This window comes from Nicotiana tabacum, chromosome 2 (genome assembly GCF_000715075.1).
Source record: "Nicotiana tabacum cultivar K326 chromosome 2, ASM71507v2, whole genome shotgun sequence".
Lineage (NCBI taxonomy): Eukaryota > Viridiplantae > Streptophyta > Magnoliopsida > Solanales > Solanaceae > Nicotiana > Nicotiana tabacum.
Window position 1 is genome coordinate 73,072,127 of NC_134081.1, and position 72,089 is coordinate 73,144,215.

The 72,089-nt window shown below is 38.9% G+C and overlaps 2 protein-coding genes across 2 annotated transcripts; one reads left to right on the top strand and one right to left on the bottom strand.

Annotated features, from left to right (window-relative positions):
• The first annotated feature begins 10,281 nt into the window (after window positions 1-10,281).
• Window positions 10,282-25,460, top strand: LOC107780272 (outer envelope protein 64, mitochondrial). Its single transcript, XM_075234337.1, has 13 exons — window positions 10,282-10,725; window positions 10,890-11,042; window positions 11,843-11,967; window positions 12,322-12,447; window positions 17,105-17,287; window positions 17,422-17,566; window positions 19,436-19,604; window positions 20,604-20,738; window positions 20,851-21,051; window positions 21,580-21,704; window positions 21,788-21,839; window positions 22,383-22,452; window positions 24,864-25,460. The coding sequence occupies exons 1-13, from the start codon at window positions 10,487-10,489 to the stop codon at window positions 24,944-24,946; spliced, it is 1,806 nt and encodes a 601-aa protein (XP_075090438.1). The 5' UTR covers window positions 10,282-10,486; the 3' UTR covers window positions 24,947-25,460.
• Window positions 25,461-26,823: 1,363 nt separating this feature from the next.
• On the bottom strand, window positions 26,824-38,788 carry LOC107792681 (3-hydroxyisobutyryl-CoA hydrolase-like protein 1, mitochondrial). Its single transcript, XM_016614917.2, has 14 exons — window positions 38,550-38,788; window positions 38,386-38,466; window positions 38,211-38,279; window positions 38,061-38,124; window positions 36,980-37,059; window positions 33,767-33,850; window positions 32,411-32,495; window positions 31,174-31,259; window positions 30,940-31,061; window positions 30,171-30,231; window positions 29,654-29,752; window positions 29,469-29,570; window positions 29,344-29,385; window positions 26,824-27,081 (listed from the first exon to the last, which is right to left on the bottom strand). The coding sequence occupies exons 1-14, from the start codon at window positions 38,640-38,642 to the stop codon at window positions 26,953-26,955; spliced, it is 1,197 nt and encodes a 398-aa protein (XP_016470403.1). The 5' UTR covers window positions 38,643-38,788; the 3' UTR covers window positions 26,824-26,952.
• Between the last annotated feature and the right edge of the window lie 33,301 nt (window positions 38,789-72,089).

Consider the following 72,089-nt stretch of genomic DNA (forward strand, 5'->3'; position numbering starts at 1 on the left):
AACCGATGGGCCGCGACGGGCACCCGATACCTTACTCAACCAAGTACCAACATAACGTATCTTTTTGTTTCATACATACTATCATAGATAACTGAGTCGGAGAGGCTGCCGTAAGATAAGTAGAATACAACATGAAGTACCAACTTATACTTAAGACATACGGGCCTATAAGACCAAAATAACCACTCGTACACTGAACATAGGCCGACAAGGCCATACAACCTTTTACGTATATGACATCTGTCTACAAGCCTCTAAGAATATATAATTTTCATAAAGGTCGGGACAGAGTCCCACCATACCAAACAATACACGTCTAAATCATACTGACAAAACAAGCAACTCCGGAGCAAATGGAGTACACCAATATCTTCTGATGAGCTGATAGCCCGTTTGGAGGGCTCTCAACCTGTCTATCGGGACATGCGGGCATGAAATGCAGTCTCCCCAGGCAAAAGGGACATCAGTACAAATAATGTACCGAGTATGTAAGGAATGAAAAATAGTAAACAGTAGACATGAGAAAACATAGAGTAAAAGACTCGACATGTATGTCTGTATAACTCTGTGAATCATTTTATTTTTATAATGTCATGCATATACGTATAAATGTCATACCATGCATAGGTATATGCGTTCATAACATCATCAAGCCTCTAAGGGCATCCCATCATATCATTTCGGCCACTGTGGGCAAATCATCAACATATACCAGCTGATCAGGTGGTGGTGCATATATAACGACGTAACCTTTTCCCCTATCCCATATACATATAATATACGCGTATATAACACCTTCTGGTCATGGGTCAATGCACATGTATAAATGCATGAAATGCATAAGAAATACGTTAATAAGATTTCTTGAATATCATAAAAGTAATATGCCTTTCGGACAACTTTATCAAATACGTATTTTTCTGAGACCCATGAACAGAGGATATAATAATAATTCGCATGGGGAATCAAGAATATAGACACCCCTAGTATTTCTATGAATAGAGTTATTTATGAAAGTTGCGTATTTTGCTCGTTTCGTTTGTATCATTTGGATCATGCCAAAAAAAAATGGATAGCCTTAACATACTTGAACCGATTCTCTTAAAATTTGGTATGGAATTGTTTTGCTTTCTTACTTACTCACGATCAGCCCACTCTACTTACACAAGAGATTCCATTTGTTGTCTCAAGATTTAGTCCCTTTTTGATATGCTACGTAGTGTTTTGCTGAAATTTCTATGAACATGAAGTTGAAATTTTCTTTGCTATAGAGGTTGGATAAGTGATGAATATGAAATGGTAAAAGAGACATTAAAATGGCACAATCCGTGTGCTGTTAAAAATAGTAGCCTTTGCAAGATTATACATCTTACTTGAATTGTCTTTATCAAAATAAATATGGCCCCCACTTAGGTATGACTTGGCCTACCATTATCTCCTAAAGATGCCACCTTTCACATGTATTAGGCGTCATTATATGGGCTTTAAATCAAGACCCCTTGGGCTGCCACATTAGGAGGCTAATCAAATTTATCCAAATAATCTAATTAATTAGTTAAACCCCCACTAAAATCACTAGTTATCCAATTATTCACATAATTAAGAATTATCTCAAATTACATAAAATACTACTCACTTTTAATACACTTTATACACCTTACTATCATGTCCATGTGGTACCTTGTATGACACTACTCCATAAATATCGGGTATTTTAGCTCGAGCCCTACTTTATCCCAAAATGTCAAACTTTGACGAAATTCCTTTTCTTCGATTTGCTTCACCTTTCTCCTTCACTTATTTACTTATCACTTGTTTGAAATAGCATAATACTTATAATCTCAAAATAATCTCATTCCCGAACTTCCATCAATTTACTTATGGCGTACTTTCACGTACGAAAATATGGGGTGTAACAAAAATGATAGACACATGCTACCACTATAGAATCTCTCAACGAGGGTAAACGCATAATTAGAGTACAAGAATCACAAAACACGCCCATATAAGAAGCAAGATAGGAGGACTCATACCGATAACTATGACCTGATCAAAATAAGACTAATGCTGCTCCATGACAAACTGAAACCATACCTGTAGCGCCATCACCTGGTGCAATGGACTCAGCCCTACTAGGGAAAACATATTAACGGGTGGGGCCTCCCCCTCTAGGGCACCCTCTACTCACATGTCCTCCACCCCTAGCTGGCTATGCAGGTGGAGTAGCAACTGGAATAGAGCCTATCGCCTGAGTGCTCTGATAAATTCCACCTCTACCGAGTCTGGGACAATCTCTCACATTATGTCTAGTATCGCCACACTTATAACAACTCCTCTGCAGGCGTGGCTTCTGGTACTAAGTCTGTGCCGGATAACTGGAATAACCGTTGTAGGAACCCCGTGCAGGTGGTGCACTAAAATATGACTGCCCCATATGAGTACCCTGAGGTCTCTATGTAAGGCCCCGTGAAACTTTTTCCTAAAAGTCGGGGTTATGTGATACCGGGGCAGGTGTAAAGGTTAATAAGTGCGATGGGGAGTTGAAGAAAATGTTGGGCAGAAGTAGGCATTTCTGTGGCCTATCTGCGACCGCAGAACCACTCTGCGGACCGCAGAATGGTCGCAGAGTGAGTCAGTTTTCTGGGTCATTTTTGATGTCAATTTCACGGCCATTATGTGACTGCATAACCACTTCGCGGGCGGCACTCTTGTTGCATACCCAGCTTTGGGATTTCTCGGAGGGAGGTTCTGTGGTGCACTATGCGACCGCAGAACAGGTATGCGGGCCGCATAGTGACCGCAGACCCGGTCAAATCCCTTCCAGTTTTTGGCATCCAGATTATGCGGCCGATATGCGGACTGCATAACCATTCTACGGTCGCATATGCAAGCGCATATCCTGTTCCAGGGCTTTATTTTTGGGGGTTTTAAACCCGACCCTTCTTCGTTAAAACATGTACCATAGCTCATTTTGAGCACATTTCTGATATTCTAGAGTGAGAGAGAGTTCTTAGAGTGAGGGAGCAACCTTTAACCTATTATCCATCAATTCTTGCTCAGCCATTGAGGATTAACAAATGAAGTCTTCACCCTAAAGTTAAGAATCTATGTCCTAGTTTTCAATTTCGAAATTTTACAAAAATGGGTTAAATAGAGAGACAAATATTAGGTGTGGGGGTTGTTGTCTTGCATGCATGTATACTTGAAGTATGTGGGAAGGTTGTGAGCTAAAAATGGTAGAGAATGGGTTGGGGAATGGTGGAATCTTCCACAAAAAGGGCCTTAAAATATTGATGCACACCTAGTGTTTGATAATATGCTCAAATGAGCTAAAACCATGATCATCTTCCTAATTTTGGTTCAACTTGTTATATTTCTAAAATAGATTGAAGTTGCTAAGAATTCCGGATCATTTTAGAGTTTGAGAAGCTCAATTGAGGTATGTTAGCTAAACCCCCTTCTTCTTAGAATCGAATCCCACGGTGTTCATGTAATTGGAGTAAGTCCTTGATCACTATTGAATTGGGTATTCCTAATGTGGTTGTGTTGAAGGATGTATGTTCAATACTTATTATAAATGCTTCATCATGTCATCTTGTCATTTGAGTATGTGTTCAAAATGTGGAATATGTGTTAGAAATGTTAAGACTTCATGTCAAGAACAAAATGAAGATTGTTCTGCCAAATTGTATGAAAAGTCTCTATGTGCCTATGATTTTCCCAAATTGCTCGTATGTGAATTTAATGTCTTGAATGGGAAGCCCTATTGTTATTGATAATGATAATGATAATGATATTTGAATGTGGAAAAGGAAACTGGAACTATGAAATACGGCCAAACGCTAAGAATGACTTTGTAATCGTGATCACTAGTGCCAATGAATTGAAAAGATATGAAAGAAGTATGATGTGAATTGACTGACTGAAAAAGGTAACGTCTTGGGTGAGACGCCTAGCCGATCGGACCGTGATAGGACCCCATGCCGCACACATAGTGGTAACTATGCTGAGAAATGATAATTGAAATTGTGGTTGTGATTGATGTCTCAAATGGGACGACCTAGCCGATCGGGTCGAGATCGGACTTCGTGTAATAATACAGAGGTATTGTGAATTGTGGTATATCGGCACTAAAGATCACCCAACCTAATAACATGGAGATTGACTTGAGAACTTATGAGATCCTTATTTGATGTTTTAGTATTGTTTGAAGCCCTTATTGAACTCATGACTGTTTTCCCCTTGTATTATTATTCATTCTATTGAGATGGTGCTTAGCTTTACATACTAGTACTATTCGACAGTACTAACGTACCTTTTGCCGGGGGTGCTGCATATTTAAATGGATGCAGGTGGTTCCATAACAGGCAGTGTTGATCAGCGATAGCAGTACACCTTTTTCCTAGCAGACCTGGTGAGCCCCACCTCATTCTGGGGTCATGTATCTTTTGTACATTTTGTTATCACATTTTGAGGTATAGCCGGGGCCTTGTTGCCGGCACTATCATAACTCTCTTTTGTATATCTTAGAGGCTCCGTAGATACTATGTGGGTTGTACATGGGTGCTAGAAAAGTCAAACAGATTATGTCGTGTTTTGATCTCTCGTTCTACTTTAGACTATAAAAAGGTGTGTATTTTGAGACTTAAAAGTGAAGTAATCAATAGAAATGTTTTGGGTATTGTATTCATGATCTCCCTATTATCTAATAAATGAATATATGTCACCTCTTTTCCATGAGTGAGTTTGGGGTAGAAAGTATCTAGCAGGCTTGCTCGGTCGGGTTCACTCGGTTGAGCGCCGGTCGCGCTCTCCGAGTTTGGGGCGTGACACCCTAACTAGCTGGAGTACCAGAAGTAGTCTGAAGTGACTGGACTGGCCGACTGCCTGAGCCTCCGATGTGATGGGTCAGAGCTGAAGAGTAGAATCCACTGAATCCTCCAGAACCTCAAGACATCTTGGCCTCATTATCCTCTCTCTTCTCACGCCTAATACGCTCTAACCTCCTAGCAATCTCCGCAACCTGCTGAAATAGAGTATCAGTCTCCAATTCCCGAGCCATGCTGAATCTAAGACCATAACTGAGCCCCTCGATAAATCTATGGACTCGTTCTCTGACTATAGGAACCAAGGTAGGTGCATGTCGGGACAACTCGCTGAACCTAATGGCGTACTATGACACTGCCATAGTGCCCTGACGCAGCTACTCGAACTCTGTGCGCCAAGCATCCTGGAGAGTCTGGGGAACAAATTCCCTTAAAAACATATCTGAAAATTGAGTCCAAGTAAGTGGTGTTGCATCGGCTGGCCTACCCTCCTCATAAGCCTGCCACCACTGATACACTGCTCCCGATAGTTGAAATGTAGTAAAAGCAACTCCACTCACCTCCACAGTACCCATGGTGCGAAAAATACGGTGACACTTCTCTAGAAAATCCTGCACATCCTTGGTAGTTGTGCCACTGAAAGTAGGTGGATCATACTTCTTGAACCTCTCAAGCCTCTTCTGCTCCTCCTCTGATGCCCCTGGCCTGACCTCAGGCTGAACCGGGATAACAGGTTGTACCGGCATAACACCCGTAACCTAACCAATGTGAGCCCGCTGCTCTGGAGTACGGGTGGTGGGAGTCTGAGCTCCTCCTCCAATCGAAGTAGAGGGTGCAACTGGGATCAATCTCGCCTGAACCAATGTACCAAACATGCTCAGGAACTGCGTTAAAGTCTCCTGAAGTCTGGGGGGTAGCAACATGCGCCTCCAGTGCCTATCCCCCAACCATAGCTACTGGTGGCTTCTTAGTTGCTACTCTGGCAGGTGCTCTAGCTGTGGCACGTGCCCCTCCTTTGCCTCTACCTCGGCCACGGCCTCTCGCAGCTCTAGCAGGCGACGCGGATGTCTGCTCAGCTGATCCGGTAGTGCGTGTCCTCATCATCTGAGAGAGAATAGAGATACAAATGCTCAAACTCCAAAAGCAATGAATCTGCACGATAAGGATGAAAGAAGTGGAATTTTCCTAATAGTTCTGTAGCCTCTCGAAGATACGTACAAACATCTCCGTGTCGATCCACAATACTCTACTTAACTTGCTCGTAACTCGTAGAACCTATAAACCTAGAGCTCTGATACTAACTTGTCACGACCCAAAATCCCGCCTCAGGCGTCATGATGGCACCTAGTCTCTAAGACTAGGTAAGCCGATTACTTACAACAGTTAAATATGATATCACAAAATAGAGTTTAATGTAAATACCGAAATAAAGGTGAAACAAGCCTACACGACAATAATCACAACAACCTCCTAAGACTAGGTAATACAGAGTCACGAACTCTAGATGAATACATAGGAATATCTCAAAAACAAAATACAATACTGTTCGAATAACGAATCAACAGTACAATCAAAAGGAAAAGACTCCAAGGGACTGCGACGACCGAGAAGCTCTACCTTGAATCCTCGCGATCAAGAAGCTAACTCTGCCCGAGTCCGTTATCTCCAATACCTGGATCTGCGAAACAATATACAGAAGTATAGTATGAGTATACCACAGTTGGTACTCAATAAGTATCAAGACTAACCTCGGTAGATTAGTGATGAGGTACAAGTCAAAACACCTAGTAGTCATAAAACGTGTGCAATATATAAGTATAAAGCTAATAATGGAAACAAGAATCAGTAATTGGAAACAAGGAATAAACATGTGATATAAACAATGAAGTAATCTGAACACCGTTAAAGTACTAGTGAAACCGATTGAAAACAAATGACAACTGAATAATCAAACCATTCTAACACAAGTTTCGCCACAAAATCTCTCCGAGATACCTTATCTCATAAACACAAATCACAAGTCCCAAATCACAAGTCATGTACTCATAGTACCTCGTGCCCATATTATTAATCACAACCGTACGGGTAACTCAAGTGCCAATATCTCATCCACCCGGCTTAGTCACATGCTCACTATCATGATCCGCCCGGCGTGGTCACAGACTCAATATCACAATGGAAGCAGATAATACAAGAATACCTGTGCATGATCAATGAATGCCAAGTTTCATACTCCTAAACTGGTGTACACGGCAATGCTACGGTGTATGCTTGTGCGAGTGTACTGTTACGGTCCAAGTCAATAAGTAATATCAAAGACATCTAGGAATTCACTGCAAACAACATAACACGTCACATAAGGTGCATGACATACATAAGGAAAATCACACCATCACACGAATATCATCAACAATATGCCCCCAAGTCGTCACGTATCATCCCTGACATAGCCACCCTTATCTCTCCGCATTGACAATATCACAATAGTCAACCTTATCGCTCCGCCCAGACAATATATCACAATAGCCACTTGTATCTCTCCGCATAATGGCCACCCTTATCGCTCCGCCCAAATAATAAACATAATAGCCACCCGTATCACTCTGCATAATCAGCAACAGTCAACAGTGAGATGCCACCCTTATGCTCCGCATTGCAATAATCAGTCTACACACAAATCCACATGTGCTAACATCATAACAACATGACATATCAATTCGTATCATAAGTGCCCATAGGCCACAACCTTTCCAAAACAACAAAATCGGTGTCACCACAACAGCCCACGGCTCAACCACAATGTGAACAAGAATCTTAATAACAACAGAATGAAACGAAAAATAACTCAACAATGAAGGATACTCCATAAAACAACAACTTCAACTAAAATAGGTTAATAACTCTCAACAAGTCCAACTCCCATTACTTACTTATGAATGAACTTAACAATGAAAGGCATGACGTACACTAATAACTTCAATTGAATACATATAAGAGTAACTCAACTACGATAAATAGAACATGTACAAAAAACTTCGGTTAAAGCATAATAAACTTGACAATGAAAGATCTAGCATGTATTAGTAACTTCAATTAAGACACATAATAGTAAACTCGGCAATGGAAGCTAGAGCATGAAATAACGACTACAATCTAAGCATATAAGACTGAATTCAACAATGAAAGACGTAACAAGTAATAATAACTTCTAATTAAATGCATAAAGTAACATAAGAGTCTAAACCGGTCAATTTTGCCACATATAAGCCGGGTACAAACTCGTCACCTCATGTACACATCTTCCACATAATTCAAACAATACATTCAACCCAAATCCTAAGGGGTAGTTCCCACACACAAGGTTAGGTAAGATACTTACCTCAAAGAAGCTAAATCAATACTCTCAAAAGACCTTCCCGTGTGAAACAACCTCCGGACGGCTCAAATCTAACCAAAATAACTTAATATCAAAAATAAAAGCCATAAAAAATAATTTTGGATAATAAAGTTTCGATCTTTAATGAAAACCAAAAAGTAAATCCAAAAAGTCAACACCGGGCCCGCACATCGGAACCCAATAAAATTCACTAAATTCGAACACCCATTTCGATACGAGTTCAACCATACCAAAATCATCCAATTCTGACCTCAAATTCGGTCTTCAAATCATCATTTTATATTTTAGAAAGTTTTTACAAAAATCTCCAATTTCCTCCAATTTAAATCACTAATTAAATGATAAAAAAAAGATGGAATCATGAAATATATCCAAACCATAGTCAAGAAAACTTACCCCAATCCAAATGGTAAAAATCCCCTCCAAAATCGGTCAAAATCGAGCTCTACAACTCAATATGTGATAAAAACAATCGAACCCTCGATATATAACATGTTCTGCCTAGCACTTTCGCTTTTGCAGACCCTCAGTTGCATTTGCGAAACCGCATCTGCGAAAATATCATCGCAGATGCGAAATCAACTAAAATCCCAAATGTCCGCTTATGCGTCCAAGACACTGCATTTGCGAACAATGAAGCGCACCTGCGCGGCCGCTTTTGCAACAAAACCTTGCATCTGTGGAAACCTCCTACCAAGCTCACTACCGCACCTGCGCATACTGACTCGTACCTGTGGAGCCGCATCTGCGAGAATGACATCGGAGATGCACAACACCTCAGCTCCCAGTCAGCTCTCTTCTCTGCCCTCTCGTCCGCACCTGCGCCCAATGGTCCGCAGGCGCGACCACACCAGATCCCTGCCCAAACCAGCTTCAACCAACATAATCCAAATGATTTTAAACACGTCCGAAATACATCCGAGGCCCCCCGAGACCCCGTCCAATAGCACTAACCAATCTCAAAACATAATGTGGACCTATTCGAGGCCTCAAATCACACCAAACAACAACAAAACTACAAATCACACCTCAATTCAAGCCTAATGAACTAATGAACTAATGAACTATCAACTTCTACAACTCGCGCCGAGTCATATCAAATCAACTCGGAATGACCCCAAAATTTTCATGCAAGTCCCAAATGACACAACATACCTATATCAACTCCCGGAATCATAATCCGAACTCGATATCAACAAAGTCAACTCATGGTCAAACTTTTCAACCTTCCAAACCTTCATCTTTCGAACTTTCGCCAAAAAGCATCAGATCAACCTACGGACCTCCAAATCAAAATCCACACATACGCCTAAGTCCAAAATCACCATACGAAGCTATTGGAATCATCAAAACAACATTCTGAAGTCGTCTACACAAAAATCAAACTCCAGTTAACTCTTACCACTTAAGCTTCTAAAACAAAAATCATTTTTTCAATTAAATCCCGAATCGCCCGAAAACCGAAACCGACTATACACGCAAGTCATAATACATAATATGAAACCTCTCAAGACCTTAAACCACCTAATGGAATGCTAAGGCTCAAAACGATTGGTCGGATCGTTACAAGAGTGTTTGAATTTGGTGATTAACCTTGTAAATTATTTCAAAGAGAGATATGAGATGAAGAAAAGAAGAAACGACAGCTTAAAAAAAATATTTATAGTAGCGAGACTATTCCAAAGAGGATAGGAGAGGAGAAGAAGAATAAAAATATACACTAAAATAAAAAAGAGAAGAAAGGGATAGTAGAAAAAAAAGAAAAGGTTTAATTAATGAGGGATAATTTAAACAATATAAATCTTCCATAAGATTTTTTTTGTAAAAAATATAATTTTTACTTCTACTTCTACTTGTTGAAGAAGCTAGAACTTGTTATTTATCTTCAAAAAAATTATTTCGACTTCTGCTTAAAATTATTTTTTTGTATTGGCCAAACACCTTAAATTTTTAAAAATATATTTTCTTAATTAAAATTACGCTTTTGACGTCGTAAAAGCTTGGCCAAATATCCTAGTAAAGTAACTATAATAATAACTTTCATAACAAGTGATAAAAGGAATTGTTTTCTTGTTTCTTGCGGAAAAAGGAAGATTCGCGCGTGAAGAAAACGCGCGCAAGCACGTGGAAGGTTCTACAGCTGCGCAGACAAAGCTCCTCTTAAACCCCATTTCCCTGTCCTCTCCTCTCTAAAACCCCAAAAATCAGTACTACCATTTCCGCTGTTCCTTAAACCCTTAAATTCGCCGACCAAACTCCGGTGATGACAAAATTATCGAAGCTAAATGTATCGAACCCCAAAATCTGGGTTGTGATCGGCGTCGGTGTCGCCGGAATATTGATCCTGGCTGAAGTTCAACGGCGACGATTGAAAGCCAGAAACTCAATCAAAGAAGATTTTGGCGCGTTCATTGAACGCGTTGAGCTGCTTCCGTTTCCTCAACCACCTCCTCCTGCTGCTCCACTTTCCCTTTCTGCCCTCACTTTTGCCATCAAAGACAAGTTCGTCACACTCCTCTGTTAAATAAATTTGGCCATTTGATAAAGAACAGTTTGTTTTTAAATTGTTCTTTTTGGACTAACATTTTTGTTTTCATAAATGCAATTTTGGACGTGGAATTGGTTTTAAACTGTTTTTTTTTTTCCCTGTATTTGCGCTGCTATAGTATTGATGTGAAGGAATATGTGACGGGTTTCGGTAGTCCGGAGTGGAAGCGGACGCATGAGGTGGCTACGAAGACAGCCATGGTCGTGACTGCTCTTTTGAAGAATGGTGCTACTTGTGTTGGAAAGACCATCATGGATGAATTCGGACTCGGGTAGCTATGCTTTAATACTATGTATTCTTTGGCGTTAATCCTTCTCATTTTATATGACGATATTTATTTGGATACGGAGTTTCAAAAGTTAATTTGAATCATAGGTGTGTTTGGTATGAAGGAAGTCATTTTCCATGGAAAATATTTTCTTAGAAAATGTTTCATGGAAATATTTTCCTAGAAAATGTTTTCTAGTATTTGGTTGGTGAGTGAAGTTTTTCCCCAGAAGAAATATATACTAAAGATTAACAATAATATCCACAAATGGGAGAGTGTTTTGAAGAAATTTTGGGTACTAGAGATTAATGGTAATGTCTAACTGTTAATTGAAACAAATAATATGAAGTTAGATATTGTGATAGTTGCAAGGAAAATGACTTCAGCCCACAAGTGAGAGAGATCATTTTCCTCCTTTTGATGGAAAATGTTTTCCATGAAAAATGACTTCCGTCGTACCAAACGCCATGATTTCCTCATGATATTTTCCTGGAAGTCATTTTCCCTCATACCAAACACACCCTGTATATCTATTAGATAAACATTAAATTAATCATGAACAGTAGTTTGATAGAGAAAACATCTCATCAAAATCCAAATATTGAATCATTCAATGAATTTGAATTCTTAAAAGTTGTGAAAGATGTATAGGAATGGAATGGTAACAAACATTCTCGAATGTCTCAAAATGGCAAGAGTGTTTGAAAATTTGGGATGGAGGGAGTATGATTTTCAGCTATATCAATGGCTGTTATTGGACGCTGCACTAAGCCGCTAACTTTCCTCCCCCCGGAATGTTTCAGGGTTACTGGAGAGAATCTGCACTACGGTACTCCAACAAATCCAAAAGTGCGATCTCATAGTCCGGGTGGCTCATCCAGTGGTTCGGCTGTTGCTGTTGCAGCTGAACTAGTTGATTTTGCTCTAGGTATGTTTTTTCAATTGAAGTTACAGTTATTAAGAGTCACTGATTCAAAATTTTCCTCTTCTTGTGTTCTCTGTTTCATTTTGATTAAGTTGTAATGGTTTAAAGTATGCATATGATGCACGAATATGTTGGACCTACTGAAGATATGCTGTAGTCAAGGCCTCCTCTTTGGTGCCTTCCCTTTTTTTTTTCTTTTTCTTTTTCTTCTTTTGGATAATAAAAGAAGACCTATGGATTTAATTTTTACGAGGTTGATTGGTTTTTGTTTAACTAGATTGGAGTGGTAATAATTTGTAAAAGAATTTGACTTCAGATTCAGGAAATTAGATGGTTACAGAGGCTGAATTATTGCAGGTACTGATACGACTGGGTGCATTAGAGTACCAGCAGCATTTTGTGGTGTCCTTGGGTTTAGACCATCACATGGAGCCATATCAACTATTGGCGTCCTGCCTGTATCGCAAAGTTTAGACAGTATTGGTATGTATAATTTCGTTATCTCCAAACTATTACCACAGTATTTGCTTTGTGACTAATAGGAGGCCAAAATCTTTATCTGCAGTTGTATGTAAGCATTTAATGAAGAGGTAGAAATAGCCTCCCAGCAAAAGTCCCTTAAACTTTTTATTGCAAAACGCATTGGTGGAAACCAGGATAATAAAAAGTTCTTCCCTTTTTCATATTAGAACAGCACCAAAAAAAGGAGAAAAAAGGTTGAAAAGTTTTTATGCCAAATGGGATAAAAAGGAAATTTTACCTGTTCTCTTCTTTACCGTTGTAGGCCCCAATCCAGCCCCAATTTCTGATACTCTTCACAACCATAAAACTAGTTGACACAAGAACTTACTAAAACATGTCTTGATTTATTAGGCAACTATTTAATTGGGCTAATGTAAATTAGGTGGCTTCCTCAGGAATAAATAAGTTAATGAATTAAAGGAAATAATAAAAAACTACAATATTTAGTAATAATCAAGGACTTGGAAACATTTCTATTACAAGGGCATTCCTGGATATTTTAAAGTTAAGTGTTGTTTCTAAATTTCTTAACGCATGCAGGATCTTAGAGGATACTCCATATTTTTCTACTTTATCTTTAGCCACATTGCTGGCAACCTATTTCTGCATTCTACAGTCCTATCTTATTGAGATTTCTTCTTTGGCGTTGTCCAGCTTGTCACATATTTGTAAAAATAACGTGCCCCATCTATTTGTCTTGTCAAATTTGTCGACTGGCCACACCAGAAGGTGTGTTTTCTTAAGGTGAATACAATGGTAAAAACTTACTCTAGAATCCTCCTCAGCGCCCCATGCCCCACTTGCTAGGTCTAGTACTGGCATTAACAACCATGTCAACAGTCCAGATTAGCTGCCAAATTCGCAGCCATGTGAATAACCAGTCAAGTCAACAATCTACTTCAGAACACCAGAGGGTGTGTTTTCTTAAGGTGAATACAATGGTAAAAACTTACTCTAGAATCCTCCTCAGCACCCCATGCCCCACATGCTAGGTCTAGTACTGGCATTAACAACCATGTCAACAGTCCACATTAGCTGCCACATTCGCAGCCATGTGAATAATCAGTCAAGTCAACAATCTACTTCAGCTGACTGATCTTGTTAGCTATCTGGGTCAAATGACATCTCCAATCACCTCACATCAATTGACCTGTGAAGTCAACATTTCGTGTAGTAGACATGTCCACTCAATTGTCCACATTTTTTACAAATTCTAAAGTGCTATTAATGGTTTTTTAATCATGTTTTGATTCTATTTGCAAATGTTAGATTCAGGCCATTATCAAGTATAATAGGGACAAATTCATACACGAGTTTGAAGTAGAGTGTTAAACTATTTCAGATTTATGAGGCAGCTACTTAATGTTATGAGGCAATTAGGTGACCGCTGTATTAGTGTTAGCAACTATTGGTGTATGTTTTTTTTTTTTTTTTGAGAAGGTAACATATTAGTATATATAATAAAATTAGATTACAGAGCAGTGTAGTCCTATATAGTTATAAGGAGAGTTGAAGCCTGAGTTCCTAAGTCTTAACCTATCATAAGTAATCTAAAATCTCATAAATAAATTCAGCTTCTTTGTAAGTACTCATGTTTATACCAAAAATAAAATAGGACTAAACAATTCATCTTCAGCTTCTCAATGGAACTATTGTTATCTTCATTAACCATTGGTGTATGGTTAATGAAGCTATCCATAATTAGAAGGATAGGAAATTATAGTAAATAAGGTAACTTTGTATCTGTAAATAAAATCAATAAAAACAGAGGCACCATTCTCACGAAAGCATTCTCACGCATTCTGAAATATTCAATTTTCTCTAACTTAGTTCTTTGCACTACCATCACTATCGTTTCTTATAATGCTTTCCTTCCTAATAGCTCCCAGCGTTCGTCTCCTATTGTCGGTATTGGCCCAATAAAGTACTTTTACCATTGGTGTTCTTTCCAATCCATACATTTCACCATTCCCTTGGAAATATCCGCTGCCCATATTGTATTCCAGCTTGATACTTGCACTGCCTCTCAAGGATTGATCCTTAGGATTTTAAGGTGGACATAAAACTATCTACAGATTCTTAGCTAGCGTTTGGACATAGATTTGGTTGAAATTTAAAAAAAAAATGAGTTTTTGAAGATGAGATGAAGAATGATTTTTGAAAGTTGAAATTGTGTTTGGACATGCATTTTACTTGAAAATAATTTGAAGTTTTGTGAGTAGAAAACTTCAAAAACTACTCTAGAGCTGTTTTTGAGATTTGAAGATTTTGTTTTCAAAATTTGCCAAAAATGGTTAAAATCTATAAACAAATGGATATTTGAAAACAAAATTTGAAAAAAAGCTCCCAAATTCTATGGCCTAACGGGAGCTGAACTCTCAATCATTTCTTGTAACGCTTGCATCCCTTGTCGATGCTTATTCTCCAAATAACGTCATTGCCTTTTCTAGGAAAAAGGTTCTCTAACCTTGGGCACTTCATCTCTACGTGGCACTGGTCTATCAGGCTCTCGCTCATTGCAGGAAATTTTTACTGTCGCATCCCTTAGGAGTGTAAGCCGTGTCCAGTCTGTCCCTCTGCTCAGATCAATTATTGATTATTGAGTTGGTGAGCAATTCTTTCACCTACTACTAGTAGCTAATCAAACACGAGCCTATGGATACAATTTTTAAATATTGGATTTTCATTCCTCCTTTTGCTCCTTCGCTTCTTCCTTCTTCTACTCCTCAACATGTGGACTATGGCGGACTTTACTATTGTTCTCCTCCTTCCAGAGGCAGGTCCATACCAAGTTTGGTGGATAAGACTGCATGCTCATATCTAAGAGTTAGTAGTACTTCCATTGAAACCATATGAATTATGATTATGTTAACCTTCAAATGAATTTTTGCGCAATAAGGGCTGGGACCATTGCGATTGTCTTGATGTTGCTCAATGGCTATTGTTACAGGGTCAATTTTTTTCGTGTTGACACTGCACGGCGGTCACACAACAATGACTCGTCCCTCTTCTTTTTCCCTCACGTTTTGGGCTTAACACTTAGATTATGACAGCATATAGAAATCAGACAAGGCACACAACTTACACACAGCTTACAGGAATTTTTTCCCAACTTTGTATTAACTCGTGCTATAAAGAAGCACATAAAAACAGCCTTACAAAAAGGAGTCAAAGGCAGCCAACACTCTACCTTGATAATCTGCCTAGACTAAGGATATATAAGCAACGTTTTTGGCTCACAGCCCTATCCAAAACCTAGCAGTTGACATCCCCAACTGCAAGAGATTTTAAATTTTGAATTTTAAACAAGACAACTTCCCACAGCCCCACATAGCCACTATGCTGAAAAACAGGAAAGTGCCCAAGCTGGCCAACTGCCTTGCATGTGCGTGGCACATGGGCGCAACCTTTGAATTTTGCCGCCAACAGGCCAACTCTGTCATGTCTTCGCGCCAAGCTCTCGTGCAGCATGCCTTTGCGCGCATGTCTGCCACTGCCGCATGCCCAACTCGCCCATGACATTGCCTTGTCCGCGCCCATCTGCCTTGCCACGCTCTGCCTTAGCTTGCCTTAGTTTTTCCGGCCTTTGCTATGCTTCTGCTGCCCGTTGTCTTTGCCTTGCCATGGCCACACCAATGCTATGGTCTTGTTATGCCTTGGCACCTTAGCCACATGCCGTCGTGCCACAGTCCATGCCCATCAACACCTGCCCATGTCGGACAGCCTTGTCAACATGATGCCACAGTCATCGTAGGGCCGTGCCGAGGTCCATCATGTAAATCCCTCGTCACGCCCATGCCATGTTCGATCAATCAAGCCGAGGGGCTAACAACTATCCAATTACAGACTTGTGGCTCCCGAGGCAATTGCCCTCAGCTACTCCTTTTTCATTACCATGAAACCTGCAGAAGGTGTTCCATATTGACTAGGTTTGTGGGAATCGTACTTAGGGGTGCCTGGTGGGAAATTTGCAATTGCGTGCCGTTTTGCAATCTACTGTTTTAGACATTTTAGCTGCAAATACATTTAAAATAAAATGCATGAATGGAAGTGGGTTAAGGGACTATTGCGGGGAAAAAGAGTTTATATTAGGTCTACAGGTCAGTCAACCTTGTATAGGCGAGTGAACTATTGAGCCGATAAATGTTGGTTGATCATATATCCTTTCATTAAATTTCCTTGAATCATAGTATCCTTTCATATTTTATTCCTTCATCTAATTGCGACGATCTATTCTTTAAAAGAATCAACAATGGACAATTTATTATGTATCACAAAAGTAAACACTAAACTAACAAAAGACACAGAGAACAAAGATATTTTCGATGACTGGTTGATACAAGAAGTTCGGTAAAAGCAATGGGGGGGGGGGGGGGATTGCATATGCTCATGACTGAGGCGTATCTGGATCATTTTATAGATGCCTTGGCTAATGTGTTGATGGTAAAGCTGAAATTTCAGCTTCTGAAGTTTGATTAACTGAAAATTAAGATGGTCACTGTTATTTAAAAAAAAAAGTTTACATTGGTCACTATTGGAAAAATATGCAGAATTCTCAGGTATTAGTGCTAGGCATTATATCAGTTTCAATTTTTGATGATAGCAATGCCTTTATCAGGATGGTTGGCCCGTGATCCATCTGTGCTGCATCGAGTTGGACATGTTTTACTTCAGTTAGCATCAGTTGAACCTAAGAGGACAAGATACTTTGTCATAGCCGATGATCTTTTTCAGCTGTGTAAAGTACCAAAGCAGAAGACGATGTATGTTGTGAGCAAAGTAATAGAAAAATTATCTGGATGTAAGTTGCAGGTTGCCTTGTCCTTTTTCCTCCTAATTTATAAGTATTACAATTCTTCGATGCAGTCATTCGGGTGGCAGATGCTGGTATTATCTACTTCCTTTGTATCACTTATTTTTCTTGTATTTGCACAGACCAGACACCGAAACATCTGAACCTTGGGCAGTATATTGCATCAAATGTACCCAGCTTGAAGGGTTTTCGTGAGGACTCAGCCAACCAGCAAAATGGGATGTCTACCCTGACGGCTCTCTCTTCTGTGATGTTTCTTCTTCAAAGGTCATGCACATTCCATTCTTTGATGGACTAGTCTGATTTTCTTACTAGAAAGACTTTTTAAGCTGCTCTTATTATGCTTTCCACTTTCACTTTTTCTGTCTGATAGCATGTCCTGCTATGTGCCGTATCTTAGTGGTTTATAATTTAGTATGCACCAGAATTGGTTTCAGAAAATTTTGAGCATCTCATTTGCTGGATTCTCTCTTCACAAAAATCTGTCCACGAAAATCTCCAAAGCCCTTCCTGTCAACTCCTCTCTCTCTCTCTCTCTCTCTCTCTCTCTCTCTCTCTTTTGGACAGAAAGCTAATAGCATCTGGCTACAGTTTAGTTATGGCCTCCTGCATTGGGTTGGCCACCTTGTGAGATAGCAGTGTTTGTCTATGTGAGGAACCTCAGGCACGCATGTGCAAAATATCGACCTGCCCTCCAGCGTGGTTTATTTGTTGGCAAGATCATCTGCTTCTTTCTTGCAACGTCTCCTGTACCCTCCTGGGTTCCATCTGCATGGAGATAGTTTGTTTCCCAGAGGTTCTCCTTTTGCCTTTTCTTTTGTGGCGTTGGGAATCTCATCTTGAGTTCTGTAAATCCATGGGGAGAAGATGGTTGTTTCTCTCCTTCAACGAGAGTCCACTGTTTGCCTAGCTAGTTTGTATATTCTTCTTTTCCTCATCTTCACTAAAGTCTTGGTTCACTTGTAGAATAAAGAAAGCTACTTCTCTGTTGTTTGATTCAAGAAATAGTCTCAAGTTTATGGACAACTCTAGATCTGATTCGTAGTAAACTAATTATTTGATACTCTTGCACATTAGATGATGCATAAACTCATTATGAAGTATTTGACATAGAGGGGATACTGGAATTGGAGCTGAATGGTTTCATATTCGAAAACCCATTTTTTGATCCTATTCTAAATTGTTCTGCTGTTTCGCTAAATTCTCAATCGTGACCATATTCATCTTGCAAATGTAGTAGGATTCTCACCTTTGCTCTGTTCACTATATCTGAAAGATTTCTGCGTAATTTATGATTTATCACCAAAGCAACTATGGGGCACACCTAGCACTGGCAGTATGTTTCACTAAACCACTTTCACCTTGAGACTTTCAACCGCTAGCTGGAGTTTTTCATATCTTAAAGCACTCCACCTTGTCAATATATCAATAGCTTTGTCAAAACTGCAATTATTTGGAAGTTAAGTAGCACGTGACTTGTTAATTGATAGTTATAGTGCTGCATTTTGCACTTTTAGCAGTAAAGCGCTGACAACCGTGTGCAAGGAGCTGCTGATCTTCTCTATTAGTAGTAAAGCTCCGACGGATAGCAGGTAGTGGTGGGAAATGTCGAACTGGATTTTTTGCCTGCAGGGCTTAGTTCAAGTGGCAAAGGTTGAGGGACTTGTGACTTAGGTCACAGGTTCGAGCCCTGCGACATTGCGAACTAAGCCTGGTGTTTAAGTGGATAAGGGTAGGGGGTGGACCAAGTATCCCTGAGTTTCGAAGGCTGCGGTCGGTCCGAGACAGATTTCTCAGTCATTAAAAAAAATTTAGCGAACTGGATTTTTTTTTTTTTTTTTGGATAAGTAAATATCGAACTGGATTTATTTTTGAATTGGATATGAGCCTTTAGTATTCTCTTTATTTTTGTTGCCTTTCGAGAAAGATTGCCTTACGTGGTTCTCTGTGGTATGCCTTTTAGTGTATTATTTTTTATTGTTTGTCTAAACTTAGTTTATAGACATACTCAGCAGCTACATCTGTGCTATCTCTGGTTTTTTCCTCTTCATCCTACCTTATCTCGTTGAAAATTCTGATGTAGTCGAGGCTTTGATTTCCCCATGACCATCATCTCTGTTGCTTAATTTTTCTCAGATATGAGTTTAAAACAAATTATGAAGAATGGATGAAAGCGGTGAAACCAAGGTTAGGTTCTAAAGTCTCCGCTCATGTTGCTGCAGCAATGACCTCGACTCCTGAGAATATTAAAATTCTTTACAAAGTTAGGACCGAGATGCGAGTTGCTATGCAGAATCTTTTGAAGGTATCTTACGGCAGCTTAAATATGAAATAAAAAATTCTTGTCTATTATGATTCCTTTTTCCTCATACATCCTCTTTTCCTACTTTACTTTTTGGGGATGGTGTTTGTTTTTGGGGGGGGGGGGGGGGTGAGGTCTGAGATTTTACCACTCCGTTGGTGGCAGCTATGAGGTACCATTAGCTTCTCATCTTCATCAATACCACTTAAATGTTCAAACAACTTTGGGTACAAATGTCAAGGAAACAGTTTGAAAAGTTTACCATGTCACTTACCACTTTAATCTCTGATGCAATATAACACTTGGTCTTGCATCCCATTTCATGTAACATGTTTGTGTTTTGGGTTGTCCCACAATGTTTGGCATGTACAATACATCAGAAAAAGTAGGGAGTCATTTGGTTGGCCAGAAACAGCCATATCACATATAGTATTGGACTATTGGTGATGGGCAGTTGGTTGTTAAATAGAAAAAGATTCGTAACACTCATGTATAGTTAGTGATTCGGTTACTCTCTCAAAAACCCCGTGCTTTGATTTTTTTTATCCCTCAAATAGAGTTTCGTGTTACAGGATGGTCGATGTCATTAACCCAATTTGTTAGCTATTCCCTTTTTATAATGCCCACTAGTATGGTTCTTTCTATTACAATTCCAATATATCATAATCCCACTTTTTACATCCAACTATTGTATCGGCATATCTAATAGCATGTTAAAGCTATACAATCATGTATACATTTAACTATCAAAGAAACTTTCTACACCAATTCTAATAATGAGTTCAACATTACCTTCTAGACTACCAACGTTTTTATCTCACAGATCCCTGATTCCCCTGCTTGACCACATCACATAAAATAATGTTTCTAAAAGTTGAATATAAAAATATGACCTCAGTTCATTCTAAAGCCAGACAATCTTTACTCTGATTTTCATGTTTGTGGTATCTATTTGGTCTTCATGGAATATGTATCTCAAGGACTCACTTTTTTTATTTGAAGAGCAATAGCATATTGGTACTTCCGACGACCACAGATCCTCCTTCAAAATTAAAGTCAAGGAAAGGTCTATCGGCTGAAGTTCATGATAGACTATTTGCCTTATTGAGCATTGCCAGTATGTCAGGCTGCTGTCAGGTAATTTCATTTGCAGTATTCAAGCATCATGCTGTACTTAGTCTTCCCCATACTTCCGATTTCTTTCCATATTTTAGTGATTTCACATTCTGTTCCTTGTTTTGAATGTCAGGCTGCCATTCCTTTTGGAGAGCATGATAACTATCCTATATCCCTGTCATTTATTGCATCTCACGGGACTGATAAGTTTCTACTTGACACTGTCTTGGATATGTATTCGTCTCTTCAAGAGGAAGTAAGCATACAATCCAGTGCATCACCATTACCAGATGCCAATGGGAGCATTGATGCATCTGAACTTTTGAAAGAAAAGGTTTTGTTCTCCTCTTTTTCTTTTAATATGTTAAGGTCAACTGCTTAGTTTTGTTCAACATGATTATATTCAGTTCCTTAATTCTCTTTGCGGCATCAAACTGTTTTATATCCTCATCCGAGAGGCTACAAAGACCTGAAGTATAATTCACATCTCCTTGTTACAGCTTTTTAGCTGCCAGCACTGGTATTCAATATTATCTCTGATGAGCAGCATGTGGGGCACTTAAAAATATTAACTTTCACTTGCATCGGGTCTCTCTACTCCAAGGAAGAAGAGTCCGCTAATAAGACATACCAGAAACATTCAATTTCACAAAGATTGTTGTAACATTGATTTCTAGTCGAGTTGCTATTGCTAAGTGGTTACCATAGTCCTAGCAAATTTTTAATTTCTGTGTTAAGTAACAGCATATGCAATATGAAATAATGTTGTGCCTAATAGTTATCCATAATTCACTTTACTATCTTATGAAAGTTATGGGTTCTTTCATTAGTATGTTCTTCTAATTTATCATGGTGTGTGTAGGGAAATGCTGCATATAAGGGCAAGCAGTGGAACAAAGCCGTGAGCTACTATACAGAAGCAATAAAATTGAATGATAACGCCACATACTATTGCAACAGGGCAGCTGCTTACTTAGAATTGGGATGGTATGATAAAAAATCATGTAGAACAACTTCGTCAGTGCTTGATGTTCTAATTTTTATATTTTACCGAGTAATTTCACTTGCAGCTTTCAACAAGCTGAAGAGGACTGTACTAAAGCGATTTCACTTGATAAAAAGGTATCAGGAGAAATTTTATTTCTGGAATTGTGCAACTGATATTAAGTGAACTCTTTTTTCTGAGTTGTACTCCAATCTAACACTGTAATATTAATCCAAAATAATACTAGTATTCAACTAAGTTGCTCCGACACGGCAGTTTAGGTGCCGCACCCATGTTGACACGACACGAGTATGGGTGTGGGTATGGGATCCATACCGGATTTGGTCAAACAATATTGAGTAGTTTGACCACGGCGGACGAAAAATTTTTTGAGTAGATACAATTTGATTCCTGAAATCAAAATCAAAACTAAGGTTAAATTTGAAGAAAATAGCATACCTTATCTAGGAAATCAATCCTTTACTTATCTACAACTTGAGAATAAAAAAGAAATCCACACTTTACAAGCTATACGTAAGGTTAATTACGTGAAAGCTTAATTACGTAAGGTTAGACTCATGCTATTCTACTTTTTCCACTTGTAGCTTAGGTTAATTATTAGATGCATGTATGATCCAAATGCATTCTCACTGGGTGGAATTTATTTATTTTCATTGCAGAATGTAAAGGCTTATTTGAGACGGGGAACAGCCAGGGAGTCGCTTCTCTTCTATAAAGAGGCTCTACAAGGTGAGGTTATGGTGCTTCTATGTGAGTCTGTCTGTTGCAAGGTGCATCTTTCCTGTTCATTTACGTTCTTTCTGCAATGAATTCTTGTCGTCAGTGTTTATCAGATATTGATTCCATTTTATGTAGGAAGAAATATTTGAATTGTACAGAATTTGCTCAGAGGTGATATCTCCCTATCAATAAGAGCTCTCCGGAGCTAATGACAAGGACAGTTACCAAATTTAATTTAGTCATGTCATGTAAATTTTAAAAGTTGGTAGCTTGATATAGATTTATACTACGCATTTGGTGGTGGGGTGTGTGTGGGGGGGGGGGAGGGGGGCTTCTGTTTTCTGGTTCTGCTGCTATTTTGTTTTTTAGTGCCTTGTGTGTCACGAAGATGAATGCGGCAAAAATGAGGATGTTGAGATGGATGAGGGACAAGGTGGGAGTGCCCCGTGGGTGATAAGATGTCGGAAGCGAGACTTAGAGCATGTTTGGCGAAGCTTCTGAGAGGTCAAATGTACTTTTTTTGCCCAAAAAAGTACTTATTTGAAAATATGAGGTGTTTGGCCAAAACAGAGAAGTGCTTTTAAGCAGCAGCAGAAGCAGTTTTTCTGCTTTTGGGAAAAAGCTACAAATTCTAACTTTTTCCAAGAAGCAGAAAATTAATTTCAAGACAAAAATATCCGTACTATAAAATTATATTTCCTAAATCATCCCTTATTAATTTAACCTATACTTTTTTTCTTTCTACCATCCCTTTCTTCTCTTTTTTATATTTACTGTATTTTTATTTTTCTTCTCTTATTCCTATTTGGAATAATCTCTCTAATAAAAATAGATATCTTCTTTTCTCTTCCGCCGTTTCTTCTTTCTTCGTCTCCTATTACTCTTTGAAATAACAAGACTAATCACCAGATCCAAGCACTTTCTTCATAAGGTATGATTTTTTTCTCTTATAGTATACCAATATTATATGATCTCCACTTTGTAGTTTTATTTATATATTTTCTTGGCATGCATGCATATAATATAGTTGATAATGTAATATTACCTAGTTTGTTTTTCTCAAGAATTGGTAGTGTTTTTTATACATGTAACTTGTAAGCACATATGTTCCTACTAATATTATTGCTTTTATATGCTTATATTTTATATTGATTAAAAGCTTGATATATATTACTTTATGTCATATACTTTAATATAATTACATAAAAATTAAAAATTAATTAAATTCTTTTATAATAAATATTTAAGATTTCTCTCTTTTTAAATAATGCTAATATAAACTAATCTTTATTGTCATTTATCATAATTTGACACTCAAAAGTACTCTTTGGAAAGATTGGCCAAACACAATTCGCTTATCAAATATCGCAAAAAGTACTTTTCAAACGAATTGGCCAAACGCAAGCTGCTAATCCCTAAAAAGTACTTTTTCGAAAAGCACTTTTGAACAAAGTACTTTTTAAAATAAGTAGTTTTTGGTAGCTTGTTCAAACGGGCTCTTAGACGGTTCGGACATGTGAAGAGGAGAGGCGTTGATGCCCCAGTAAGGAGGGGTGGGAGGTTGGTCTTGGAGGGCCTAAGGAGAGGTTGGGGTAAGCCCCGAGAAGCATTGGGGAGAGGTGATTAGGCAAGACATGGCGATGCTCCAGCTAACCGAGGACATGACCCTTGATAGGAAGGTGTGGAGGTCGAGAATTAGGATAGAAGGTTAGGTAGCCTAGCGTCTACCTTGTTCATACCAGTAGTTTTAGGGCATACATAGTGTTAATCTTGTATTTCTTATTCTCATATTTCTGTCGATTCTTGCGCTTTGGTTTTCTGATTGCTGCTGGTGTTACTGCTTGTTATTTCCTACTTTCTACCTTTCCTGAGCTTTTTTATCCTCTTTACCTTTGTATTTTTCCTAAGCCAAGAGTCTACCAGAAATAACCTCTCTACTTTCTTAAGCTAGGAGTAAGGATTGCGCACACACTACCCTCCCTAGACCCCAAATATGAGATTTCATTGTTTTTTTTTTTTTTTTTTTTGTTGTTGTTGGTGGTGGTGTGTGTCACGGGATAGCTATTTAAGTAGCAGTAGGTGCGGACAGCACCTCTGCACCATTGCTTTTTGCTCGAAGCTCTCACTATATACATAAATATAATCAATTTGTAACCACTTTCCCATTGACCATATTATTTGGGAATATTATTCACTCTAATTTTTTGTGTCACTTCCATTTTTTCATGGTTCATGTTAACGTGAACTATATTTCCTTTTTTTCTTTGTGATATTGAAAGTAGAACCATATTTGTTGAAGACACTTGTAAAATTGCACAGATATCAGTTTTAGGTTGATGGTGTATCCTCGCCAGAGATGGGCTTCTGTTTTCCTTTTAAATTGGTTGTTTATTAATTTACTGTGAATTTGGACGTTCCAGATTTCAGACATGCACTCGTTCTGGAACCGCAGAATAAGGTTGCCAGTTTGGCTGAAAAGAGACTCAGAAAGCTAATTAGTTGATCAAAGTGGTATAATAAAGATGATGAGATGGAATACTCCGAGAGGAAGATTAGCGGATTGATTTTTGCTTCTTTCTATACCGCTTGAGGCAGAGGATAATTTATAGGGACAAATTTTCCTGAGAGATGCTTGGCTTAGAAACCAAGCTTCAAAATAGAACTGCAATGGATATTTCGTTTTCGTTGTCAAGTCTCCAAATGTAATTAATTCATCAATTGGAGAAAAATGGTGCTACCATTGGCTAAAAATCATGTCGTTGCCCTTCCCCTGCCAATTTGATAAACACAGTTTATAAGGATAAAGCTGTTCCGCCACTATTGAGCTGGGTTTGAACTTTGCATGCAAAGATATGGTATTCTCATGATTCAAGAGAAAATGAATAGGTTGTCCACTTTTATAGCGATCCGCGTACTTCAATATATCCACTGGCTAGAGATGATCTTGCCTGTCTCGTGGTGGTCTTATCTGTTTCTCTATTGACTTGTGCTAATAGACTGACTATTTAATTTTGCTACTTACTAGCCTCCTTTTATTTTTTTGGGTCAGACTTGCTCGCCTTCTCTCCTTGGTGAAAAATTCTCAACTTACACAAACTGCTCTTAGGGTCGTTTGGTTTGAATACGGCTTATGCTGGGATTAGTTATGCTGATTTTGTTTTTTATCCACGGTTTGGTATGTTGTATTAAAAATGACAATTGCATAATTTTTAAGAAGGTATAAGTTATTCCGGCACTAATTACCCCACCTTCTATAAGATATAAGTTATCTCGGTACTAATTTTAATCCTGGGATAACTTATACCAAGTTTGCTAACCAAACAAAATATTAAGGTGGTATTAAATTTTTATACCAGCATTATACCTTTTTATACCTCATACCAAACGACTCCTTATTTTTATGAATATAACAATATATCAACAAAATTTAGTGGGCGTTTGGACGTAAGAATTGTGAAATTCTGGAAAAAAGGGAAAATTTCAAGGAAAAATTGTATTTGAAAATTAGAGTTGTGTTTGGACATGAATAAAATTTGAATGTGTTTGGAGGTTTTTAAATTTTCGAAATTAACTTCAATTTCGTGGCCAAATATTACTAAAGAAAAAAAGTAAAAATTTTCCGAAAAAAAAAAAAGAAGATATTTTTTCTATGGACAAATGGGCCCTTAGTGTTTTATGACCTAAAAGGCTTGAAAGAAGTGCCTTCACATCAATCAACCACCTTAAAGCTCAAACTGTGTGTGTTGGGTATGATGGGAAATACTTTTTGAAAAATAATTTAATTGGAAATAAGTAACTTTCGGTTTTTCTTCGCCTGAAAAGCTCTTCAAGAAAAACACGTTTCCTCGAAAAGGTGAAAAATAAGTTCTCTTATCTGTGGTGACGTCATTTTTCACCACGACTATACATCATTGCTTTACTCAATAGTTAAACGATACGTTATCAGTCATTAATAATAAAGAGTTCATCAGAACACTATTTGATTTGTAAACATTATTATCAAACTTATGTTTTCTTCCTAAGATATCTTTTACTTACTAACCATGTACTGGAAAATACTTTTAAAAAACTATGTTCTTAAAAAAATAAGTCACTTTCTAAAAGTCATTTGGTATGGGGAGGTTAATCAGTGGCATTATCATTGTTTGTTTCATCGTCTGATTTTTGTAAAGTACAGCCCACTAGTGTATTTGTGCGGCTATATCGTTATTTACCTGATCACCTTTTTGTATGTCATACTAGTTAATTTCTGTTTAGAAATATTAAACAGCCCTTCGTCCAGCTAAAACCATGCATTGGCGTTTTTTTGTCTAACATTTGCTGGTGTATTACTGATTCATTTTTGTTTAGTTGCTGTGAGAAAGTACTGCTGCTTGCTCATTTCCTCGAACAATTCACTAGCAGTTTAGATCGTTGTCCTTTTTCAGAATTCAACCAAAGTTATTTAGAAGGCATGCATATTAGTGCTCTCTTAATTTCATTCATCCAATGAAACAAGTAATTAGAATGTTACATAAGCACAGGTAAAGCTTCCGGTTGCTGTGTTGGTAGCTCCAAATCCGGTTCCAATGCTGTTAGAGGAGAAAAATACTCATCTACCATGTCACTCGTTACATGTTCCAAGCTTGGAGGATCCCACTGCATGTTATGTCAAACAGTAAGGCAATTCAAAAACTGGCAACTAGCATGCTCTAAGAGCTGAACTATGGTTGGCTGAAAAAAACAACTCCAGTAGGTAAGTGATAAATGACTAAAAGTGTATGTTTTGATCTCATTTGTCTTATGAGTTACAGGAGATTACATGTTTTTTGATGTGAAATATGCTCATTACGTATTTTTTTGGATAAAGGAGTAAGTTTGGATGATAAGTGATCAAAAGATGTCAATCTGTTGCAAAAATAAAAGGATGAAAAAACTGGCACGAAAACAGATGCGAAAAAGGAGAAAATTGAGTGCACAAAACAGTGAAGCGAACCGAAGGCACGGATCGCTTCGCGAAATGAAAAATTTTCAAAAGCTGAGTCCGCGTCGTCGCGCGAAAGTTGATGTGGATTCCAGTTTTACAATACGAAATTGGATTGATTAGCTCCGCCCCATACAAACCCTAATTGATATAAATACATTATAAGATCACGTCCTTTTGAAGGGGGAGACACTACTTTAGGGTTAGACAACACCCAAGGAGGCAAGAATACGCTAGGAGCAAGAAGGAAGATTCAACCACGAGTTTTTCCTTTCTTCTTCCTATTTTTTATTGTTGGTTATGAATTTTAGTATTGTATTTCTATATACTATTATGAGTAGCTAATTGATTATCTAGAGTTTGGATGAAACCTTTTGGAGGGTGAATTCTTGTTAAGTTTTAATATACTTTAGCATTTGAATTTCTTTACTTGTTCACCTACGTGCTTGTTTTAGTTAATTGAAGAGCTCTCAATTGACTGTGCCTATTTATTATGTATTGCTTGGAAAAGGTACATATTTAGGTGGTTGTTGAACAACGTCACTCCTAAAGTATGTGAGGAATCAATACGACAGGTTTAAAGGTGAGTTTAGGAATAACAAAGCCTGTTGTCATAGTGAGCGGTAAGATAGTGTCAACTAGCATAGTTCGGGAGAATATATCTAGTAAATTGTTGTAGTTGCTCGGGAGGGAATTAGAGGCAACTGAAGTATTCACGATCAATGGAGAATACTTAGACAAAATTATAGGAGACGTAGAATGAAGAATTTCGACAATTGGGGAAATCATAACTCTAGGCCTCCTTAATCTTGTCTCCAACCCTTAGTATCTTTAGTTGATAATTTACTACTTTAATTTGTTAGTTAATTAGTTAGACTTAAAAATCTTAATATTGATACTCCAGAATCTGTTCAAACTTGTCTTCTTAATGATAGTGAACAATTATAACTAGACCTTAATTTTCTGCGGGATTCGACTCCGGACTCTTAAACCGGACAATATTTGCAGCGACCGCTTATCATTTTTAGGACTAAAGTTGAGCACGATCAGTAAGAAATGCCATATTACTATTGAAAATGGACTTAGGCAGCATTATCCACAAGACAAATATAACGGTGATGTTTGGACCAACTAGCGTTCACCTTGACTATTCCACCAAGCACTTGCTACTTCCACTGCATCGGGTAACTCCTTTTTTTTTTTTTTTTTTTTTTTGAGATGGTAACATCAGGTGCCAGGTAAGTCTAACCACCAAAACTTTAATGGATGGGAAGAAGTCACCCAATGCTTTTTGTCCTTGTTCGAATTTGAGCACTGGTCTTCAAGATTTTCACCGACCTCATTGACCGATAGGCCACACCCTTAAATGCTCGTAAGACCGACCCCACTAGAGTTGATGCCCTGATTAGCATGATGTAACAATATTGTCCTGAGATGTGCTTATTTGTGCGTGCGTGCGTTTGTGTCAGCGTGGTCTCCTTTTCAATTGTAGTTTTTTTTTTTGGAACTGGAAAAAGAATAGTTCAATTGTATAGGACCTCAAGGATTGGCTTTAAAGTGTAACAAACTATTGAGAATGCTTTTCTGCCCGAATGAGTTACAAAAATGCATGCTTTAGAGGTGTAAATTGTTTTCTATGACAACCTACAATCTTACTCCATACAGTTGCTCCACATGAATATATTATTTTCACCCTTTACTATTTATGACTATCATAGAAGATTAGGCTTATGCCTCACCCAACATTCTTGTTTGCTTTTTAGGCTGGCAAGCCTTCATGACGAATCCTTATGCCTCACCCACAATTTAATACTACCATCACATGCCCCTAACCTTTATCTTTAATCAATGACTTCAAAAAAGTGCTTCTACACACAAATTGTTTCCATGAAGATACATCATACTAAATGAAGTGCCAAAAAAGAAAAACGGTTTACCTTGGGGGAAAGATCTTTATCCAACATCCGTGCTCGAACCCCCTGTGAGAAGACACAGATGCAGTTTCAGTTGTAAGGACTCATAGCTTCTACTAATTGAACCAGATTCAAGAAACATGCTGTACCTCACAGTAGTCACGAGTAATTCGTCCAAAGAATGCTTGTAATGTCATTCGATACTCACGAATTATGCACTGCTCAAGAGTTTGAAATCTGCCTTCACGTATCTGGTAGAAAAAGCACTTTATGGAGTGTCATCCAAGAATGCAGGTGGGCATGTTACAGGATAAAATGTTCAAAAGGAACTTACTGATCTTAAAGAAACCTTCAAGCTCAATGGCGACACCTCTCTTAGTCTCTTCAGTGTTGAAATGCACAAGGCATCTGCTGTTTTGCCTGCCTCACTTTCCTAAATTCTTTAGGAATTAATGATCAGAGGTGTGCCAAAAAGATATTTTTTCAGAAAACAAGAGAAGAAATTTAGACCCTATTTGTATTGCCAGGAAAGAAAACTCTTGTCCTGCAGAAACTATTTTTAATAGATTTGCGAGCTTGGCTGTGCTATTAAGTCACAAACCTAGAAAGACTTATTTCTATATGCTTTCTGACTATTGTTTTCAGACAAAGATGAGATGTAGATATCTATTATGTACACTGACAAAAACTCTGTTTTTGGAATTCTGCTATAAGTTCTCATCCTTCAGAATTTTGTTTGATTGAACATAAAAATAAAGATATTAACTCTCTTATCTTTTTAAGAGCTTTTGCTTAGCAAAATAGAATTACATCTTTTTCACAGAAACAGAAGATAAAGATTACATGCTTACCAGAGAATCAATGATTTCCTCCACTGTCTCATGGCAGAAACATTTATTAAGTGTTTCAATCCTACACAGGACAGACAAGATGAATTAACAAAAACATCAGGTATAGGCTGGTATTTAAGCAGAAACGACGCAGAAGGAAAACAGGATAGATAACCAAAAACTTTTGAAAACTAAAGAAAAACCACAATTAGAAGATTCATGAAAGCATGAGAAAGCTTAATCCATAATCATCAGCTTGTAAAATTCATACTCCTCAAATTGCATAATTTCAAAGCATCAGGAGTTGAGGCAAGCAAGGTATTTATATATACAGAAGAATGACAAAACAAAGAGAGCTCAAGGTGCAATGAAGAGTTCTAAAGAAAGTAACTAACAATGCCACACATTTTAATTTTGTAATTAGTAATTCTTTTATCAAGATTGCATAGGGCATAATCTCCAATAAGCATGTTTATGTATCTCTAAAAAGACGTAGCTATACGAAGTGAATGCCACTTCGTTGAAATTAATTATAAAAATGAGCTAAAATAATTGCTACAAGGCAGAGAACAACTCAAAATGGGTTAGCGCACGAAGCATTACGAGAACCAGAAGCATGAAAACTTTAGGGTCCATAGACTGGTTCAAGTGGTTTCTACAACAAGAGAGAGGGCGGCGCAGAATTTCTAAAGAAGCCTAGACACCTAAAGAAGCTTTATGAAACCCAGTGAATGGAAGCTCAAATAGTATGGATCTCTAATTTGGACCTGGTGCACACGATAAGCAGTACCTTTGAAGTACACTCATTCGATCCGGATGGACAACATCTCCAAATTTTGCAAGGGAACTTTCAATGATAGAAGGTTCGTCCGTTATAAGCTTTCCGAGTTGTTCCTCGATTAAGGGAAGCCTCTGAGAGGATTGAAAAGGAGAAAGGCGACATAGCCAGATGATACATATATCAGGTAATCTTAGTAATTGTACAGCAACCGGAGAAATATATGATTCAAAGGAAGGAACTGACTTCGCTGAGACAGTAGTGTGTAGCAAGACCACAGGACATCGTTTCCGCTCCACTGAGCTTGTCTCCTGTTAGGGCCAGGTACTCTCCTGCAAATGCAGTACATAATCAGCTCCCTAGCAACTAATATTGCCTGTTGCGACAATTCTTGAACCAGGGTGAGCCATGGTACACACAGCAATACAATGGCATTGAATGTATGAATTGCAAAGTGAAAGAATAATATTCATGATGATAATGGAGGATGCTTCTCAATAATGTTAAATTAATAAATCCAAAGAGGAATTACTAGCTGCAGTTCATTGTTTTAATATTTCCTACTTTTTCTTTAAAAAAGCTACCAACATAAAGAATTTCCTGTGTCAAAACACTGGGGGATGACAGACAAGAGAAGAATTTGGAAGGAAATCAAAATTCATGGACCTTTCAGAAAAAAGGTGGAGCAGTTATGTAAGATAAGAAAAGATATCTATATCTTAAAAGCTGAAGAGTTGAGCACATATTCTTTTCATTAGATAGACCACTTAAAGAAACCCAATCACATCCAAGCTCTCCTCCCTTCCTTTTCCATCTCCTGTCCAGATGACCAGCACCCCGCTGCTCCTCTTCTTTGTTCCAATGAGAATAGCATCGCCAGAATGCCATTCCCTTAAAATATCCACAACTTCCCTTTCCACCCTGTCCATCCATAAAGGTTAACAAATCATTGATGTCTTCACTCCTTCCAACATCAGCAGCACAATTTTTATTTCACTCCAGCATTCAACATTTCGTGTCCAAAAATGTGACTGAGATGAGAACAGAAGTACTCTGGGAACAAATTTTTTTCGTGTGATCAATTCTTTTTCTTTAAGGAGATGGAATAAGAGACCTAATGAACAAATCCAGAACATGTGATCTAGGCATATGGAAGACAAGTCTGACAGCTTTGTTGCATGCTTGTACTTCCCAGAAAGGCTTCATGAGAACAACTGACGACAACAATAAAACCATCCCTGATTGAGGGTAAGGGCAGCACCCTCTTATAGAAAAGAGAAACCCCAAGTAGGATTTGACACAGTGTGGTGTAATTTTCCACTTGGAGCACTAGAAAACATCCAAAGGAGATAGCTTTCAGTATTAGCTTTTCAGTGTGGGAACTGAGTTGATTCCTGATAACTAGCTGCTAATCAATTTATCACCATATGAATCCACAAAACATCAACAGAATGACTGCTTGCCAAATAATTGGCAGCTTTACCTAAATAACCAGGTAGGTGTGCGAGGTAAAAGGATGCACCAGCATCTGGATGGAAACCAATCAATGTTTCAGGATTGGCAAAAACCTGCAATTATCATAGCACCATTTTAATTAATCAGAAGTCCATAAAGGAACCTATGTAAGGAACCTCTTTAAGTGTTTTTTGCAAGGATAAAGTGAATACATTCACTTTCACTATCACCTATTCCACGATCCAACTTTAGTACACCTAGTTTGTCTTACCAAGCAAATATCATGTTTAAGCAAATTCTCAGAAAAGATTATCAATATAGAAAATCACAAGTTAGATCAATCTTTGGTTCAAATAAAGAAGTCCAAAACATCAATCATGGATATCATGATAACAACCTTATCGCGTGCATGAAAAATGGTGAAAGAATAGGAGTGCATAATAGAAAATGAATCATATGAAAGAGAGTGAAGTTGTTCTACAAAGGAGGCATAGAAAATGAACATCGTTAAAACCAACAGGTGCTACGCCATAAGATCAGAAAAGAATATAGTTCGGCATAAAGCAGCGCAAAACATATGGTACTCAATTCGTGATATGACAGACGAATTACATGGAGGAGCAAGAGGCAAAGTTAAGCAACGAAGCTGATTGCAAGCGAAAGTGTCTTCTTTTGATCCCAAGAAGAAAAGGTAAGCTAGAAATTTCTGTTTCCTTTCTCGAGATCATCCTTGTTAGGGACTCCAAATCTCTTGACCTCAACTCAGAAGGAAGATTTTGTTCAAATACTTAGGAAAAACAAAAAAAGGATTAAGACTGTTCAACAATATGAAAATTGCAATCTGGACTCAAAATATGCATGCCCATACAACTAGTCACATAGGCATCCCCAGCAGGGGCGGATCCAGCCTATTACGTGTGGGTTCCCGGGAACCCAGTAGCTTTTGGATATACCCTGTATATATACTACAAAATCTACTAAATATCCATAAATATTTAATTGTGAACTCATTTACTTATTGTATATTTATTTAAGGTCGCTATAGGAACCCATAAACTTTAAATCCCGGATCCGCCTCTGATCCCCAGTAGGTAGAATACCAGAGAGTCAAAAACCACTTAAAGTTAATGTATTTAAATTTGGTCAATTTAATGGTAGAACTAACAAAGAACAGCAGAAGTTATGTTATTCGTTTATGGGTACGTATTAAGTATGGATGTGCATAAGTATTCAATATGGGAAACACCAAACATTTTGCTAATTTATAGTGTATATCCACACTAAGTATTCCCACCCTTATTGCACCCATTTGACAGGGATACATCAAAGCAAATGAAAGATACTTAAAAAGAACAAAATTGCAGAATAAGGGCAGATATACTACAGTTTTTTCAGTCGCAACACGGAATGTTCCTGGGATTGAAATTGCAGCTCCACCACCCATTGTGATTCCATTTAGAAGAGCTACCTGCGTGAGAATCAGTTGAGTCCTTTAATTGCAAGAAGCTACTCCACTGCCAAAAGAGGTGTAATACAGTCACCCAAAAGAAGAAACAGAAAAGGTAATGGAAAGTTATTGTCAATCAAAAAGGGAAGAAATCCTAGATTAAAGCTGATCTAGATGAAAATCTTCATAAATGAGTGCGGGACTTCATACATTCACACTAGAGATTAGCAGATCACAGAGTGCTGACAGAAAAATAATGGATGTGAATAACATCCTTAGTCCAACACTGGCCCAAACAAGCTATTCGGGTTTGTCCCTGCTCACTCGAAAGCTTATGCCCCAATCGCTAGTAGTGGAGAACTCAGAACCTTATAAACTAGTAAAATAAGCCATACTATGTTGACAAGTATTACAATGAAAGCTAATTGATCGAGACAACTTGCACATACTGATTCATTCTCATGATCCGGTTCCTATATGGAGTGACACTGTTACGAACTGCTTGTTCTCTAATCAATCACATGTCTTCCTCTTTTTTACAGCACAAAGGTTCTTCTGTCCTTTATTCGGATCAATCTCTGACTCCTCTTCTCCATTGGTGTACGGGTGTACAAGCTTCATCCAAGATCTCACTCCGGGAAATGACAAGCTCCAGTCAAAGTCTATCAAATGTACTTTCTTGGGTACTCCCATCACTAAAAAGGTTACAAATGCTATGATACTGCTACACATAAGTACTTTGTCTCAGCAGATGTAATCATTTTTAGACATCCTCTACTTCTCACCAAATTATTCAATCAAAAGACCATCCCCATGGTTCTTCCCATTCCAACTCGTCTGACTCCAACTTCTCCTCCTTAAGTCTACTCCAAACGACTTCTAGACTACTCCAGATTACCTCGACTAGACCTCCACAGCTAATAAGCTGATATTTATACCCTATGTTGCTCGGGCTCTTCGAAAATATGTCGGATCCTCCAAAATTAGTGTGTTTTTGGAGGATCCGACACAGGTGCGGCATCATTTTGGAGAGTCCACGCAACATAGTTTCTACCCATTATACAGGTACACAAAGTCCGTCATGTGACTCATTGCCTACTTCCAGGATCAGGACATCCCCTGCTTCGGTTGAGCATCATCAGATGCAGCTAATCTTCATAATGCTCTACCATGTAAAGAAAACGAGAAGAGGTGATTTGGTAATTGTATTGTTTGATTATCTCCTCAAGCATGTTGGGGTTAAAATAGTGTTTACATGTAATCCTAAATAAGAAAAGAAAGTAATTCTCTTCCTAATTACACAATTGTAGGAATTGACTCTTGCCACATTAACAACTTACTAATTCTTAACTGCAACCATCATTAGGGTGTAAAACTAAGCATCTTAAATAGTATTATTCTCATAGAGATATAGATAATAAATTAAAGAAGACAAACTTATAAGCAATCCGAGATTTATTAATAAACACAGTTATGCCTTTAGTTAATGACTCAAATTAATTGAAGCAAGTTAAAGAGAATGCGAGTAGTAAATGAATTGTTAGGGAAGGTCATAACTCCAGGCTTTAAACTTAAATTCTCATGTAGTTTTAGTAAATTGTCAGTGAATTCCATAACATATCATCGTTTTTATTTAATTGTCAGCTAAATTCTCCAGTGGTGTTGGTAAATTAATCCAACAATTGACTGTCTGAACAAACTGAAGTTGTTCTAAATTTGATACTTGATAATTGAAGAATTAATTATTAACATTTCTCTGTGAGACGATATTCTTATTCTTTATCACTTGATTGAGACTTGGAACATTTGTGTGTGCGCTACCGAGCAACAGTGCATAATTCTTTATCTTACCACTAAAAACCACAATTCCTTGATTCTAAGAACGGGGAGACATTGAGCACACTAGGTTAAGTAAAGGAAGAATCTGAAAGAGTGGTGATGCAAATGAGCACAGAATAATATAACAGACAAGAATTTACTAAACATCGAGCCATAGGCAGTTAGAGACTCCAAGATTAATTAAAGAGTGTTTGGTTGGATTGAAAAATGCAAATTAAAGGTGTGAGGAGGATTATCAAGGTAGGAGAATTATATATAGGTCGTTTCTCTTGTTTGATAAGTAAGTGAAAGAGGATTGAAATTGGAGGGGTTGGAAATATTTCCGTGTTAGCTTTTATATATAGTCCACAACGAAAATTGGAAAAGAAAAAGTATTTTCTTTTACCTACTGTGAGTCATTTATCCGCCTTTTCCCCTCCGTGATATCAAACATAGTAATATTAATCCGCGCGTATTTTATGTTTAAACAGGTAAAATTATGAATCTCTGCATGGTCCTAGGAGATTAGATTCCAAGAGAACACAAGTAGAGTATAATGGCGAGGATAACTAGAGTGAAGAGCAGTAGGAGTGAGCCAAATATTTAGATCCTAGAAAAAGACTGCTTTCCACTCACTAATGCGTGAAAGAGTAATGAGTACTAAACTGCTAATTTTTCACTATTCCACTCCATAGCCAATGAGAGGAACCAATAAATTGTGGTCATAGGATATTTCTTAAAAACTGTGGTTTTATAGTGCCAGCAAGTCCATATTTTTCAATGCAGTAACCAGTAGTAAAAGCTAATTTAAGTGGTTAAAACCTAGGTTCAGCAATTAATTAAAAGGCTAGCAGACCTTGACAGATTCTCGAACATTATTAGAAGTAAAATTCCAAAGGTAAATAACTATACACTTGTACTCTTGCAGAGCCTGCTGCCGTTAAGAAGCATTAACTTAATTCAATACTTGGACCTTTGGCGCAGAAGACATTTTACCTGCACCCTTCATAGAATCTCTGATTTTCTAAGCTTCTCTCATTATTGAGAAAAGGCAACAAAGGAGGAGAAATTAGTATAAGAAGCGGTGGATAGACATACTAAAACTTCTTCTTTAATTGTCAGCAACATGTTTTAAGTTCCAAGAAGACGTGGATACAGTTGCTCAACTAGATCATAATGGTTGCTGGAGATGTGTGATACACTGGTTACTGGGATTCGTTACCAGTATCCCACCTGGAACTTTGGACCCAGAGTACAACAAGAGGAATATCTAATGATTACAAAAATTTCTGTCATCTATTATCTGGAGAAAACGAAAAAATAGACACTCACCTGTGGTTTCGAGTATGTGCCAATAACATATGCTAGACTGTATATTTTCTGATAAAGTTCTTTACACTCGTCAATGTTACCTGCATAATATAGTGAGAAAAAAAAAACAAGATCTATAAGGGAGAAAAGAGCTCCCAAAGTAATAACAACAGAAGAAGGTTCCCTGCAGCATTTGTGTACCAATGAGCGCAAAAATCAATATATATGATTTTGAACGTTATATAAAGAGGAGGTGTGTTGGAGACCAAAATTGGGAAGGCTAGTGTTCAATCAAATAGGTGAAGATAAGAGGAGAGGTTCGAGAGGGTGATTGGGGAAGACGAGGTGAGGGAGGCGGTGGAGAGATGCCGGAGTATGGTTAAAGGAGAGGTTATGGAGACCATTGTTGCTTATCAGTAGAACGGAGAATTTGAGAGAAGCTTCAATGCAACTGAAAAAGGAGGGAGCAACGATTATTAAAGACTACAAGCCAATAAGTTTAGTGGGAAGCATCTCTAAGATAATTTCTAAGGTGCTTTCTATAGACTAAAGAAGGTTTTGGACAAGACAGTGTCTGCATCTCAGATTGCGTCCGTGGAAGGAAGATAGGACTCGCTTGTCCATAAAAAATGTTCCTTTTTTTCGAAATTTATCTTCAAACATATACGTTGGACTGATTTTTATTTAAAAAAAAAAAAATATTGAACATGAGTTTCAAGTTAAGTAAAATTCATTTCCCTCACAAAGCTACAACAAATTTTCAAGTGAAATGCATGTCCAAACACATTAATTTAACTCCAAATACTATTTCTCCTCAACAATCACATTTTTTATGTCCAAACACCGGCTTTGGTGGAAAACCATTTAGCCGACTCCAAAAGGGAAGTAAAGATCGAGAGCCGGGGACGTCGAGAAGGTCTATGATCATGTGAAGTAGGAGTTCATGGACTTTATTATGATGAAGATATATTCTGGCAACGGAGAAAGAAGTGGATTAAGTTTTTCATATCAACTGTCATGCCTCGCCGGGAAATGTGGGTGAAGAAAACAATATTGATAATTTAGCATAGTTGCTAAATAGCAAGAGGAATAGCAGTTGTACCTTTCTGTATCATATTATAAGTATTGATAACATCACCTCCAGCACAAAATGCACGGCCCTTCCCCTTTCAAAAGTTGAAAAATAAAAAAGGAAACTGATCACTCAATGGAAAAATGATTGTACAAGCCGAGAACATTTTCAACTAATTACCTTCAATATTAGGAATCCAACAGCAGGATCATCTCCCCAACTTCTGTACAGCTGCAATAACCTAGACCCCTGTATATAACAACAACAACAACAACAACAACAACAAAAAGAGTCATTCAATGAGACGAGAAAAACAACAAAATATAGATGCATAATTTGAAGGTGATAAACTGACAGTGGAATAATTGAGAGCATTAAGCACAGAGGGCCTATTGAGAATAACAGTCCTATTAGAACCTTTCCCTTCAACTAATACCTGAAATCAAGAAATATTATTTGTGGATCATTGGTTAAAGTGGAAGTGTCAAATACAGTAATTGAAAAAGTGTGTGCGCTTACTGGGTCGACAATGACATCGCTATTGGACAGAGTACAAAGGCTTCTGCAGTAGCTGCGGACAAAAGGACGCAGTAAGAATGATGATTTGAACATCTGTATTTCTCTGTATATTTCACTTTCACCGGAGACAGAGACAAACTTCCCACTTTTATTCTACCAACTTCTGAGCAGTATCACCATACTTTACTCGAGGCACCACTATAGCAACAACGTTGTTTTTGTTTCTTCACTTCTATTTCAAAACGTTAACCATCCTCTATATTTTAAATATTTTGGCATGGCTAGAAACATCTAAAATTTCTAAAATTTTGTCCGTGAGTGGAATGTTTTTCAAAATATATTTGTGAGTTGATAATAATTATTAAAATTTGATTATAATGTAATTTTGATTGCAGTAGTGATACGAAGTTATGAGTTAAAGATAATTATAAATGAAAATAATTTTGCTATTAGTCAGATAAGTTAATTTTCTCTTTTGGTGAAAAATTGATAATTAAATCCAAAAAGTAATTTGCTTATGAAAAACACTGTTCAGCATTTTAAAATATATTTATTTATTATTTTGGTGTTTCTTTTATTTTATATATAATGGTGATTTTCAGCTACCTACATCTCTTACTAATTCAGATATCAAATAATCCTATTAAAAACTTATATAGATAGGAAAAAATGATGCTTTTTTTGTTTGTATTTGCTTAGATTCGAACCCCAGTCTTATATAGTTTACGTTCTAATTTCATTCCCTGTTAAACCATAGCTTTGAATGTTGATAATTACCAACTATCTACATTTTAACTTGTGAAAAATAAAATTTATTAATTTAGTTGTCGAAGCTAATCAAATTGACTTTAAATAGGCGAAAAATAGACTCTTTAGCATTTGGTGGGATTGAACTCCAATTAAATGGTGTAGCATTAAAATCCTACTCATTCTAAGCATTTTTTCTAAGTTGTTTGATTATAATTAATTCTTGACGTGTTCATAATTTATTAGAAAAACGTTTCAATAACTAACGTAGTTTAAATTGATGGTCAATTGAGTTGTTTTATATGTTTGCAATATTTTTTTATATAACATGTCTGTTTTATTTTTCTTTTTAAAAATCATATTCAAAATTTGATATTTGTTGTATCATGAGTTTAATGAGAGTGAAGCACAAGCCACCAAGTCCACATCCGCCCGACAAATACTAGAAGACTAGTAAATATTGCCACACACTATAAGCTAGTGTAATTAGTATTAAAATCTCAAAATTCGTGGAGAATACATTTTGTATTTTTGATTTCTTAAAATTCTATTTTCAGGATACCAAGTGTGTGTTGATGCGCACACATATAGTAAAAAAAAAACAAAATTACTAGTTCTTAGTTCAATTATAGGGGCCAAAACAAATGCCAAATTGATCATCATTTATTCTTTTGTTGGAACTAATAAATAGCGACTTAACGAACTATTCATTTAAGCAAAATGAAAAAATCAAATCATCTCCGCGTTTACAAATCCTAATTAATTGGTATATTTATGTTAAACCTTCCTAGTTGGTCCAAAACCAAACTCCAGAAATTCGCTTAACCAATTCATTTACCGTCCCAGCTACTGTATGCTACTAGAAGGAATAGTTAGGTCTCAATGGTTCACGTCACTCATTTATTAATAAAATTTTATCATACTAATTTTTCAACTAATACGTCGTATATACTTAAAATTAGACTTTGTTGATTATTCCTATTATCGCAATCTTTTTTGACATCGTTTTAGTCTGTTTAACATAATGATACTTTATCTATATTATTATAAAAACATGAATATAATGTCTGTTTACAAAAATAACTTTTTAATATTAAGTATAATAACTCACAATAAAAGAATATAATCGAAATTCTAGACATTAGCCTTGTAATCTTATTAGTTTTAGGAAATATACTACACGTTAGGAATTCGTTTGCATGTATCTAATTTATTTGTTTACTTTTGTTCGTTGTTTATATATTTCACATTAGTTATGACATTATTATGATTCAACATCGTATAGAATACTTTCGTCTCCTTTTTTGAATGAAATGCTGCAATTAATCGGATTCATTTATTTTTTTGGATGATGTTTGCAATTTGGTTTCAACAATGATATAAGACCATATTTAGAGTACGTATTTAATTAAAACTCCATATTTATCTCAATATATATTTTTTTACCATTATAACCTATTGATTTAATGGAAAACTTGATGTAATTAAGGTTATTTTGTCTACTAATTTACTTTAAATACTTTCAGGCATAGACATATAATACTACATGTTAGCACGTAAACCTGATACCTTTAGGAACACGTTAAGTTTCCTTTTAGTATTATTACTTTCGGGATAAAGATATATTTTTAGTCATGTAATCCTATTACTTTTAGGATATACTCCTTAAAAATTTCTATTACTAGTTTAATTTGAAAACGTATTATAATATCTTATTACTAATTTAATTTGAGAATGTATTATATTGTCAAAATTCATTTATAAAAAGGAGAGCCTATATTATTATAAAAATACGAATATAATATTGATAGACCAAAATAACCTTAAAATATTAAACAGAAAAACTCACAGGGAAATGACATAACTGTAATAACCTATTTTTTGGGCTACAATACCTTCTATGTTATTTTTTGATATTTAAGATTTTAATAGTAATAAAATTTTGTCTATTAAATTCTCATTAAAAATATGTAGGAAGTTTCGTTCTGTGACTCCATATTTTCCAAATTTCAAACCGCTACGCCCCAGCAAGAAAACGGATGCGCTAACGCCCTTATTAGAATAGGCTTGAGCGCTAGCGCACCCCTATCTCGCCAGTCGTTGCTTGTTCGGTCGAGCACTTCATTCCTTACTTTCCAGTCTTTTTCTGAAATTCCTTCTAGATTACTGTCAAATAGGTTCTTCTGCCGCTTCATTGATTGATCGGCATACGAGGGTAATAAAGATCCTCCGTATTGGCAATACATTACCAATACGGTCAAATTGGTAAGAATTAATAAAATCAATTCCATAAAGATCCTCCGTATTGGCAATACATTACCACTCTATAATGTCCAATATCAATAAAAATAAAAATAATGTTAAAAGGAATGCATAAAGCATTGAAATTAAGAAAACAAAATATCCCAACGATAATATATTTTTATATTATATTTGAATTATTTTCCTACTCAAATAAAAAAAAATTATCAATTTTATCGTGTAATATTAAAAAATATACCCAATTATTAAACAACTAAGAAAATATTTAAGAATATAAATATGTGCGAAAGAGAAAGAAATATGGTTGGTAAGGTCAATACCACTAATGATTCTGCAAACATAAAGATCTAAAAGTAAAATGTCAGATCGATCTTTTTACTCTTGAAAATAAAATTAATCGTGAATAAAATTATAATTAAGATTAAATATTCAAAATAAGAGATAAACTAATATTAAAATATAAATCAACATAAAATAAATTATTTTTTATTTAAGATAAAATAATTAAATTTTTTAATTAATTATTTAGTAAGAGAATCCAATTCAATTATTTTTTATCATCATATGAGTAAAATTATTTTTCAAGTTAAAAAAAAATAAATCTTAGGGGTCGTTTGGTACAAGGGATAAGGATAATAATCACGACATAAAGTTTGAAATTAACTTTATCCCATATTTAATTTGGGGTATAAGCTAATACCGGATAATTTTTACACTAAAATGGTGGGATTAGTTATCCCATATAGAATGTGGGATAACTAATCCCATGGGATATCCCACCTCATGGGATATTCCACCATTGTACTAAACAACCCCTTAGGGTACATAAATTTATTTCATAAAAAGAGCATTAGAGTTAAAAAAAAATTAGAACACAAGGTACAAAAGGTTAGTATAGTATTAAGATTCAAAACGCCATACAAGTGTGTGAGGAAGCACAATCAAAGCTAAAAAAAAATAAGCAAGAACAAGCTTTCAAGACTATATTATAAAGAGCTGACTCTGGTATAACGGGATTTTCTTTTGTAGATGCTTCCAACGAAATCGAAATAATAATTTTATGTCATGCATTACTTGCAAATGTCAGACCACATGCATGATACTGTTAGCAATAATAACAACTTAACAAGTGGTGTACCAACAATAATTTTATTATGAGGCCACTCACTTTAGATTTGATATACCTCTTCAAACAGCTGAAATGACCATCACAAATATATCAAAGCAGCGCAATACTGTTAATAATAAAAGCAAAATTGATAAGATGGGATGAAGTGTTTATGGCTAAGTGTCAAACGATCGAAATAACTGCTCGGAGTTCTAGAGATATATTGAATGTCATGAAACGTTTGGTGGAAAATTAATGGTTTGGGAGGTGATTTATGTCAAATACTATCAGTAGTTTCAAAATCGACGAAAGCAGAAACTGTAAAAGTTAACTTGCCAAAATTATACTTATGGCCTCAAATGAAAAAAAATTCAACTGATAAGAAATGTAAAGTACGAACAACATCCAGTATTCTGTGACTTCTTTCTTCGTATCAGAAACAAAAATAAACATCCAATAAAAGATGATTTGATTCTTCCAAAATACTTGGTTATCAGCCCTAGTTGAAATAGTAGTGCATTTAATAAGGGTAATATTTTCATCATTAGATTAAAACATAATTTGCAAATTGCATGATAGAAATTAAAAAGTTATTTTAGCTAGCACAAATAAATATGTTGATCAACTAAATAAAAGGTTGATAGCAAATTTCATGGTAAAAAAAAAATATTTTTCAGTTTTTAACTTAGCAGAAGATGATATCAATAATTATTACGAAAAAGAATACTTAAATACTTTAATACCAAATGGCCTTCTACCATACATGTTTGTTGTCAAGTTTATTATTTCTTACGTATGTTAGTGTCATCGTATATATAACAGACTAAGTTAAATTGATATTCCGTAGTATATAGATTGATTTTGAAGAAAAATATGCCTGCCATGCTGTCACGGCCCGAAATTCCCACCGACGGGATCGTGATGGTGCCTAACATTTCACTTGCTAGGCAAGACAACGTTAGAGAATCATTAAACCAATTCTCTATTTCCATTCAGTAAATAACAATAATTAACTAAGATGAAATATGATAAGTACGGAATAATATAAAAACTATATTAATTACTACCACCCGGATCTGGAGTCACAATTCAAGAGCATTCTAGAATTTACTACAAGTAATAGTCTGAAAGAAATACAACTGTTTGAATGAAAGAAACAATAGAACAGAAAAGAGAGACGGGGACTTCAAGGTCTGTGAACGCCGATAGATCTACCTTGAGTCTCCGGATAGCGGTCCAGTAGCAAAATCTCGATCAACCCGAGCCGGTGCCAAAATTTGCACAGAAAGTGCAGAGTGCAGTATCAGTACAACCGACCCCATGTACTGATAAGTGTCGAGCCAAACCTTGACGAAGTAGTGACAAGGTTAAGGCAAGGCATCTACAAATCAACATGTACAATTTAACAGTGTATATACGGATAACAGTAATAAAGAGCTAGACAACAATTATCGGAAGGGAAAAACATGCTGAGGGAAATACGAGATACAGAATTACAGCAGAATAATAACTGGTACAACCAATATACTATGAATCAACAGAAACAACGAATACAGTAAAGGAAAAATGTACGGCATCACCCTTCGTGCTTTTACTCTCAATCTCACCTTAAAATCAATAAAAACGGTACGACATCACCCTTCGTGCATTAACTCTCATATCATGGCACGACATCACCCTTCGTGTATTAACACTCACAATTTGGCACGGCATCACCATTCGTGCATTTACACTCACAATATGACACGACACCACCCTTCGTGCATTAACACTCACAATATGACACGACACCACCCTTCGTGCATTAACACTCACAATATGGCACAACATCACCCCTTACCAAAATGTAATGAATAAATAACAACAGGGAGATAGAATAACAAGTACAAACCTTACTTCAATATTTGGTTCCACAATATCAAACTCAACTTTGAAATAAATACTCAATTATCACCAGAAAATCCATAAACATGATAAGAACGATCAATTTAACAACACTAATATAAACACGTAGCAATTAGGCATAAGAAAGAGACAATGTAGGAAAACAGGAGAAAACAGGAAAAATAGGTAAATTGACGGTGCATAAGTACTCGTCACCTCACATATACGCCGCTCACATGAATTTCACATAACAAATAATCCGAGGTTCCTAATTCCCTCAAGTCAGGGTTAGACACAACACTTACCTCGCTCCGAAGGCCACTCAATTCTCAATCACAGTTTTTCCTTTAGAATTCACCTCCAAACCACTCGTATCTATTCAAAAATGACTTAATAATATCAAATATTGCTAAAGAAATTAATTATATTGTATAAATTAAATTTTCCAAATTTTCCTCCAAAAAGTCAAAACATCGACCCCGGGCTCGCTTGGTCAAAACCCGAGGTTCGGACCAAAATCCTTTTACACATTCACCCCCGAGCCCGAATATGAAATTATTTTTGGAATTCGACATCAAATTGAGGTCTAAATCTCCAAATTTTCCAAATCCTTAGTTTCTACCCTAACCCCTAATTCTACCATAAAAACTCTAGATTTTAGGTTAGTAATTCATGAAATGTAATGGGTAATTGAAAGAAAATAGTTTAAAATCACTTACCAACTCTTTGAAGAAGAAAATGACTCTTGAAAATCGCCTCTACCCGTTTGGTTCTTGAAAAATATTGAAGAAATGGCTTAAAACCGTGTTTGGATTCTGTTAAGTGCTGGACGACAGTGTGCATCGCGTTCGCGAGGCCACTATCGCGTTCGCGAAGAGCATTGGCTGCCAAGCCTTTGCGAGACATTGCTAGCGTTCGCGATGAAGAAAAGGCTGACTTCTCCCCCTCCCCAGTGCCTAACACTACGCGTTCGCGATGGGCTTGTCGCGTTCACGAAGGGTAATGCCCCCATGCCTTCGCGTTCGCGACCATACCTTCGCGTTCGTGAAGAAGAAATTCTGGCCTCATCAGTTTACTCTTCGCGTTCGTTAGAGGACCTTAGAGAACGCGAAGAAGGATATGCGAGACACCAGAATCTGCAGAAAACCAGATTTTTTCAAAGTCTAAAACATCCTGTGGCCTATCCGAAACTCACCTGAGCTCTCGGGGCTCCAAACCAAGCATGCACGCAAGTCTAAAAACACCATACGAACTTGCTCGCGTGATCAAATCGCCAAAATAACACCTAGAACTACGAATTTAGCACCAAATCAAATGAAATTTTCAAGAACACTTTAAAATTTCTATCTTCTCAACTAGATGTCCGAATCACGTCAAATCAACTCTGTTTCTCACCAAATTTCACAAACAAGTCTTAAATATAATAATGAACCTGTAACGGGCTCCGGAACCAAAATATGGACCCGATACTCACAATGCCAAACATCAATAAATTCTTGGAAATAATTAATTTTCAAACTATTAATTGTTTTATCAAAAATTCATAACTTGAGCTAGGGACCTCGGAATTTGATTCCAGGCATACGCCCAGGTACCGTAATTCGATACGGACCCACCAGGACCGTCAAAACATAGATTCGGGCCCGTTTACCAAAAGTGTTGACCGAAGTAAACTAAAATCAACTTTTAAGGTAAAAATTCATATTTTCATTAGTTTTCAACATAAAAGCTTTCCGGAAACACGCTCGGACTGCGCACGCAAATCGATGAGGGTAAAAATGAGATTTTTAAGGCTTAAGAGCGCAAATTCGAGTTCTAAAACATAAGATGACCTTTTGGGTCATCACATTCTCCACCTCTAAAACAACCGTTCGTCCTCGAACGGACATAGAAAAATACCTGGGCTGGTGAAAAGGTGGGGATAAATAAGAGATATATCCCTTATGCTATTATCGGAGAGGGAGGACATCTCCACTGCACTCGAACTGAAGGGTAACTCTTTGATCTCAACTGGCGAACTTGCCGGGCTAGAATAGCCACCGGCTCCTCCTCGTAAGTCAAATCCTTGTCCAACTGGACAGAGCTGAAATCTAATACATGGTACAGATCACCGTGACACTTTTGAAGCATGGACACATGGAATACCGGATGAACAACTGCTAAACTAGGTGGTAACGCAAGCCTGTAAGCCACATCTCTTACTCTCTCTAGAATCTCAAAAGGTCCGATATACCTAGGGCCCAACTTGCACTTCTTTCTGAACCTCATTACACCCTTCATGGGTGATACTCGAAGCTACACTCTCTCACCGACCATGAATGCAACATCACAAACTCTGCGGTCGGTATAACTTTTCTGCCTAGACTGAGCTGTGCGAAGTCGATCCTGAATAATATTGACCTTATCCATGCATCCTCTACTAAGTCTTTGCTCAACAATCGAGCCTCTCCCGGCTCGAACCACCCAACTGGCGACCGACACCGCCTACCATATAATGCCTCATAGGGATCTATATGAATGCTCGACTGGTAGCTGTTGTTGTAGGCGAACTCTGCAAGGGGAAAGAACTGATCCCACGATCCTTCGAAGTTTATAACACATGCGCGAAGCATATCCTCCAAGATCTAAATAGTGCGCTCGGACTGCCCGTCCGTCTGAGGATGAAATGTTGTGCTCAACTCAACCCGCGCACCTAACTCACGATGTACTGCCCTCCAAAAGTGCGAGGTGAACTACATACCTCGATCAGAAATGATAAACACGGGCACACCGTGAAGACGGACGATCTCATGAATGTAAATCTATGCCAACCGTTCCGAAGAATAAGTAACTTCTATAGGAATGAAGTGCGCTGACTTAGTCAGCCTGTCCATAATGACCCAAACGGTATCGAACTTCCCCTGAGTCAGTGGGAGTCCAACAATGAAATCCATAGTGATACGCTCCCACTTCCACTCAGGAATCTCTATCTTCTGAAGCAAACCACCAGGTCTCTGATGCTCGTACTTGACTTGCTGACAATTTAGACACCGAGCTACATATGTAACTATATCCTTTTTCATCCTCCTCCACCAATAATGCTGCCGCAAGTCCTGATACATCTTGGCGGCTCCCGGATGAATAGAATACCGAGAACTGTGGTCCTCCTCAAGAATCAACTCACGAAGTCCATCCACATTAGGCACACAAATACGACCATGCATCCTCAAAACTCCATCATCTCCAACAATAACCTGCTTGGCACCACCGTGCCGCACTATGTCTCTAAGGACAAGTAAATGAGGGTCGTCATCCTGGCGATCTCTGATGCGCTCAAACAAAGAAGACCGAGCAACTGTACAAGCTAGAACACGACTAGGCTTAGAAACATCCAACCTCACGAACTGATTGGTCAGGGCCTGAATATCCAATGCAAGCAGTCTCTCACCAATTAGAATATAAGCAAGACTACCCATACTAGCTGACTTTCTACTCAAAGCATCGGCCACCACATTGGCCTTCCCAGGATGATACAATATGGTGATATCATAGTCTTTCAATAGATCCAACCACCTCCTCTGCCTCAAATTGAGTTCATTCTGCTTGAACAAATACCGCAAGCTCCGATGATCCGTGAATACCTCACATGGCACGCCGTAAAGATAGTGCCTCCAAATCTTCAGCGCGTGAACAATGGTTGCCAGCTCTAGATCATGGACATGGTAATTCCTTTCGTGAACCTTCAGCTGCCGAGAAGCATATGCAATAACCTTGCCACCCTACATCAATACCGCACCCAGACCAATTCGAGATGCATCATAATATACTGTATAAGATCCTGAACCCATGGGTAATACTAATACTGGTGCCGTAGTCAAAGCTGTCTTGAGCTTCTGGAAGCTCGCCTCACACTCGTTTGACCACCTGAACAGGGCACTCTTCTGGGTCAATCTGGTTAACAGGGTTTCTATAGATGAAAACCCCTCCACAAACCGATGGTAATAGCCTGCCAATCCCATAAAACTACGAATCTCTATAGCTGATGTGGGCCTAGACTAGTTCTGAACTGCCTCAATCTTCCTAGGATCTACCTAAATACCCTCTGCTGATACAACGTGACCCAAGAAAGCAACTGAACTCAACCAAAACTCGCACTTTGAAAATTTAGTATACAACTGGCTGGCTCTCAGAGTCTGAAGTACAATCATGAGATGCTGCTCATGCTCCTCTCGACTGCGGGAGTAGATCAAGATGTCATCAATAAACACGATCACAAAGGAATCCAAGAAGGGCTTGAACACCCGATTCATCAAATCCATGAATGTTGATGGGGCATTGGTCAGCCCAAATGACATCACTACAAACTCATAATGCCCATACCGAGTCCAAAAGCTGTCTTAGGAACATCAGATGTCGTAATTCTCAACTGATGGTATCCAGATCTCAAATCAATCTTCGAAAACACCTAGCCACCCTAAAGCTGATCAAATAAATCATCAATCCTCGGCAACAGATACTTGTTCTTGATGGTGACTTTGTTGAACTGCCGATAATATATACACATCCTCATCGATCTATCTTTCTTCTTCACAAACAACACAGGTGCACCCTAGGGCGAGACACTAGGTCTAATAAAGCCCTTATCAAGCAAATCTTGTAACTATTCTTTCCATTCTTTCAACTATGGCAGGGCCATGCAGTATGGCGAAATGGAAATGGGCTGAGTGCCCGGAGCCAAGTCAATGCAGAAATCAATATCCCTGTCGGGTGGCATCCCCGGCAGGTCTATAGGAAACACCTCTGGAAAAGCACGAACAACCGGCACTGAATCCATGAAAGGAACCTCCGCATTAGAATCGCGGACATAAGCCAAATAAGCTAAACATCCATTCTCGACCATATGCCGAGCCTTCACATAACAGATAACCCTGCTGGTAGAATGGCCAAGAATCCCTCTCCACTCTAATCGAGGAAACCCCTGTAAGGCTAAGGTCACCGTCTTGGCATGACAATCTAATATAGCATGATAAGGTGACATCCAATCCATACCCAGTATGACATCAAAATCAACCATATCGAAAAGCAGAAGGTCTACACGAGTCTCAAGACTCCCAATGGTGACCACACATGAATGATAGCCACGATCTACAATAATAACATCTCCCACTAGTGTGGACACACACACAGGAGCACTCAAAGAATCACGGGGCACAACCAAATAGGAAGCAAAATAGGATGACACATAGGAGTAAGTAGACCCCGAGTCAAATAGAACTGAAGCATCTCTACTGCAAACTAAAACAGTACCTGTGATAACAGCATCAGAAGACTCAGCCTTAGGCTTGGCTGGGAAAGCATAACATCGGTGCTGGGCCCCACCACTCTGAACTACGTCTCTAGGATAGCCTCTAACTGGCTGGTCTCCACCTCTAATTTCCTGACCTCCACCTCTAACAGTCTGACTTCTACCTCTAGCTGCCTGACCCCTAGCTCTGGCTGGCTGAGCAGGTGGTGTAGCAACTGGTGCCGGAACCATGGCACGAGAACTTTGATGCTGTGAGTTGCCCGTTGCCCGAGGGAAAAATCTTAGCAATGTGCCTCAGATCACCACAAGTATAACATAACCTCGGTTACTGTGACTGCTGACCCTGAAACTGACCCTGTGGACCTGAATAACCACCCTGATAGCTCTGGAGTGGAGGTACACTAATAGGAGCTGGTGGTGCACCGTAGGCTGGCTGGTCGGAATAATGCATCTGAGGGCCACGACCACCTGAGCACCATGAGATGCTTGGAGTTCTGAATGAAATGGCCTGGGAGGATGGCCTCTACCAAAAGTACCCCTGCCTCTAGATGAGGCACCGTTGAACTCACCGGAATAACGAGGTCTCTTGTCAGACCCCTGACCTTCCTAAGTAAGAACCATCTCGACTTGTCTGGTGACATTAGCAGCTGCCTAAAAAGAAATCTCACTCCTAGTCTCCTTAGCCATCTGCAATCTGATAGGCTGAGCAAGTCCATCAATAAACCTTCTCACCCCCTCTCTCTCTCTCTCTCGGTGGGAAGCAGAAAAATAGCATGACGGGCCAAATCCACAAAACGGGTCTCATACTGAGTAACAGTCATACTGCCCTACTAAAGATGCACAAACTGACAGCGACGCTCCTCTCTCAATATGATAGGCAGAAACTTCTCTATGAAGAGCTAAGAGAACCGGTCCCAAGTAAGAGCAGGCGAACCTCTGGTCAATAAATAATTTCTCCATTATTTCTTGGCAGAACCAGTCATCTAAAATGCAGCAAAGTGAATCCCATTGGTCTCCACTATACCCATGTTCCGTAGAAAGTCGTGACAACTGTCAAGATATTCTTGGGGATTCTCTAAAGTAGTACCACTGAAGTGAACAGGAAAGATCTTGGTAAACTTGTCCAATCTCCACAAAGCCTCAGAAGACATAGCTAACCCATCACCGGTCTGTGGCGCAACAACCAGCTAAACTACTCCGACTAGATGAGCTGCTGGAGCCTGATACTGGGGAGCTATCTGCTCCGGAGCGGGAGTAGTAGGAGCCTGGGCTCCTCCTCTAGCCTGAGAGATTGTTAGAGCCATGGGAAATGTGCCAGTCTGGGCCACACTCCCACCAAATAGACCAAAGCATCCTGAAGTACTGGGGTGGAAATGAACAACTACTGGGTCCGACAGGAATAGTCTGGGCCGGAATCTCCTCATCAAGATCTATCTGAGGTTCCACTACTGGGGTTGCTGCTCGAGCTCTAGGATGAGCTCTGCCCCTGCCTCGGCCTCTAGCACGGCCTCGGCCTCGACCTCTGCCCTCGTAGGAGCTGCCACTAGAGGCTCTGGCTGCTGCTCAGTTGAGGAAGCGGTACATGTTCTCGCCATCTTCGAGAGAATAAGAGCAGTAAAGTTCAATCAGTATTGAGAAAACAACATCGCACAACAGAGGAGAATAGAAGTGAAATTTGTCCCTAAACTTTGTAGCCTCTGGAAGATAAGCATAGACGTCTCCGTACCGATCCTCCAGACTCTACTAAGCTTGCTCGTGAATCGTGAGACCTAGGCAACCTAGAGCTCTGATACCAACTTGTCACGACCCAGAATGTCCACCGACAGGACCATGATGGCACCTAACATGTCAATTTCTAGGCAAGCCAACGTTAGAGAATCATTATTCCAAGTCCCTATTTCCATTCAGTAAATAACAATAAATAACTAAGATGAAATATGATAAGTGCGAAATAATATAAAAATTGTATTAATTGCTACCACCCGGATCTAGAGTCACAATTCACGAGCATTCTAGAATTTGCTACAAGTAATAGTCTGAAAGAAATACAACTGTCTGAATGAAAGAAACAGTAGAACAGAAAAGAGAGACGAGGACTTCAAGGTCTGTGAACGCCAACAGATCTACCTTGAGTCTCCAGATAGCGGTCCAGTAGCAAAATCTCGATCAACCAGAGCCGGTACCAAAATCTGCACAGAAAGTGCAGAGTGCAGTATCAGTACAACCGACCCCATGTATTGGTAAGTGTCGAGCCTAACCTCGATGAAGTAGTGACGAGGCTAAGGCAAGGCACCTACAAATCAACCTGTACAATTTAACAATGTATATGCGAATAACAGTGATGAAAAGCTAGACAACAATTATCGGGAGGGGGAAACATGTTGAGGGAAATACGAGATAAAGAATTACAGCAGAATAATAACTGGTACAACCAATATACTATGAATCAACAGAAACAACGAATACAGTAAAGGAAAAATGCACGGCATCACCCTTCGTGCTTTTACTCTCAATCTCACCATAAAATCAATAAAAACGGCACGACATCACCCTTCATGCATTAACTCTCATATCATGGCACGACATCACCCTTCGTGCATTAACATTCACAATATGGCACGGCATCACCATTCGTGCATTTACACTCACAATATGACACGACATCACCCTTCGTGCATTAACACTCACAATATGACACGACATCACCCTTCGTGCATTAACACTCACAATATGGCACAACATCACCCCTTACCAAAATGTAATGAATAAATAACAACAGGGAGATAGAATAACAAGTACAAACCTTACTTCAACATTTGGTTCCACAATATCAATCTGAACTTTGAAATAAATACTCAATTATCACCAAAAAATCCATAAACGTGATAAGAACGATCAATTTAACAACACTAGTATAAACACGTAGCAATTAGGCATAGGAAAGAGACAATGTAAGAAAAGGGGAGAAAATAGGGAAAATAGGTAAATTGGTGGCGCATAAGTACTCGTCACCTCACATATACGCCGCTCATATGAATTTCACATAACAAATAATCTGAGGTTCCTAATTCCCTCAAGTCAGGGTTAGACACAACACTTACCTCGCTCCGAAGGCCACTCAATTCTCAATCACAACTTTTTCTTTAGAATTCACCTTCAAACCAATCGTATCTATTCAAAAATGATTCAATAATATCAAATATTGCTAAAAGAATCAATTATATTGCATAAATTAAATTTCCCAAATTTTTCTCCAAAAAGTCGAAAAATCGACCCCGGGCTCGCTTGGTCAAAACCCGAGGTTCAGACCAAAATTCTTTTCCCCATTCACCCTCGACCCCGAATATTTAATTGGTTTTGGAATCCGACCTCAAATTGAGGTCTAAATCCCCAAATTTCCCAAATCCCTAATTTCTACCATAACCCCTAATTCGACCATGAAAACTCTAGATTTTAGGTTGATAATTCATGAAATGTAATGGGAAATTGAAAGAAAATGGTTTAGAATCACTTACCAACTCTTTGGGAAAGAAAATGACTCTTGAAAATCGCCTCTACCCGTTTGGTTCTTGAAAAATGTTGAAGAAATGGCTTAAACCCGTGTTTGGCTTTTGTTTAGTGTTGGGCGACAGTGTGCATCGCGTTCGCGAAGAGCATTGGCTGCCAAGCCTTCGCATTCGCTTAGGCTACCTCCTCGGTCTTCGCGTTCATGAGACATTGCTCGCGTTCGCGATGAAGAAAAGGCTGACTCCCACCCAGTTCCGAGCTTGTCGCGTTCGCGAAGGGTAATGCCCCCATCGCTTCGTGTTCGCGACCAAGCCTTCGCGTTCACGAAAAAGAAATTCCGGCCTCATCAGTTTACTCTTTGCGTTCGCGAAGAAGGATATGCCAGACACCAGAATCTGCAGAAAACCAGATTTTTCCAAAGTCCAAAACATCCCGTGGCCTATCCGAAACTCACCCGAGCCCTCGGGGCTCCAAACCAAACATGCACGCAAGTCTAAAAACATCATACAAACTTGCTCGCGATATCAAATCGCAAAAATAACACCTAGAAATACGAATTCAACACCAAATCAAATGAGATTTTCAAGAACACTTTAAAATTTCTATCTTCTAAATTGGACGTCCGAATCACGTCAAATCAACTCCGTTTCTCACCAATTTTAACAGACACGTCTTAAATATCATAATGAACCTGTATCAGGCTCCAGAACCAAAATAGGGACCCGATACTCTTCGATTCCGGCATACACCCAGGTCCCATAATTCGATACGGACCCACTGGGACCGTCAAAACACGGATCCAGATCCATTTACCAAAAATGTTGACCGAAGTCAACTAAAATAACTTTTAAGGCAATTTATTTTTATTTTCATTAGTTTTCAATATAAAAGCTTTCCGAAAATATGCCCGGACTATGCACGTAAATTGAGGAGGGTAAAAATAAGATTTTAAATGCTTAAGAGCGTAGATTCGAGTTCTAAAATATAAGATGACCTTTTGGGTCATCACACATGCTATTGAAAATTTTAGATCTGCCGAATAGCTTATGTAATAGCACACAATAACATCATGCATGAAAAAATTATGATACTGGTCAATGTGCTTTTAAGTATATTTTTATCTCTGAATTCAACTTTCATCTTCCTAAACTAAAGAATATCCTTTTAAATGTGTGGAAATAATTTTCAGTATGTTTATATTTTATAATTATTGGACTGTATTTATCGCAATAAGTTTTCTTGTACGGACAACTATATGTTGCACTTTCAAGAGGAATATCAATATCGACAACAAGAGTTGTGGTTATGGCAGAGCAACCAAAGTATTAGAAGAAAACATACACAAAAATAATATCCTCTACAAAGAAGTGTTCGGTAAGATACCATCACATTAAATACTTTTAAACTATAATACATAATTATCTAACTAACATGACTAAATTAATCATTGTGTAAGTTTTGATGATGTCCTTTCATTTTGAATTCACTTATTATGCTAATATAATAATATTTTTCGGTATTTAGATGATTTTTTTATTATTATACATAAAAAAATTTCATTAATTAAAATTTATTGTTACTTCATATAAATAAATATTTAAACTATCACATGCCATTAATAACATGCAACGCACATTCATAGATACTAGTATAATTAATATCCAAATTTGCTAAATATACAAAGAATATTTAATGACACCTTATTGTGTAAATATTTAGCCATACTAATATGGTAATTCTATATAATGTAATATATAGAATTAATCAAGTATAAGTAATATGTTATAACAATTAAAATGACACCTTCTAGCATTCTTAACGACCTGAATCACATTTTTAGTCCTAAGAAAATATTCACAAGTATTCATTATATGTCCCAATCCGATAAAAGTAGTGAGCGCATGTACCTATTGAGAGTGTGTATCGAGGGCTGAAAGCCGAGTGTATAAGCTGTTGAGATGAGTTGAGTAATTGCTGCCTTGAGAGGATGTACTTTCTTTTATTTATTGTTGCACTTAGTTGTTATCTATTGTTGTTGTGAAATTTCTAGAGGATTCATATATATTTTACTTGAGCTCGAACTGATTTGACTTATACCACCGGATTTGAAAGCATGTTCACCCTTCACTGAAAACTTTTGAAATGATCTGTATTTTTTATAGCTTGTCATTTCTTCTCAGTTCCTTATTTTATTCTGTTACTTGTTGAGTTGATTGTACTCATGCTACACCCTGCACTTCATGTGCAAATCCAGGTGTGTACGGTTCTGACGGTCGCTGAGTTCGTGCGAGAGCTGATTATCGGAGACTTACGAGGTAGATGCAGGCGTCCGCAGTCCTTGTTACTTCTTTCTTATTATCTTTTCTCTCTTGTATTGGCATTTGGCATGGACTGTAGTAGACTCTGTTTCTAGATTGGTTGTTAGATGCTCATGACTTAGTGACACCCCGATGTCGGGCTATGATTCTGCACTGGTATTTTGGGTTTTTACCCCGTTATTATGTAAATCTTCAGTTAGTTTAATTGCCTCAGCTCTCTTCTGTTATATATTGAAAACATATTGAGAATGTCGGCTTGCCTAGTTCCACTACAGGCGCCATCATGACTGGTTAGATATTTGGGCAGTGACAGGGATAAGAATATACTTAGAAGCACATTGACCAGTATCATAATTTTTGCATGTACGATGTTATGGTCAAAACTTCTATATACCATCTGTGTGCTTGTAACGACCCAGTCGATCGTTTTGAATTTATAACCATGTCCCCCCATTTACTGCTTAATTTATACTTTATAGTTATTTTATGACTTACCGGGTTAGTTGGTTCGGGTCCGGAAGGAATTCGGAGTAAAACGAGACACTTAGTCTCATAATTAAAAATTTAAATTAGAAAAGTCGACCGGATGGGGATTTATGTGTAAACGACCTCAGATTCAAATTCTGATAATTCCAATAGCTCCGTGTGGTGATTTTGGACTTAGGAGCGTGTCCAGAAAATTATTTGGAGGTCCGTCGTGGAATTAGGCTTGAAATGGTGAAAGTCAATTTTTTTGGAAGTTTGACTAAGGGGTTGACTTTTTGATATCGGGGTGGAAATCCGATTCTGAAAATTTTAAAAGGTCTGCTATGTCATTTATGAATTGTGTGTAAAATTTGAGGACAATTAGACGTGATTTAATGGGTTCCGGAGTCGTTTGTAGAAATTAAAATTTTCAAAGTTCATTAGGCTTGAATTGAGGTGTAATTCATAGTTTTAGCGTTGTTTGAGGTGATTTGAGGTTTCGACTAAGTTCGTATGATGTTTTAGAACTTGTTGGTATATTTGGTTGAGGTCCTTGAGGGCTCGGGTGAGTTCCGGGATGGTTTCAGATCATTTTTCCTAATTTTGCAACTGCTGGAATTGATATCTGGTATTGTTCTTCGCGAACGCGAAGGGTCTCATGCGTTCGCGAAGAAGGAATATTGGGCTGCTGGGATTTACCCATTGCGAACGCGAGCAAGGAGACGCGAATGCGAAGAAGAGACTTGGTAAGCCTACGCGAACACGAGTGGGCTGACACGAACGCAAAGAGGATAGGGAGTTGGGGCCTGCCTGGCATTAAGCCTTCGCAAACGCGGCTTGTGTCTCGTGAACGAGAAGGGCAGAGGTAGGAAGGCATCGCGTACACGATGAAGAGGTCGTGAACGCGAAGAAGGAACTTTGGCAGCACATTTTTGTGCTTCGCGAACGTGAAGCTATGGTTGCGAACGCGATGAAGGAATTTCTGGGCAGAATTAAAAGTTCCAAAACGGGGGTTTTGAGTTCATAACCCAAAATCAAATTGGGAGCTCGGTAGAAAGGCAAATTTTGGAGAGATTCTTGCGTGGGTGTTTGAACTAAGTGATTCTTACCCAGTTTTGATTAATTTCCATGATTATGTCTTTGAATCCATCATTTAATGGGTGAATTAAGTTGAAAATTTAGAAAACCCTCTTGGTTTAAATTGAAGATTTGAGGGTCGAGTTGAGGTTAGATTTTGTTAAAATTGGTATGGTTAGACTCGTGGTTGAATGCGCTTTCGGATTTGGTAACTTTTGTCGAGTACCGAGACGTGGGCCCCACGAGCAATTTTTGATCTAAATTTTGGATTTTATGGAAAACTTGCATTTTCTTATGGAATTAGTTCCAATAAATTTTAGTGACCGAATCGAATTATTTATGGCTAGATTCGAGGCGTTAGGAGGCGAATTCACGAGGAAAGGAAATTTTAGAATAAGAATTTCATTCTAAGTAACAGTTTTAAATTTGGTCCCGAGGGTATGAAACCCCGGATTATGTGTTATGTGAGTGGTTTTGAGGTGACGCACATGCTAGGTGACAGGCGTGTGGGCGTGCACTGTAGGAAGTGTGACTTGGTCAAATTCCATTGAACTGTGTAGTTGAATTGTCTGTTGATATCCATACATTCTTTACGTGATAGGGAAAATTGAGCTGAGACTCGTATTAAAAATCATGTTTAGACATATGATGTTTTTATTGGTACCCACTAGGGTCATTTCTGTGATTGAATAATATGTTCAAATTGTAATTTTTTACTCAGTCATGTTTATTCATTTTATATCATACCTCAGTCTCTCTTATTTATTATTGATGCATCATATCACTATTTTTGGGTTGCTTATCATGATTTCTGAGAGCCCGAGAGACTGGAGAGGTTGATGACTGAGTGAGGCCGAGGGCCTAATTGTGAGGATATTTATGGATCAGGCTGCACGCCGCATCATATTTATTAATTTATGCCATGATTGGCTTGATATAGCGCTTGGGCTGAAGGAGCCCCTCCGGAGTCTGTACACACCCCAAGTGAGCGCAGGTACCTACTGAGTGGGAGTGCCGAGTGCGAGTGCCGAGTGATGAGTGACTGTGAGGAATGCATGACTGTGAGGAAAGAGTGACTGTGAGGTTGGAGTGAATGGGTAGACTGAGTGACTGTTACTCTGAGAGGATGTATTGATTTCATTATTTGCTACATTTCAGCTGTCATATATCACTATTTTAAAAATTTCGGAAAAATATTATTTTCTGTTTCGGTCAAACTTGATATGAAATTTCAGTGAAATCTTAAATGTTGAACTTGAGAGCATGCCTACTCTTTTATATTGGAAAGTATTGTATTTGGACTTAGCTGAGAAGCTCGTCACTACTTTCAGTTCTTTATTTATTATTGTTACTTATTGAGTTGGTTGTACTCATACTACACCCTGCACTTTGTGTGGAGATCCACGTGATCCCAGATACAGTGGGTGTTGATTCTTCTGCATAGTTGATTTTTCGGAGATTTTGAGGTAGCTGCCATGTTTCGCAGACCTTGTCTCTCCTTCCCTATCTCCTTGTTTACTGTATTTGGTCGTAGACTATTATAGACCGTGTTTTCCAGACTTGTAATGTATAGATGCTCATGTACTCAGTGACACCAGGTTTTTGGAGTGTTCGTATCGGTATTTGTGAGACTTGCGGATTGTGTTTAATTATTATATTTTTAAACTTAAAAGAAATTGTATTTTATTGAGGTTGTTGGCTTTTCTAGTATCGAGATAGGTGCCATCACGACGGGTTAGGATTTTGGGTTGTGACAAGTTGGTATCAGAGCCTAGGTTACATAGGTCTCATGAGTCATGAGCAGGTTTAGTAGAGTCTTGCGGATCGGTACGGAGACGTCTGTACTTATCTTCGAGAGGCTGCCAAACCCTTAGGAAAATTTCACTTTCTTGTATTCTGTCGTGCGAATTTATTGATTCCAGAAACTAAATTTCTGTTATTCTATTCTCTCACAGATGGTGAGGACACGTACTACCGGATCGGATGGTCAGCCTCCAATTCCACTAGTTAGGTCCGCGAGAGGCCGGGGCCGTGGTAGCGGCCGGGGCCGAGGTAGAGGTCGAGGTATGGCTCATAGAGCGGTTGGAGCAGCACCTGCAATACTGCCAGTTGCTCCAGCTCAGGCACCAGTTGTGCCGGTTGAGATTCCAGGCCTTCAGGAGACTTTGGCCCAGATATTGACATCTTGCACTGATCTTGCTCAGGTGGTTTCGGCTCAGGCCGCACCTGCCACTTCTCAGGCTGGGGGAGGTACTCATACCCCTGTTGCCCGTACTCCAAACCAAGTAGTACAGGGACTTCAGATACTGGGGGCACTACCAGCCTAGCCGGCTGCAGCTGCTCAGGCCCAGGTATTTCCTATCATGGCAGAAGATGAGCAGAGGAGACTTGAGAGATTTGAGAGGCTTCGACCTCCACCATTTAGCGGTGCTGAATCAGAGGATGCTCAGGGCTTTCTAGATAAGTGTCAATGGATGCTTCAGACAACGGGTATTTTGGAGACCAGGGGGGTCTCGTTCACTACTTTTCAGTTTTCTGGGACTGCCTTCAGATAGTGGGAGGCTTATGACAGACGCAGGACGATTGGTGTATCACCGCTTACATGGCAGGAGTTCTCCGTTCTCTTTTTGGAGAAGTTTGTACCGCAGTATCGCAGAGAGGAGTTTCTCAGACAGTTTGAGAAGTTACGTCAGGATGGCGTGTCGGTGATGCAATACGAGTTAAATTTTGTTGAGTTGGCTCGTCACACAGCTTGGTTAGTTTCCACTGATAGGGAAAGGATTAGGAGGTTCATTGATGGCCTCACATATCAGCTGCGGTTGCTTACGACTAGAGAGAGGGTATCTGGTGCTACTTTTGATGAGGTAGTTGACATTGCTCGGCAGATAGAGATGGTTCGTAGCCAGGAACTTGGAGAGAGGGAGGCTAAGAGGTCTCGTGGTCTAAGTGATTTCAGCGGTGCTCCTTCAGGGAGTCAGTTTTACCGCAGTAGGGGTTGTTCTTACATACATGCTTAGACGGGTCGTCCAGTTCACCGTGGTGCGTCATCTGGCCATGGTTCATATAGTTCTCATCAGGTCAGTCATCTCTCAGTTCCCTGCCAGTCCAGAGTTCGTCCCGTGCTCCTTCAGTTCAGGGTTCATTTGCACCGGGTGCTTCTAGCAGTTATTCTGGTTCTCGGGGCCCAATTCAGTCAGCACCACCATCAGTATCGGGGAGCTGCTTTTAGTGCGGGGAATTTGGGAATATATAGAGATAGTGTCCTCGTCGTTCGGGAGGTCCAGTGTAGTAGAGGAGTCAGACTACGACTTCAGCACCAGTTACTTCACCACCCACCTAGCCAGGTCGGGGTGGGGGTCAGTCAGCTAGGGGTCACCCAAGAGGGGGAGGCCGACCAGGTGTTGGTCAGGACCGATTCTATGCTTTTCCTGCCAGACCAGATGTCATTGCCTCAGATGCAGTGATCATAGGTATTGTCTCAGTGTGCCACAGGGAGACTTCTATATTATTTGACCACGGTTCCACTTATTCATATGTGTCACCGTACTTTGCTTATTATTTGGATATGCCCTGTGAGTCGTTAGTTTCACCTGTACGTACATCTACACCGGTGGGCAATATTATAATTGTGGACCGTGTGTATCAGTCGTGTGTGGTAACTATTGGGTGACTGGAGACTAGGATTGATCTCTTATTACTCAGTATGGTTGATTTCGATGTAATTCTAGGTATGGATTGGTTGTATCCATGTCATGATATTCTGGATTGTCATGCGTAAACCGTGACGTTGGCGATACTAGGGTTGTCGAAGGTCGAATGGAGAGGTTCTCTAGATTATGTTCCCAGCGGGGTAATTTCTTATTTGAAAGCCCAATGTATGGTTGGGAATGGGTATTTGTTATATTTGGCCTTTGTGAGAGATGTTGATGTAAATACTCCTACTATTGATTCAGTACCGGTCATGCGGGACTTTCCGGATATATTTCCTGCAGACCTGCCGGGTATGCCACCCGACAGGGATATTAATTTCGGTATTGACTTGGTGTAGGGTACTCAGCCCATTTCTATTCCTCTGTATCATATGGCACCAGTTGAGTTAAAAGAATTGAAAGAGCAACTTCAAAAACTTCTTGATAAGGGGTTTATTAGGCCTAGCGTGTCACCTTGGGGTGCACCGGTTCTGTTTGTGAAAAAGTAAGATGGTACTATGCGGATGTGCATCGATTATAGGCAGTTGAACAAATTACAATCAAGAATAAATATCCCTTGCCGCGTATTGATGACTTATTTGACTGGTTTCAAGGAGCGAGGGTTTTCTCCAAAATTAATTTGAGATCTGGGTATCACCAGTTGAAAATTCGGGATTCGGATATTCTAAAGACGACATTCAGAACTCGTTATGGCCACTATGAATTTCTTGTGATGTCTTTTGGGCTAACCAATCAGCATTTATGCATTTGTTAAATAGTGTATTCCGTCCGTATCTTGATTTATTTATTGTAGTATTTATTGATGATATTCTGGTGTACTCACGTAACCAGGAGGAGCATGCACAACACTTGGGTATTGTATTACAAAGGCTGAGAGAGGAGAGACTTTATGCCAAATTCTCTAAGTGTGAGTTCTCACTTAATTCGTTGGCATTCTTGGGACATATAATGTCTAGTGAAGGAATTAAGGTGGATCAGAAGAAAACAGAGGCAGTTCCAGGTTGGCCAAGACCATCTTTAGTTACTCAGATTCGGAGGTTTCTCGGATTGGCCTATTATTATCATCGCTTCGTGGAGGATTTCTCGTCTATTGCATCGCCTATGACTAAATTGACCCAGAAAGGTGCTCCGTTCAGGTGGTCGGATGAATGTGAAGAGAGCTTTCAGAAGCTTAAAACAACCTTGACTACAGCTCCAGTATTGGTGTTGCCTGAAGGTTTAGAGTCTTATACTGTGTATTGTGACGCATCGCATATTGGTCTTGGCATAGTGATGATGCAAGATGGTAGGATGATTGCCTATGCGTCCAGACAGTTAAAGGTACATGAGAAGAATTATCCAGTCCATGACCTTGAGTTAGTAGCTATTGTTCATTCCTTGAAAATTTGGAGGCACTACTTATACGGTATCCAGTGTGAGGTATATACCGATCATCGGAGTCTGCAACATTTTTTTAAACAGAAGGATCTTAATCTGCGGCAGAGGAGGTGGTTAGAGTTGCTTAAGGATTATGACATTACCATTCTCTATCATCCCGGAAAGGCCAACGTGGTGGCCGATGCCTTGAGTCGCAAGGCGGAGAGTTTGGGCAGCTTAGTGATCTCGACCCACACCACAATTAAGTAGTGAGGCAGTCAATGCAATAAATAATAAACCCAATGAAGGTTGGGATCGAATCTACAGGGAGTTAGAATATGGGATTAGGTATATATCTAAGTTAATTGCAAGTTTTGGCTCCAATTACACTTCCACAAACTTGATTGGTGTTCTACTTCTACTTTACTCTATTATTTGCAAGTATAAAACTAAAGTGTTCTACTTCTACTTTACTCTATTATTTGCAAGTATAAAACTAAGGACAATATTTTTGGTTTTGAGTTTTTCAAATGATTAAAAGGGACTAGGGTCGTGACTTCTACCTAGGTGTTTATCTAATGGGTTGTAAACTCCAGGGCAAATTTGATTAGTTGGGGTCGTGATGTAGCAATTACATCCGGGTACTCACTCTATACCTCTTGGTAGTTTGTGTGATTTTGCCCAATTTGGCTTTCTCAAGTCCAATTGGGTATTTGCACAATACAAGTGATATTAGCTCAAGTCGGGTATTACTATATCTCGGTTTAACTCTTTAATTGGGGCTATCAATTTCTTGTGTTCACCCTAATTTCTTGTTAGCCAAGTTTTCCTAGACTTAGTCTCTCTTTCTCAAGTAGAGGCTAAGTCGAATAGGCATGAATCAATATTTGCAACCATTGATTCTAGGGTTCAATCATGAACAAGGCTAAATATCACTAACCCAATCAAAAATAAGCCCTAAATTAAACACCCATCAAATACCCACACTAGGGTTAGATCACAATCCTAGCTAAAGATTAAGCTACTCATGAAAAGTACAGAAATCAAAGAAGAAATTAAGATAAACTGCATATTAATTGATTAGGGAAAGAAAATCTAATGTATAGATGTTAATTTAGTACAAAAATCCTCAAAATAACAAAGAAAACGGCTCAGGTGCTCTTCTCCAACGTCACTTAACCTAAATATGACAAAATGTTCTATTTATACTAAGCTGAAAATATCTAACAAAATTGCCCCTGCGGAGGTTGTGCGGCCGCATAATTCTGGTGTGGTTCGCACATTGAGCTTCTGCGGCCGCACAATTATTGTGTTATCCGTATTCTTGGAATTTTGGGCTTGGAACATTGGGGCTTCTGTGGTCCATATAAAAACGAGTGCGGCCATGCTTCTGATTGTGCGACCGCATAAAAATGATGTGGTCCGCACTCCTTGATTTGAAATTGAATCCAACTCTCTGATTCTTCACTCCTGCGGACCTCATAATAGTGAGTGCGGACGCACTCGATATTCTGTGGCCGCATAATTTTGGTGCGGTCCGCACTCCTTTAGCTTGCCCAAATACCATTCTTTGAATCTCCTCTCTGTGGCCGCACTAGAATTGTGGGTCCGCACTGCTGGCCTTTTTGCCCTGTTTTGGTTCTTGTTCACTTTTGACTCCTTTATGAGTTGATTTTGACTTCTTTGGCTCATATACCAATATTCATGCAAGTAAGCACATTTTGTTAGTTTCCGAGAATGCTTTTGAGCATTTTTAAGCTAAATCTCAAGTAAAAGAGAGCAAATAATCGGTCAAAATCCCTACTTATAAACTCCCCCAAACTTAAGCTTTTGCTTGTCCTCAAGCAAATAAGGCAATTCCCACCTCCACTAGAAAAAGAGATATTTCAGCTAGCTTAAGGTGAATCAATCACACATCAATTGGGACCAACAATTACCCACAACACATATGAATTATCAACAATGCAATGGTTTGACTTTTTGAGTTCAATAGTTCTAATGTGACACTAGAGCATCAAGAGTTGATTCTATTCATCAAGGAAGCTCGCTCTTTTATGTAGATTATTATGGATCCCAAACTCCTCCTCCTCTACTCTCCATTAGTACATCTCACTATAGAATTCACACTCGATACAAGGATTGTGAAAAGTTCGCTCATCTCTCTCAAAAGAATGCCACAAGTCCGGCTCTAAGTACCATAAGCTTGCCCCTCATGTAAATCACCACTAATGTAAGCTTACTCAACTTGAAATCATGTAGGGCTTTTGCGGGATGTAATGAAGGCCTTTGGACCAAGGTAGGACTTATTGGAATAGAATGGTTTCATATTTCCTTAAGCACTCCATTTTCTCTTTTCGGCTTATACTTTCTCGACTCTTTGAGTCATTTTCTTCTTCCTCGGGGGAACTAGAGAGACGTAACGTTGCTCTTTCTAACGTTGATCATGACATTCATTTTTCTCCTTTTCTATTTACTTCAGCCTTTTATCCCTACTTTCTTTTGAATTCCCTTCAACTCTTCATTTTATTCACTTTCTTTTTGGCATTTTTTTTCTTTCTTTTCTTTGCCTTCCCTTTTCTTCATTTCTTTCTCTTCTTTGTACCCTTTATCACTTCAAACTCCTCGTCTCAAGAATGCTAATGAAAGATCGGGTGCCAAGAGAGGATCACTACAGAACGGATAAAGGCTTATAACGTGGTTATTGAAAGAAAAAGGCTTCGGCTTAAAGGGGTTGACTAGGGTTATCACATTGGTAGGCTATGGAAGATTTCAATTTTAAATTGGATCAAGGAGAGCTTACAATCATTTCCCAAGCCAAGCTACACTTAGAATTTCGCCTAGAAAAATACTAGGGGCAATTTCTAGACTATTGGCACGGGAACTTGGACTTGCAATTTAATACCTCACCTCTCACACTGCTAGATTGCTAAAGAGAACGGAGTCGAGGGCCCACAACAAACCTAGATAAGATTGAGAATTACAAATGGCTCGACTGAACCACTCGATGACTATTTGAGTCAACACAAGAGTCTAAAAGTCACAACTAGAGCTATTTTACGCCAACAACTTTGTTTTTAACCATAAGGTCAGAGGTAAATGTGTTGATACCAAGTGAAGCATGCTCGAGACACTTTTATTCATTACTACTATATTTTTTCAAAACATAAAAGAAAACAGATGCAATCCTTTAACAAGGTTGTCACGCCATCCATTGTTAGGAAGAGCCACCCGGTTCACACAAAATCCACCTTTGGAAAGAACCGTGGCATAAAGAAAACCAAAGGCTTATTATTTACTCAAAACATAAAAAGAAGCTAACAAATTAAAAAGAAGCTACTAAAGTAAATAAGAAGTTATACTACTAAGGAAAAACAAACTAAAGAAGCTATGAAGTAAACTACGGGAAACGAGATAAATGAATATACAAACCGAAGTCAAATGAATATATACATAAAGGAAATGAATATCTACATCAAATGGGGAGAATATATACATACCAAAGGGAAAATAAGAATGAAAGAAAAGTAGTATCAGAGTTATTACATGCCAAATGTCAAATGTTAATTAATCAAAATAGATCACACCCCCCCCCAAAATCAAAAATAAGCATTGTCCCCAATGCTTAACACCAAATAAGAATAGGGAAGGGGTAGAGAGTTAAGAGAACTCCCTATGTGGTCTCAATCTGCATGGGATCATCAGCACCCTCTGTTTCCTCTAACTGTATGTCATTATCTCCTGGCTAAGGGACAACTGCGTTGCTGAGCATCTGTATCATCTCCTCAGCAGTGTGTGCAGTCGCAACCGGCTCCTCAGACTGGCCGACTGCTGCCTCTGGTGCCTTTGCTGGTACTGCCTGTGCTGCTGGGATTGTCTTCTCCATAAGCAAGTCCAATGCAAGATCTCCGGCAGATGCAATCTTTTCAACCTCTTTGCTCAGCTTCTCTACCGATTTCTTTGATGCCTAAGATCTATGCATCTTCTTGACCTATTTTCCCAAATCCTTAATGACCTTCCCATGCATCGCTAGAGTATCAATAATGTTCTTCTGGCTCTCCAGATTCTTCTTCAATGTTTCCTCCACTAAGGTACCTGTGGCTCTACTGGGGCTGAGGACTGTGCTACAACAGCACTGGATATATCAGTCAGCTTTGTAGTAGCTGCCTGCATCCAGTTGTTGAGACTCGCCAATATTTGGGAGACTCGCAGCGTAGTCTGAGGATATGTAGATGAAGCCGGCACTAATAATGGCACTGATAGTCTAGCAGAAGCAAGTGGTCCGGAAGATAAAGGTGGCATGGCTAATGTCCCGGTAGAAGTACCGGTTGCGGTGGATGGCTCAACAGCTGAATTAGTAACCACTACCGCTGGCTCCTCAGACTGGCCAGTGGAGGTATTAGCTTTACCTTTGATTTTTGGGTTGTCAGCTCCCTGAAGTTGGTACCAAGAGAAAGGCTTCTTGGCCTTCACCTCAGTGTCATAATGCCTTAGCTCCACCCCTTGGTCCTTGAAGTACTCTATAAGGAAGTTCAGGTACGGGTAGGACCTTTCATCTTTATGGACAGCCAGAGTGATGTTTGTGGACATGATAGCACCCACATTAATTGGGTACCCAACCATAATTGAGGCTACCAAGACTGCACGGGGAAGTTGAAGATTGTTCTCGTTGAGGCATGGATCAATGCTGCTACATACAAATGTTTACCACCCTTTTGCTTCAAAGTTTAGGGTGGCTCGGACTATTGGAACTCCTGCTGTGAGCCACGGAGATGCTGACCCTCGAATAGCCAGAATCTCAGCTAGCCATGGGCGAGCTGCATCACCCATAGCCATCTTCTCCGGGTATTGGACTGGCTCCACTTCCTCAAACCCCACATACTTGTTCAAGGTGCAGGCATCAAACTTGATTTTCAAATTTCGAACTTTTGTCACCTTGGTACCCTTTTTGATATGAGCTACATTGGCATAGAATTCCTTGACCAAATACTCAGTGGCATCCATAATGTTGTGGGTGAACCATCTCCAACATTTTCGCTCCTAGAATTGTCGGAGGACATTGGGGTTGTGCTTGTCTAGATCTTTCATTAAGAACTACCGCTCAAGAGTGAGTGACTGCTACGACCACCATTCCCTAAATTTAGCAAAGGCAACAGCACTGACGAATCTGTCCTCCCATAGCTCTAGTTTCTTTGATCTCTCCAAACCTTATGTTGTAGTATTCCCCCCTCTCCCATCATCTGGGACATCATCATCATCGTCTACATTAATTGGATCAATTGGAGCATGTGAGGAAGAGGTCTCAGAGGCTTGACTACACTCTTCTGAACCATCAGAGGAACTGGCAGAAGAAGACGACTCGTCTACTAGGTGGAATCTACCAGGAAATTATTATGATTGGGCTTCCGACTGTGATTTCATGGAGTTACCATCAGAAGCTTCCCCAGATGGGACATACTCACTGGTATCCGAGGGTTTGGGAGGTCTGTTGACTAAAGCTTTTTTACTTATAACCCTTTGAAGTGCTAGAGGTAGGTTGTTTTTACCTCGACCTCAGCCTCGGGAGGGTTCTGCCCTCCCTTACGATGCATCTCCTCTACCACGTGAGCGAACCATTGTCTGCAATGCATAAGGATAAGAGTCAGTTAGATTTGTAAATCGCAGGTGCATGCATAACAATTACAGTAAAATAGTATCAGAAGGGGCAGTGCGAACCGCACAAAAGTGAGTGCGGCCGCATAACCAAAAGTGTGGACCGCACATCCCCAGGTTCAGACTACTGGGGTCTCTGATGTTTCATCAGTGCAAACCGCACAAAAATGACTGCGATCACACAAGTCCACTGCGGACCGCACAATTTTGAGTGCGGTCGCATAAATCATGCACACTGATATTCTAGTTCAGAGAACTGCGGACCGCACAAAAATATGTGCGGCCGCAGAAGCTCATGGTGTGGACCGCACAAAAACAATGAGTGTGGCCACATAATTTGAATTTAAGCGGTACTGACTTAGGGTTCATGGAATTTTATTCACAAATTACTCAAGTTTTTAGTAATTAAACATCATTAGTCACTTACCCAGACCCCAATTAACGTTTAAAAAAATGCTACCCACATGATTCTAAGCACAAACAACTAACCATTGACATATTTAGGCATGGAAATAACCCTAGTCAAAACAATAAAATTAAGGAAAAATTTAAAGAATAAATTAGCATACCAGTAATGAAGATGCAGATGACAATCAACACTGATGAAATGAGGAGAGATTGAAAACAATGAGGATATGCACTGTTCTAGCTTAGCTTCAGGTTTCAAAAGAGCGTAAAGTGTAAAACGCTGAGGGAGGCCCTATTTATACTTTTACCTGTCGGGCCGCACAATTTTGAGTACGGTCCGCACTCATTACCTGCCCTTGTGAAAAATTACTGCGGACCGCACAACAATGAATGCGGCCGCAGAATTAGTGTGGACCGCACAAAAATGTGTGCGGCCGCTTTTTGTTAAGAATTTTTGTCAGGCCAAACTTCAGAGACCATGTATTTTTCATCTCCCAGTTGTGCGACCGCACACAAAATTGTGCGATCCGCACTTTTGTGACATTTAACCAAATTTTTCATGCTCAGTTCCTGCAATGCACACCCATTCCTGCATTCACTTCAAAACTAGTTAGAACAAAACAAAGCCTATCTAATCTAAAGAAGAAAAACAAGAAAAAGAAAAAGACACATTGGTTGCCTCCCAAGAAGCACCTAATTTAACGTTGCGGCACGATGCATGTTACCATCAATCACTTAAAATGGAGCAACGCCACAACGTGGCCATCATCAACCTTGCCAAGATAATGTTTAACCTGGTGCCCGTTGACTCTAAACACCTCATCATTCTTATTTTTCAAATCTAGAGCACCAAAGTATGTCACATGTACAACTTCAAATGGGCCACTCCACTTTGATTTCATCTTTCCCGGAAACATCCGCAACTGAGAGTTGAACAAAATCACAAGATCACCTTCTTTGAATTCTTTGTTCCGGATATACTTGTCATAGAGGTACTTCATCTTGCCCTTATACAAGGATGAACTGGAGTATGCATGGAACCGAAACTCATCAAGTTCATTCAATTGCTCCACCCTAAGATTTGCAGCTGCATCCCACTCAAGGTTGAGCTTCTTCAATGCCCACATAGCCTTATGCTCAAGTTCCACCGGAAAGTGACAAGCTTTCCCAAAAACTAACCGATACAGAAACATACCAATTGGTGTTTTGTAAGTTGTTCTATAAGCCCAAAGAGTATCATCAAGTTTCTTCGACCAATCTGTCCGTATGGCATTCACAGTCTTTGACAGAATACTCTTGATCACCCGGTTGGAGACTTCAACATGTCCTCTTGCTTGAGGATGATAGGGGGTCGACACTTTATGAGTGACACGATACTTAAAAAGTAAAGTATCAAAAGCTTTGTTGTAAAAGTGTGATCCCCCATCACTAATGATGGCCCTTGGAGTACCAAACCTTGTGAATATGTTCTTCTTCAAGAAAGCTACCACACTCCGAGCTTCATTGTTGGGCAAAGCCACAGCTTCAACCCATTTGAATACGTAATCCACATCTACCAATATATAGGTGTTCCCACATGAGCTCACAAACGGACCCATAAAATCAATGCCCTAAACATCAGAAATATCAATCTCTAGGATGGCGGTGAGAGGCATCTCATTTTTATTGGAGATCCCATAGGCCCTTTGGCATTCGTCACAACGCTTAATGATATCGCTAGCGTCCTTGTAAAGAGTAGGCCAATAAAATCCATAGCTTATCACCTTTGTAGCAGTTCTCGCTCCACCATGGTGACCACCATATGGCGAAGAGTGGCAAGCTTCAAGAATACCCAATTGTTCTTCTTCTGGTACACATCTTCGGATAACACCATCAATACAAATTTTGAAGAGATATGGCTCATCCCAATAGTAGTCCAGGCAATCCCGTTTGAACTTTTTCTTTTGGTTTGAAGAGAACTCATTCGGAACAATGCCACTCACAATATAGTTGGCCACATCGGCAAACTATGGCATCCCAGTCATAGAAATGGAAAGGAGTTGTTCGTCAGGAAATGAATCATTGATCTCAAGGCCATCATGTGTCCTCCCCTCCTCCTCCAATCGGGACAAGCGGTCCGCCACTTGATTCTCACTACCCTTGCGGTCTTGAATCTCTATATCAAACTCTTGAAATAGAAGCACCCACCGCATGGTCGGTGTGAACAATCACCTTTGTACCCATTAGGTACAGGCGGAACTTCTCCATAGAAAAGACAATGGGAAGGAGTTCTTTCTCGGCCACTGTATAGTTTACTTGGGCCTCGTTCATGATTTTGCTAGCATAGTAGACCGGATGAAAGATCTTGTTAATTTGTTGCCCCAATACCGCTCCAACCGCCACATCGCTTGCATCACACATAAGCTCAAATGGTAAGCTCCAATTTGGCGTGGTGATAATAGGAGTGGTAGTTAACTTATACTTGACTAGTTCAAATGCCTTCATACAATCTTCATTGAAAAGGAACTTGGCATCTTTCTCCAAGAGTTTGCACAATGAGTTTACCACCTTAGAAAAGTCCTTGATGAATCGGCAGTAAAACCTCGCATGACCTAGAAAGCTCCTCACTCCCTTTATGGAAGTAAGGGGAGGGAGTTTGGATATCACTTCAATTTTTTCTTTATAAACCTCAATACCATTCTTGAAAATCTTGTGACCAAGGACAATGCCCTCCTCGACCATAAAGTGACACTTCTCCCAATTCAACACCAAGTTAGTTTACTCACAACGTGCCAATACCTTATCCAAGTTATCCAAGCACTCTTCAAAAAAATTCCCCACGACAGAAAAATCATCCATGAAAACCTCGAGAAAGTCCTCCACCATATCGGTGAAGATGGCCATCATGCACCGTTGAAAAGTTGTCGGTGCATTGCACAACCCAAATGGCATCCGCAAGAATGCGAAAGTGCCATAGGGACAAATGAAAGTGGTATTCTATTGGTCTTTAGGGGCAATAAGAATTTGGTAATACCCGGAACAAGGAAGCAATAATAAGCACGTCTGGCTAACCTATCCAATATTTGATCAAGAAATGGAAGCGAAAAATGGTATTTCCGAGTAACTTTGTTGAGCTTCCTATAATCCATGCACACTCTCCACCTGCTGACAGTTCTTGTGGGGATCAATTCATTTTTGTCATTTGTTATCACAGTCATGCCCCCTTTCTTTGGGACACATTGCACTAGCGAGGTCTATGAACTATCGAAAATGGGGTAAACAACCCCGACATCCAGCCACTTGATGATCTCTTTATTTACTATGTCTTGCATGGCCTTATTCAATCGTCTTTGATATTCCACGGAGGGTTTGGCATCCTCCTCTAAAATGATTTTGTGCATGCAAAAGGCGGGGCTTATACCCCGAATATCCCCCAATGTCCAACCTATTGCTTTCTTCTTCCTTTGGAGCACCGCAAAGGTGAAATCTACCTGCACGTTAGTTAAGCACGAGGAAAGAATAACAGGTAAAGTGGAACAAAGGCCTAGAAACTCATACCTGAGGCGTGAAGGAAAAGGCTTTAACTCCAAGGTGGGAGGCTCCTCGATTGAGGGCTTTGTTTGTGGAGTCTTCCAGTTTTCGAGATCCAAGGAAAGTTTTCGGGGCTCATAAGTATATGATCCCATTCCTTGCAAAGCATTGACACATTCTACAAAGCCTTCCTTCTCATCCTCATCATGATTCAACAACACAACTTCCAATGTAGCTTCAACATTTATCACAACA

Coding starts and splice junctions, on each gene's coding strand:
- LOC107780272 (XM_075234337.1), top strand. CDS start 10,487: ATGACAAAATTATCGAAGCTAAATGTATCGAACCCCAAAATCTGGGTT. Junction 10,726..10,889: donor ACTTTTGCCATCAAAGACAA/GTTCGTCACACT, acceptor GCGCTGCTATAG/TATTGATGTGAAGGAATATG. Junction 20,739..20,850: donor GTATGTCAGGCTGCTGTCAG/GTAATTTCATTT, acceptor TTTGAATGTCAG/GCTGCCATTCCTTTTGGAGA.
- LOC107792681 (XM_016614917.2), bottom strand. CDS start 38,642: ATGTTCAAATCATCATTCTTACTGCGTCCTTTTGTCCGCAGCTACTGC. Junction 30,232..30,939: donor CGAATGAGTGTACTTCAAAG/GTACTGCTTATC, acceptor TGTCCTGTGTAG/GATTGAAACACTTAATAAAT. Junction 29,386..29,468: donor TTACTCGTGACTACTGTGAG/GTACAGCATGTT, acceptor GTCTTCTCACAG/GGGGTTCGAGCACGGATGTT.